General features: G+C 50.5%; 1 protein-coding gene across 1 annotated transcript; it reads right to left on the bottom strand.

Annotated features, from left to right (window-relative positions):
- Positions 1-24,564: 24,564 nt before the first annotated feature.
- CAPN9 (calpain 9) lies at positions 24,565-68,921 on the bottom strand. The gene is made up of 20 exons (XM_030334705.1): positions 68,611-68,921; positions 62,347-62,416; positions 57,847-57,965; positions 56,236-56,369; positions 52,023-52,191; positions 51,042-51,125; positions 46,190-46,275; positions 43,771-43,848; positions 41,646-41,806; positions 40,484-40,641; positions 40,119-40,327; positions 37,331-37,367; positions 36,211-36,291; positions 34,433-34,490; positions 32,651-32,715; positions 32,106-32,174; positions 31,707-31,785; positions 30,483-30,599; positions 27,785-27,843; positions 24,565-24,934 (listed from the first exon to the last, which is right to left on the bottom strand). The coding sequence occupies exons 1-20, from the start codon at positions 68,821-68,823 to the stop codon at positions 24,908-24,910; spliced, it is 2,073 nt and encodes a 690-aa protein (XP_030190565.1). The 5' UTR covers positions 68,824-68,921; the 3' UTR covers positions 24,565-24,907.
- Positions 68,922-70,975: the final 2,054 nt, after the last annotated feature.

Below are 70,975 nucleotides of genomic sequence, written 5' to 3'. Positions count from 1 at the left end.
TCGAACCCCCTGCGCCTCTCTCCCCCTGCGGTTTTGTGACATCCGTATTCTCTAGCTTGGATCACTGCTCACAGTTTCGCTGTCTCGGGATTGATCTTACGTAGCAGATGCAAACCCAAGCCGCAGACGGATGTTGAACACGCTCCCGGTGCTAGGTGTCCCTCGTTTTCCTCGCCGCCTGCCGTTCTCGGCTGAGCCACCTGCCATCTTCCCCGAAACACGGTTCTGATGAGTGACTCATTCTCGCATTGTCGGGACTCAACGTTAGTAAAGCCTCGGCATGGAGAGGAGTCTCCGCGCCTCCGTGGTCTCGATAATCGTGTCGTGCGCAAAGCCAGGTCCCCTTCCCGTTACTAGCTGAAAGCATCCTGTACCGGCGTGTCCCCCAGACGGCTCCCTGGGGGCAGGGACGCCGTCAGTCTTGCAGAATCTGAGGCCTCCAGGGCTGTGTCGGCATGTAGCATCTGTCGTGTCAGCCTCTCTGCTGGCAGGCTTCTCCAGCTCTCCGCTTCCTCCTCCTGCTCACCCGTCGGTCCCCACAAGGGTGGCAGGCGGGCTGGCGCCGTCTCCGAGGCAGGACAGAAAGAACGAGCAGCGGGGTCCAGTTTGCCCTTCCGTTACCTGGAGTGCGCAAAGGGGCTTCCCTGGGGGCCAAGTGTGCGCTCAGAAACGGACTCAGCTTGAGCGGGACGTTGGTGCCAGAAAGTGAGTCACTGCTCCTAAGCAGACCTTCGGATACTTTGGAGAGATCATCCGTGGAAGGGAAGAGCGGTTGACGTAGGTGACGTACCATTTCCCGGTGGCTTCCTTGGGACCCTTACGGCCCAGGGCGAGATGAAGCCTCACCTGTGAGAGGCCGCTGTTCCCGGACGAGCCTGCTGACGTCTGAGCCCCAAGTGACCCCAGCTGCCCACCTAGGGGCTTGGGACCTCCCTCAAACCATTCGTGCAAGCCGTAAAGGTGGGAGGGGTGGCAGGGTCCGACAGGAGTTCTCGAGGCAGGTGTGGATGAAGCCAAGGTTAGCACAGAGACGGAGAAGTTTCCGGTCCTCCAAGGAAGGACCACTGGGCCTCAGAAGGCCCTGAAATCCATCAGGGAGATGGACTGGACGCAGCGGGAAAAGAAAAGAAGGCTCTGGGCTGGATCCTGAGTGCTGCTCTGCAAATAGCTGTGCCTCAACCGCTATCTCCAACTCCAGGAAAACAGACGACAGGGGTTTAACCTGCCGTCCATAGTGAGGCTCCGGAGAAACTGAGAGCTCGAGAATGACGTGCATATTTTTGTGGGCCCATAGTGTTCTTTTCAGGTTCTCAGAGGGGTCCCTGACCCTGAAATAGAAGAACCACTCTACAGTGTGATCCCCAGGTTTCTTTCCATCACATACATTCTAGATTCTTGACTTACAGGTCCTCAGTGCTGTCCACGGGTTTCTAACATCGATAGAGGTATTGTCCGAAACTGGCCCCTGTCAAGTAGGGCTCTCAAGGGCCCCCGGGGGGTGGAACTCTGGGGGGGGGGCTTGGGGGGTGACTCTTGAGGGGACCCAGGTGATAGACGTGACTCTGAGGGGAAACCGAATGGGAGGGTCTGTTGGATCACACTTGGATTTCTTCCTCGCGTTGCGGAAGAAAATGCACTGTCCAGAGTGCCGTGGTCTTCCCGAGTAGTTGGACACGGATGCTTCTGTTGGAGCCATTTCCTTTTGTTCCTTGGCCACAGGCAACGGGCGTCTCCTTGGGCGGCAGCTGGCCGCAGGTCCCCTCTCCCTCATCCCGTCTTCAGGGCGCGATCCGGTGTGGAGAAGAAAATGGTGCCCGTGGTAGCTCACTGTCCCCCTAAGCCACCCGAGCGTCTTGATGCACAGATAGGGTTTTGTCAGTTTTCTCCACAAAACTGTCTTTTTCCCTGCTGTCCTCAGGACAGGGCGGAGGTTCATAAGCAGAGATAGCCCGGGGCCCGGGAGACTCAGCCTCACAAACTGGATGAAACGAACAACCAGTCTCTGGTGGCCTCTCTTGTCTCGCGCCTCCCACCCGTCGCGGCCAAGACCCTGGCCGGGCCTCAGTTCCGGGCCGGCCGGCCGCCGGTGGAAGCAAACAAAGAGAAATATTTGAACCTCCAGAGGCAAATGATCTCACCTATGGGTTCCCCAGTCTTCTGGGGACAAAAGCCCCTCCCCCCCAACTTGCTGTTTCTGGAAATCCAGGCCAAACCAGCCCACAGTCCCCACGACTGCCAGCCCAGCCGTCCCTCGGACCCTGGAGCTGCTGTTTCAGGATTCACACTCTTGCAGGCTCTTTTTTTGTACGTTTTGTTTTTCCTCGGACAAGTCTTAGCCCCCCATTGAAAACAGGCCTGACAGTTTGAATATCCTTGTGGCAGGAGGTCGGGAGTTTTATTTTTCCACCCAAAGGCCCCACGGTTAATACCCTGCCAGACGCCGGGCGGCCTCACCAGCCGGAACCTGGCTGTCCCCGAGGACAGAGGCCATATTTTCCCTGGACAAGATGAGCAAGAAGGCCTCTTCCAGCAGACCCCAAGCTCCTGAGTCCTGTGCCATAAACTACCCCCGCGTCATTGACACTGGCCTTTCCACCAGCCAGGCCCGGGCCTGGGGCAGGGCGGGAGCCAGGCATCAGAGGGGAGGTAGGACGGATTCTTCCTCACCACATGGATGTCATCAAATCTTGGGTGGATTTTCTCGTCTCCCACACGGCGAAAGATCTCGTAAAGAAAGATCTTGAAGATCAAAGATCAAAGAAAGATCTTGAAGGGACAAATCCCTAGGGCCCTGACGCCTGGGGTCACCTGACCCCGGGGAGTCATCATCCCTGACCTTTGCCTTGGAGTTTGCCAGGACGCTCCCTCCTGTGACCTGGACAGAGCTGATGGCGGGCCAGGGCCGTATCCCCGCCCCCTGGTACAGGTGCCGCCTCTGGTCGCATCCTCCTTATACGGGGCCTCTTCCCCCGTCACCCACACCTGCTCAGCTCCGCGTGGAACCTTCTCGTTTGCCTTCTCTTCATTTGCCAGGTCCTCAGCCCTCTGCTGGATTTCCTGGCTTCTTCCGCCCCTCCCCCAGAGATGTACTCCCCATCCCACCCCCACTTTCAATTCCTAGGCCATGGGGTCTCCTGCTAAAGCCCCGGGCCCCAAACCTCCCCCGACGGCCCCCTTGCTCTGGCCTCTGGGCTGCTGCACAGAGCTGCACGGGCCCCTTGACCCTCTCCTTTATTCTCCTCTGAGGGAAGCCTCGCCTCCCTTCCCGTGACGGCCGGGTCGCCTCAGAGTCCCTCCCTCCGTCCCCTGTCCGCCCCTCTGCAGCTCTCTCCCTCCGTAGGCCTTTCCTCTGGCATTTCTGGAAAGGGAGGCCGCTGCCCGGCCTCAGCTCTCCTCTCCTCCCCTCGCCCTCGCTGCCACTTACGATGTGATGCAGGCCGGCCGTCTAACTCCTTCGTGACCTGCCTTCCTCCCCTGTGAGGGGTGACGCTAGTGCCCGCTCTAAGGTGTTCCTGTGAGGACCGAATAGCAGGGAGCGGGGAAGGGCCCGGCCCGGAGTCATCGCCGTGAGAGAAAAGGAGTGAGCGCTGCTTTATTCCGGAACCTTCGGAGACAACACTGTTCAAAGCTTGTCCTCCGTGTAGTCTCTTAGTTCATCCCTCCCACCCAGGAGGACTGGCTTCTCCGCATCCCCACAGGACCAAATCCAAGCTTCTCGAGAGTGGCTTCAGGCCCCTCACACGCAGGCCGCTTGCCCTGCGTCAGGCCCGAGCTCTGCCCTCACCGGCGGCCGCCCCACAGTCCAACTCCATGTGCTTTTGTCTCCCTATGATCTTCCTTGTGTAACTCTGCATCCTTCCCCCCCTACTTTTTTTTGGGTCAGTCCTGCCCCCGCCAGCATAAACCAAAACAAGGCTCCCTTTTTTTCTCTTCAAATAGTGTATCAGTTATCTACGGTCACAAAACACGGCACGATAACACAATTCGTAACTTAGAACAACAGGCATCTTTTTAGTGCGCAGGTCTGTAGGGGTTAGGGTTTTGGGGGTCCCAGCAGGCATGTCTGCAGTCAGGTGGCATTAGGACCATCAGGGTGACCCGGCCACGCATCTCTCCTCTACCCCCTGGCTAGCCCAGAAGGTTCTTTCGGTGGGAGCAGAGAACAAGCCCACATGCGTGAGCCCTCTCAGTCCTCCAGTTGGGTCCCATTGGCCGACACAGAGCAAGTCGCGTGACTGGTCCTAGAGCCAAAGGGGAGGCGGTCCTAGTGACGGGGTCAGGAGGGTGCGGTGTGGGGCCAAGGCAGGCAACCCTCCCCAGACAGCACGTTTTGCAACGTGGCTGGGAGGGCATCGGTCTGTCTGTGTTATCGTGGTCCATCGAGGCATCTGCCTCGCCCACTGGCCCTCAGGCTCCCATGGGGGCAGGAATGGCGTTTTATTCGCATCTTGTCTCCACCGCTTCGCACAGGGCTGTCCCCCTGAGGTCCTCACCTGTGGCTGACTGAATGCAATTTGTTCTCCCGTCTCAATCTCGGTCTCAAAGAGCTCGTTATGCTCTGCTTTTAAACAGATGTCCTCTCTCATCTTGAGTCAAGTGGCTTCCCTCGCCACTCCGAGTCCCCCGCTGACTTGGTGTCACGTCCTCATCATCAAGTCGCTCGACTGTGCGGTCTGGAACCACCCTTCCTCCACACCCCCTTGCCCACCCGTAACTGGACTTTTGAAAGCCACTGGGGCACCTTTTACCACAAACCACTCACCCGCATCTCGAAGTCTCTCTTCCTTGTTAGCAACCTGTGGTCGCCTCCTCTTCAAAAGGTTCTCCTTCTGGCAGCATAAGACTGTGGACAGAGCTTGGCCTCCGGCCTCAGAGAGACCCATCTTGAATCCTGACTTATCACCTTCTGGTTGTGTGACTCTTGACCGGGAACGGTGCACCGTCGTTTCCTCTGAGCCTTAACGGCTGGCTCACTCCTACTGCTCGCCCGAGACCTTCAGCCAGACTCCTTTGCTGAGGACCCACAGGTTTTCTGCACTTCTAGAAGACCCTGGACCCCAAAAGAGGGAAGGGTTGAGTTGAGGGGTTGCATTTTTGTTCCGGAAGCAGCGGTGGGAAAAGCAGACATTAGATTCGAACAGACCAGGATTCAGTTCAGATCCCTCTCTCCTCCACACGACAAAACCCTGGGCCACAGTATACTTCTCATTTTTCTCTGCCGGTCTCCTTCTCACTCTCTCCTTCTCTACCCTTCAAAGTTTCTCCTTCCTTCCGTGTCTTAACGTTAGGCTCCTTTAAGGTCCTAGCCTCTCAGATGCCCTCTTTTTATGCTCATTTTCTTGTGAGAGCTTGACTGGTCAATGGCTTATCTAAATTGGTATCTTCCAGATTTGAATGACCAACTCTTAGTGGGAATTTTCCCACTAAGGATCCACTCCCTCATTCCCACTTCCTGTCAGGCTGGTTTCACATTGGTACTCCATAATTACCTCAAATCCCAAATGGAAACAGGCTCCCCGGCCCCATTTACCCATCTTGGTTAGCCATGCCATTTCCCTGCCCTTTCCATGTTCACTCGTCCGCCATCTTTGTTTACTGCTCCCATTTTCTCTCTTCCGTCGGGCTTGGACCGGCAAGCCACATCTACTCTGGAAGGTTGTGGAAACGCTAATAAGTAATCCTTTATGGGTACATTTTCGACCCGCTTCCAAAGACAACATTATGGTATCTGGATTTATAGGGTGAGGGAATGAGGTACCAACTGGGTTTTGTCTGGGCTAGCTGGTCAGCGAGACTGCGGGCAGTGCCCAGAGAGTTAAGGTGTAAAGGGCACAGAGAGAGACACCGAGAAACAGAATTCCCCAGGCTTGTCTTTTCTCCTCCTTGAGAATGACAAGCAGCACCAACCCCACGCCCGCAGTGAATGAACACAAGAAGCCTTGGCCTCTGGCCTTTTGACATCCTCACATTTGTGAAGGAGGGTGGGATTTTTTCCACTCCTGGCAGAGCCCTTTCCAAGAAAGTGATCTCATTTATCTTGGTGAAAGGCTTATTTTTAAAGTGCACATTTCATTTTCCATTATTTAATAGGCACATAATGTCCTGCAGCTTCCTTCTAAGTGCTTTCGTACACGGGGATTATGTGCATTGTTCCATTTCATATATGCGCCTCAGTGAATCTCCAGATATTTCTTTCAGCGCCTTGGTGATAAAAATACGTTGGGCGATGTGTGCCTGTGGTTTGGTTTGTTTGAGGAAAAGTTTTAGTCTGGAAAATACATGCTGTGGACTTAGGAGCCGCGGCTGCGGGGGAGGGCTGGGCAGCAGATGATCGGGTGCCCCCCACTCCAGGCGGGGCTTGATGTGGGTGGGAGGGGCGGGGGCAGGACATGATGTCCGTGGAAAGTTATTTGTGGCACTTGGCAAAGGCAATAAGGCAGATTTTCTGCAGGCCCGGTGTGATAGGAGCTTGAAGTTGGGGAGAACCTTGGGGCTCAACTCTGAATACAGCAGAGAAAAGTGGGAACTTACAGCAGGGAGCAGGGTGGGGAGGTCAGTGCATGGAAAACTAAGAGGTCCCATCAGGATAAGGAAGGATTCTGGCTAACCTGACCTAATAGGGTTCTTCTGAGCGCTGGAAATCAAGAGTCGGACGCTTGGGGCGCCTGGGTGGCTCAGTGGGTTAAGCATCTGACTTTGGCTCAGGTCACGATCTTGCAGTTTGTGGGTTCGAGCCCCGCGTCAGGCTCTGTGCCGACAGCTCGGAGCCTGGAGCCTGCTTCCGAGTCTGTGTCTCCCTCTCTCTGCTCCTCCCATGCTCATGCTCTGTCTCTCTCCGTCTCTCAATAATAAATAAACGTTAAAAAAAATTAGAAAAAAAGAGTCAGACGCTTAACCGACTGAGGCAAGTGAGCTTTTATAAAGAGGAGAAAAAATTATTAATTAATCAAGTTCCCTTGACTCCGTTTCTTGGAAATTGGCCCTAAATCTTCCCAAGAAAGCTATTTTTTCAAAATCCACCCCCCCTTCCCCCCACCCAAGTGTTCTTCGGAATCGCCCGATTGAAGTGTTCTTTTTACAGGCTGAGTGTTTTAATAAACTTTATTTTTCGAGCAATTTTATGTTTACAGAAACACTGAGCAGAAAGTACAGAGAGTTCCCATATATCTCTTCCACCCCTGACTTTCCTTATTATTAACATCTTGCATTGTTGTGGTACATTTGTTACGACTGATGAAGCGGAGTTGATACATTATTATTAAGTAATGTCCATAGTTTACATTAGGGTTCTGGTGTTATTCAATTCTGTGAATACTTTTTTTTCTCGTAATATTTTTGTTTGTTTTTGAGAGAGAGAGAGAGAGAGAGGGAGAGACAGAGCACAAACGGGGAAGGGGCAGAGAGATAGGGACAGAGACACAGAATCCGAAGCGGGCTCCAGGCCCTGAGCTGTCGGTGCAGAGCCCGACGTGGGGCTTGAACCCACAGCTGTGAGATCATGACCTGAGCCAAAGTCGGACCCCCCAACTGACTGAGCCACCCAGGCGCCCCAGTTCTGTAGGTACCTTCTGCTGTTTGTGGAAAGAAGACAAGAATCCATTCAGAGGAGACTCGTCGGGCCTAGAAAAAAATGCCTGAGGCCTGAGGTGATGGACTGTTCACCTGAATAGGTGTGGTGTAGGAAATTCTCTCTGGAAGACTCTCATCCTTGGGATGAACAACCCCGTGCACGTAGCCACCCGTGATGGGGAATTACAAGTCAATGTTTGTGTTTCTCACCAAAGACCCCTTTGGTCATGTTCTCTCCAGAGGGCCCACCTTCACGACCCAAGTTGCATCTTGACTCGGAGTTGGAAAGGTCCTTGGGGAGCCACCGTGCTCCGCAACCGTCACCAAGCCCGGGCCCTGGGCCGCTGGGAAAGGAGGGGAGGTTTTGGCGCTCCTCACGGGGCAGCGCGCTGGCTCAGAGGACCTCTGTGCTCTCTCCCCCCGCGGAGCCACTCTGCTGTGCCCGCACGCCCTGGCTCTCTGTTCCCTGGAAGAGTGGGTAATAGGATCACTCGGGGACCGGCATCCCCAGGCCGGCGTCCGCAGGGTCACTGCATTCAGAGGTTGCGCACCGCCTCTGCATTTGCAGCCCGACCCGCGTGCAGGGCATGTTTGTTGCAAGGCGCTTCTCTCTCGGGCGCACACTCGCCGATGCTGAGGCTGGCTCTTTGCAAAACCCGTTTCTGCTTTGCCAGCTGCTCCCAGTTGGGCCGTGCCAGTAGGGGGTCTCCACGGAGACTGCAGGGCCCGTGGGTGGGGGGAGACGGGACTCCCTGCCGCCTGCCTGCGTCGTGCGCACTCGCCGCCCCTGTGCGCGTCCCCGTGCAACACCTCTCCCCCGCGGCGGGCCGCAGGGCCCTCCTACGGCAGCAGCAGAAGCCGGCTTGCAGCTTCCCCAACCCTCGCAGAGCCGGCCTAACGGCACCCTCTTCAGATGCCACGCTGCCCTGAGGCCTCACCCACTGCCATCCAGATTTTTAGCAACGCTTCGGGGGCTGGGGGGTGCGCCCACTGACGGCCGCATCTGGTGCCCTGCTCACACTTCATCTGCTGCTCTTTGCGCATCGCTTCCGCTGGTCGGAAGCAGGAGAGGCGAGGGCAGCCAGGGCCACCAGCCCCCTGTAGGGCTGCCAGGCGAGGTGACGGTAAACTATTTCGCACTGCCAATAGGAGAGAGGCCTGGGGGACGATCAGAGCACAGAAGGAAGGGAGAACCTTCCATTTCTGGTTCTGGCAGCGTGGCACTCCCGGCAGCTGTAAGAGCAGCAAGAGAGGCGTCATGGTGGAGCAGAGGTCAGGATGGTCTGGAGGCTGGGAGGCTGGGGGAAGGCAGCGCCTGTCTGGTGTTTGCTACCTCTGTGAGACCTTCCGCGGTGCACCCGCCCGGGAAGGCTCCTGGGTCCTGTAGGCTTCGTGTGTGGAACAGACACGAGTGTGGGGGAAGGTGAATCGTGTAAGGCGTAATAACAACCCCTCAAAGGCCTTCATGCCCTCATCCCAGAAAGCTGTGGCTATGTTATGTGACCCGGCAAAAGGGATTTTGTAAATGTGCTTAAGGTGAAATAGGCATTGTATTCCAGGTTTCCCGCAGAGTGTGGAATATAAACCATAAACTAAGTGCTAATAGAGCTTAAAACCAAGATTCGCAGGGATCAAGCTTATTTCGAGTAACAGAGCTATGCTCCTGAACAGACCTCAAGAGTGTTTAGAGGGAATACAATAATATTTAGCAGCCGAGGTAAAAGTCATAATGTTTAGCATTCAATAAAAAATTATCAGTCATGCAAAGAAGGAGGAAAGCACATCCTGTAATGAGGGAAAGAAATCAATCCGTTGAAGCTGCCCCAGAGCTGACACAGATAATAGAATTAGTAGAAAAAACATAAACGTTGTTATAACTATACTCCATGTGCTCAGGAAGTCACGGAAAAGACGGAACCTGCTAAGTAGAGGCGTGGAAAATGTAAAAAGACCCAGAATGAACTTCTAGAGATGAAAATCACAATGGGTTAGATGAAAAAAAAAAAAAAAATACAGGATGGGATTAATAGCAGAGTAAACAGTAAGGTAAAGCAGAACCTTTGAAGACATAACAAAAGAAACTATCCCAATGAGAGAGAAAAAAGACGAATAAAAAAATAGATCATCTAAGCTGTAGGACAACTTCAAGAAACCTTAAAGTGCTCAAAGCAGAACTCAAGGGTGAAAGGACAAAAATATTAGAAAAAAAAAAATAAAGACTGAACACTCTCCAAATTCAGTGAAAACTGTAAACTCACAGACCCGAGAGGTTCAATGGACATTAAGCACAAGAAACCCAAAGAAACTACAAAGGTACATTATGGTCACATTGCTGGTGGGAGGAAACTACAAAGATACATTACAATCACATTGCTGGCAGGGTGCTTGCTTGGATGGTTAGGTCAGCTGAGCATCCTTCTCTTGATTTTAGCTAAGGTCATGATCTCACAGTTTGTGGGTTCAAGCCCCCTGTTGGGTTCTGTGCTGTCAGCTCGGAGCCTGCTTGGGATTCTCTGTCTCCTCGCTCTCTGCCCCTCCCCGACTTGCGCTTTCACGGGCACTCTCTCTCTCAAAAATAAATATGTACACATTAAAAAATACATAATATATATGTTGTAGCAAGCAATGCAATCATATATACATATTCTATATAATCTATAATAATATCTATATAATCGCACTGCTTGCTATAAGTGACAAAGAAAAAAAGTCTTAAAAGAAGCCAGAAGATAGGGACACATCATATACAAGGAAACAAAAATAAAGATGAAAACAGCTTTCTTATCAGAGATATTGCAAGGCTCAAATTACTAGAGTTGGAAATGCATGAGGGGACAATTGGATACCTTGCCTGAAATGAGCAAATTTTCAGGAATGCACAATCTATCGGGGCGCCTGGGTGGCTCAGTCGGTTGAGCGTCCGACTTCGGCTCAGGTCATGATCTCACAGCTCGTGAGTTCGAGCCCCGCGTCGGGCTCCGTGCTGACAGCTCAGAGCCTGGAGCCTGCTTCGGATTCTGTGTCTCCCTCTCTCTCTGCCCCTAACTCACTTGCATTCTGTCTCTGTCTCTGTCTCTGTCAAAAATAAATAAACATTAAAAAAAAAATTAAACAAAAAAAAAAAAGAAATGCACAATCTATCAAAACTGACTCCTGAACAGAAGATCTGAATAGAACTCTAACAAGTTAATGAGATTGAATTTGTAATAATAAAAAAAAATCTCCCAACAAAGAAAAGCCCGGAAGTAGAAGGCTTTACTAGTGAATCCTACCGAACATTTAAAGACTTAGCATTAATCCTTCTCAAACTGTTCCAAAAAACTTGAAGGGAGGGAACATTTCTTGACTCAGTTTATGAAGCCAGCATTACCTTGATAAAAAGCCAAAGACACCACAAGCCAATATCCCTGATGAATAGTGATATGTAAATCCTCAACAGAATACTTGCAAACCAAAGTCAGAGGCGTATTATCATTATTCACCATGACCAAGTGGGATATACTCCTGGAGTGTAAGGATGGTTCAACGAATGAAAACCAGTTAATGTGACACACCACATTAATAGAATGAAGAAAATAACCTCACACGATAATCTCAAATGCAGAAAAAATATTTGACAAGATTCAACACAATTTAGTGATAAAAACATTCAATAACTAGGAATAGAAGGGAACATCCTCCACATGATAAATCCATACATGAAAAACCCACAGCTAACACCATAGTCAATGGTAAAAGACTAAAAGCTTTTCCATTAAAATCAGGATAAGACAAGGATACCTACTTTCACTAATTCTATTCAACATAGTCCTAGAAATCCTAGCCAAATCAATTAGGCAAGAAAAAGAAATAAAAAGCACCCACACTGGAAAGGAAGAGGTGAAATTATCTCTTTTCACAGAGAGTCTGATCTTACACATAGAAAGCCTTAAAGATTCCACAAAAAACCCTGTTAAACTAATGAGTGAAATCATCAAAATTGTAGGACACAACAAAAAATCTGTTGTATTCCTACACACTAGCAATGGACAACCCCAAAAGGAAATAAAAAAAAAAAACCATAATTCCATTTATGATAGTATCAAAAAGAATAAAATACTTAGGGATCAATTTAGCCAAGGAGGCCAAAGACTTGTACACTGAAAACTGAAAAAACATTACTGTAAGAAAGTAGACATAAATGGAAAGATATCTTATGTTCATGGATTAGAAAACATAATTAAGATGTCAGTACTACCCAAAACAATCCACAGTTCCACCACGGTTCCTATGAAGGTCCCAAGGGCATTTTTTTTTTTTTACAGAAATAGAAAAAACCATCCTAAACTTTATATGAAATTTCAAGAGTGATAGCCAACACATTATTGAGAAAGAAGAACAAATTTGGGGGACTCACACTTCCTGGTTTCAAAACATACTACAGAGCTACAGTGATCAAACAGTGTGGGACTGGCTTCAGGATAGATGTATATAGACCAGTAGTATGGAATGAGAGTCCAGAAATAAACTGTCACATATTTGGTCACTTGGTTTTTGGCAAGAATGCTAAGATCATTCAGTGGGGGAAAGGACAGTCTTTTCTACAAACAGTGCTGGGAAAACTGGATATTCACAAGCAGAAGAATGAAGTTGGACCTTTACCTTACACCATATACAAAGTTTGACTCAAAATGGACTAGGGACCTAGACTTAATGGCTAAAACAATAAAAACTCCTAGTAGAAAACGGGAAAATCTTCACGGCACCGGTTTTGGCTTGATCTCTTGGTTATGCCGTCAAAAGCTCAGGCAACAAAAGAAAAAAAACATACATTTGACTTCATCAAAAGTTAAAACTTTGTTTCATCAAAGCATGCTGTCTGGAGAAGGAAAAGACAAGCCACAGAATGAGAGGATATGTTTGCAAATCATATATCTGATAAGGAATTAACATCTAGAATAATAACTTTTCCAGCCGAAGAATAAAATCTAAACAACCCAATTCAAAAAATAAGAAAGGACTTGAATAGACATTTCTCAAAAGAAGATGCTCAACATAATTAGTCATTAGGAAAATGTAAATCAAGACCATGATAAGATACTACCCCACATCAAATAAAATAGCTATTATCAAAAAAAAAAAAAAAAGGAAAATTACAAGGGTTGGTGAGGATGTGGGGAAATTGGAATGCTTGTGGCATATAAAACGGTGAAGGCACAATGGAAAATGAGTCAGCTGTCCGTCAAAAAAATTAAGCATAGGGGCACTTGGGTGGCTCAGCCGGTTAAGGGTCTGACTTCCGCTCAGGTCATGGTCTTGCGGTTTGTGAGTTCGAGCCCCGCGTCGGGCTCTGTGCTGACAGCTCAGAGCCTGGAGCCTGCTTCGGATTCTGTGTCTCCTTCTCTCTCTGCCCCTCCCCAACTTGTGCTCTGTCTTTCTCTCTCTCACAAATGAACATTAAAAATTAACAAAAAAAAAACACCCTAAGCATAGAATTACCACGTGACCCAACAATTCCACTTCTAGGTATATACCCCAAAAGAATCGAAGGCAGAGGTTCAATCAGACATTTGTCGCACACGCACATTCGTAGCAAGTGGCATTGTTTACAATAGCCAAAATACGGAAACACCCAAATCTCTGTCAACAGAAGGTTGGAAAAACAACATGTGCTGTATACGTAACTACGAAACACTGAGCCGCAAAAAGGAAGGAAATGCTGACACGTGCTACAACTTGGAAGAACCTTGCAAACGTAATGCTAAGTGAAATGAGCCAGATACAAAAGGACAAAACTTGCATTTTTCTACTTATTGGAGGTCCCTGGAATAGGCAAATTCATAGAGACAGAAAGTAGAATAGAGGCCCCCAGGGGCTGGGAGCAGAGGGAAATGGGGAGTTAGTGTCGAATGGCTACGGTATTTTTATCTGGATGATGAGAGTTGGGGTGATTGTGTTCAGCCTCATTCCGAGGTGTGGATTACCCTCCGTTCCCCACCTGTGTGTCCCGTGGACTCCGTCAGACGGGGGCCTTGGCGGCCTGTCCTGTTACTTGACCCTCTGGTTGCGGAAGGCTTTTGCCCAGATGTCTGAGAGTCATCTCGTGGGCGCCGGGTCATCCTGCCCTGGACCTAAGTACCTCTTTCACTCTGCCTGTGGTCTATGGTCGGGCACAGTTCGAAATCCGTGTGTCTCCGTCGAGACTTACGGAAACATGTTTCTCATTAGTTTCTAGGGGTAATTCTACCTCCTGTGGGTCCTGGCTCTGAGTTTATACTGAGGCTGAGTCAAACCAGGGCCGCCGTGTCCTTAGTAGCAGGCAATGCGATCCTTTGATATCGTCCTAGAGCTGTTTGCTCCCTTGACCTTCGTCTCTCAGGTCAGCTCGCGCTAAGACTGCAGCGGGCCACTGGAGGTTTCCTGACTTAGGGAGGCCACCATTTCTGCAATTCTCTCCTTCCATTTCCATCCACTTATGGAAACGCTAGAATTTTATTTCTGAATTTTATGGGAGAAAACAACCCCTCGGATAGAATGATCAAGGCAGCTCATTCACGAATAACAAGGCAATTAGGACCTTCTCCTGCATTTCATTTTGGCTGTCACTTCGACGTTACTCAGTATCTTTTATTGAATAATAAGTGTATTTATTTATTTATGCTTTTATGAGGGTCCATTTTGCTTTAAGATACGCTGCTATCATTGAGAAGAATAAGGGAGGTTTTTTTGGTTCATGATTTCTCAGGCCTAGCACACACAATTCCTGAGAAAGGAGGAGGAACTGTCATAGTGTTTGTTATAGTGACATTTGTTATAGTGACAAAGAGCTGTTGGGAGACAAACTTGGTTTTTGTTTTGACACTCAGTATCTGTTTTCCCCTTTCTCCCTCAGCACCTGAAGATTTCATTTCTTTCTTTTTTTTTTTAACTAGCAGTTTTTCTTTTCTTTGAAAGAATTTTTTTTAATGTTTGTTTTTGAGAGAGACAGAGAAAGAGACAGAGCACAAGCAGGGGAGGGTCAGAGAGAGCAGGAGACACAGAATCTGAAGCAGGCTCCAGGCTCTGAGCCATCAGCACAGAGCCCGATGCAGGGTTCAAACCCACAAACTGTGAGACCATGACCTGAGTCGAAGTCAGATATTTAACCGACTGAGTCACGCAGGCATCCCTAATGGTTTTTCTTTTAAATGTTTATTTATTTTTGAGGGGGGGGAGGGGCACAGAGAGAGGGAGAGAGAGAATCCCAAGCAGGCCCCGAGATGACAGCAGACAGCCCGATGTGGGGCTCAAACTCATGAACCGCGAGACTGTGACCTGAGCTGAAGTCAGATGCCCAACTGGCTGAGCCACCCAGGAACCCCTAAAAATATTGGGATAGGGGGCGTCTGGGATTGTGGGGCATCAGACTTCAGCTCAGGTTATGCTCTCATTGTTGGTGAGTTCGAGCCCCACGTCGGACTCACTGTTGTCAGCGCAGAGCCCGCTTCAGATCCTGTCTCCCTCTCCTTCTCTCTCTGCCCCTCCCCTGCTCATGCTCTCTCCCTCAAAAATAAATAAAACATTTAAAAATAAATAAATAAATCAAATTTTGGAATGGGTTTTAGAAATGTCAAGGCTTATAAGAAGCCTCGGAATAGCTCGGCAAGAGCCCCATGAGTTATTATTGTGCGTAACGCCCTGTGATAATGCCATCCACGGCGACATATGTCCCTGTGCTTCTGGCTCAAGGACGTTCTGTTTCTGCAGATACTGTGGCCAGCTACTGGCAAAAGAAATATCGGCTTTGCAAAAAACAGACTGACTTTTATATATTTCTACCAAATGCAATAATAGAGATAAACATGGGACAAGGTTTCTGTGGGACTCTTTTCTGACTTTGCCCGGGACTTTCAACCAACCAACTGAATGCTGCTCGGAGAGGGTGATTTTTAAAAACTTGTAATTATTGAACACAGCATGCACGTTCCGTGGACGGCACGATGACCCTTTTGTTTAGAAAAAGGGACTGGCATCTGTTTTCTATCAACGGTTTTCACCATCGTGCTCCTTGCTTCAGCAAAGGCCACCCTGTGCGCTCAAAGTTTCTTGTATCTGGAAGGCATCCTGCCACCCCTTGGAGCGGAACACCGTGCATGCTCTTTGAGCAAAGAGAGCTGGTATCGCGTGCTAACAGACAGATGCTCAGGACGCCCTTCGTGTATCCACGAAAGCTAAGCCTATTGTGACCGAGCAAAGGGATCTAAGGAGCACGTATCTTGGGTCCGATTTCCTTTCCTCCCTGCTTGTGGTCCACACGCATTAGAGACAGAAGGCCCAAACATGAACGTGGGCCAGAAGCTGTGCTGGGCACTTGGGGAACACAGAGGTGGGTAGGACTTGACCCCCTCCCCGCTGGTAGGTCATTCCTGGTCTGCAGGGGACACCCACAGTGGGCAGGAGTGCACGCACAGTAGAGGCAGTACTGTGATCCAGCTAGGCTAGGGGATGGTTCCAAGCGAGAGGACAGCAGCCCGGCTCCGGGCTGCGTCCCGAGAACACGCTGAGAGGTGAGCAGGGCCCTACTGAGTTCTGGGTGTTTTCCCGGGAGCAAGGAGGAGGCCTGACTATATTTGAAGCAGGAGGGCCACAGAGCACCTGTCATAGTTGGGATCTGGGTGGGGGCACATGCAGACACGATTCCCCTCTGCAGTGTGCTGTCGAGGAGCTCAGGAGAGGCCGGGAAGGGGACACGGGGCTGGGTGCAGAAATGGTGACGGAATCCACGAGCACACAACATGAGGTGTGTGCAGAGTGGGATGAAAGTACTGAGTGCCAAAGACGCCAATGTTCAAGGCCAAACAGAGGAGAAGAGCACGGACGTGGGACTGGCAAGGGTGGCCGGGAAGGCAGGGGAAAGCCAGAGGGTAACCGTGCCCAGAGCGAAGGAGTGGGTTCATAAAGGAGGCATGGCCGGGAGCCTCCGGTGCTGCAGAGACCTCCCACAGGAGAAAGACCCCGGTGTCCCCGGGGCTGGCGCTGTCCCAGCACAGGTGCCAGCACAGTGGTGGGAGGAGGAAACTCCTTCCAGCAGTGTGTTGAGAAGTGAGCACAGGGGAGACCTTCTGGGTGGCCGACTGTCTTTGTAGAACCTAGAAGGTCAACTGCGGGGGCTGACAGAGGAAGCTAAATCGTATGGATGGTTGGCTTCTGATGAGTTCGGAAGACAGAGGAGCATGTTGACATGCTGAAAGGAAGGAGGAGGACAGAGAGCTTCCTAGAAGCCAGGTCCTGATGTGGCCTGGAGGGACTCCTCCGGACGGTCTCCTTCTTCTCCGAATGCTGGGCTTTGTCGGAAAATCAGATCAGTGAAGTCTCAGGCTGACCGGCCCCACCTCATCTGCATCCTACCGGCCTCTCCATCCACCCCATTGGACCAGGACTGAGCCACATGTGACTTGCCTTCAAAGCCCCAGAGTTAGGGAAGGAATCACATAATTGCACAGGGCAAGGCAGCCCAGAGAAGCTGCGTGATAGGGTTAGAATCACACAGCTAGCTGGAGGTGAACTGCAGACTAGAATACAGGTCTCCAGACTTTAAATCCAATGCCACTGCATCACATGATCCTACGTTTGTTCCACGTGGTTCAGCGGCCTGCCCCTGGAAAGAGCGATTTCCCTCCTGGTGGAGTTCTATTGGTGGTGCACAGAGAGAGCTCCTCCTTGAGAACATCACTGGGCTGTGTTCTTCCATCCAGGGCCACCATTCAGGGATGGCGGAAGTCTCTAAGTCTCTCTCTCCTATCTGTATTTCTTTCACGCGCTCCCTCTCCCTCTCTTTGTCCCCTCGGCTCTTTGTCCCCTTCCAGAAAGGCACTGCGGGGCTGGGAAAGTGCCCCAGGCGAGCGTCAGTGGCAAGCACAGCCTCCTGCTGATTCACAGCTGTGGTGCCCCCACAGCTCCCACACTGGCACTTGGCAGGCCGTCTTGGCTGGCCGTAGAATGGTGCTTTGTTACCATGAATGATCCGGAGTACTGAGTCGAGCTGGCACCACTGACCCCAGGACTCGTGCCAAGCGGCATCCTGCTCTGGTACTTTCTGAAGCCCCGGCACCTCAGGGCACTGCGTGGCTCCACACAGGGCAGGGCAGAGAAGAGCCTGGAGCGTTTCAGATACAGGTGTCTCTGGCCCGCAGCTCCCTCCCGGTAGGGTCTGAGGGGTTTGGTCTAAGGATCTATGGGAAGATTTTCACTCTCTGGGTTGCGTGCAGCTCTTTGCATGTGACCACAGGGCTGCAACTGATGTCAGGGCTGGGGGGGGCGGGGTGCGGGCAGCCCTGTGAGCAGAGACAGTGGGGAGGTAGGTCAGCTCTGCTCTCTGAGGTCTCCCTCAGAGTCCATGCACGTCTTTATTTAGAGAATCCCCCCCCCCCTTACGTTGTCCTTTATTGAGGGCTTACAACGCATCAAACACTGCTGTCACGTACAGGAATTTCAGTCCATCGGCCATTGTAGACTTTGCGTCCAGCAGAGTTAAAATACTCGGGGCACAGCCACCCTTCGTGTGCAAAGCTGGCCCAGGTCAGCAGGCAGCTGCTCGCACGCAGGGGAGGAAGTCCTCGCTGCACGATAATATGTATCCTCCTCTCTGGACCTGAAATCTCACCGAGGAATATCACTCCTTAAGCTTAAAGCTCTCATGGGCTTCAAAATGTCAATACTTGCTTTACAAGTTTACTTATTTATTTTTGAGAGAGAGAGAGAGAGAGAGAGAATACCAAACAGGCTCTGCACTGTCCGCACGGAGCCTGATGTGGGGCTCGAACTCACGAGCCATGAATAATGAATGACCTGAGCTGAAACCAAGAGCAGGACACTTAACCGACCGAACCACCCAGGTGCCCCAAGATGATAATAACTTTTAAGTGTCATTAGTCATTTATACTATTATAAGAATAATTTTCAGGTTACTTGATAGCATGATAGAATCTCAAGGTTGAGAAGGACTCCACTTCCTCCAGCCAGGACTTGAATATCTTTATTCAGCTTCTGCTCAAACAGGGAGCAGTGAGGATTGTGTTCATCACTCTCAGCTGCCCGGTTTGGGTTGTTTAAAAATCTGTTTCACGGGGATGAGAAAACCAAACGTGTAGGGTTGCCTGAGCATTAAATGAGCTCTTTGTAAAGTATGACTTGATATTTTGAAGGAGTAGGGTGAAATCAGAAAACAATCTTCTTTTTTTCTTTAAATGAATTAATTTATTTTTGAGAGAGAGTGTGTGAGCAGGGGGAGGGGCAGAGAGAGAGGAGAGAGAATCACGCTATCGGCGCAGAGCCTGACGCGGGGCTCGAACTCACGAACCGTGAGATCATGACCTGAGCCGAAATCAAGCGTCAGACGCTTGACTGACTGAACTACCCAGGTGCCCCGGAAAGCAACCTGATTTTTGTCTTTCATTGTCATTCAAAGACTAGGTCTCATTCATCCCCGACCCTGGATGAGAAGTCGGGTGGGCCTCTTGCCGTCACTGGTCTTCCCCAGGAAATAAATCCGCTGGCATTGGAGGTCAAGAAACACACTCTCCATACAGTAATTAAAATGTCCTGTCCAAGGTTCAGATGAGCAATGTGAAGCTGAATCCACTGAACACGGGGGTCCAAGCAAATGCCCATGTGGTTGTTAATGATTTGGGGTATCACCCTCGCAGTCAGGGAAGGAGTGGGGACCTGTCTGGAAATATACCTATTTCACTCAACCAAGCTGATGTCTCTACTATTAAAAAGTTGGAAATTAACGGACAGATTAGCCTACTTAAATGTACTCAAACTCAGCTCAAACTGTGTTTTGTGAAATTGATGGCTACCGCCCTAAGAACTCTCGCCCCATCAAAGATGAGTGAAAGCAAGTATTCTTGAAACTAAGAAAAAAACACGAACACGCATTATCATTTTGACTGAATTAACAGAAACCAGTCACTAAGGTCGATGGTAATTAATTCAATATTATTTATCTGCTTATGCTCTCTCTCAGGTCTCTCTCTGGTCTCACAGATCATGTACTTTTTACTAAAGGCTTTATCGAGGTATTTATTTATTTATTTATTTATTATTTTATTATTTATTATTTATATATAGAGAGAGAGTGAGAGACCGTGCGTGTGCATGCGAGCAGGGGAGGGGTAGAGGCAGAGAGAGAGAGAGAGAGAGAGAGAGAATCTTAAGCAGGGTCCACGATCAGCGTGGAGCCTGACTCGGGGCTCGATCCCACCACTCTGGTATCGTGATCTGATCTGAAATCAAGAGTCAGACGCTGAATGACCTGGGCCACCCAGGCGCCCCTCTTGAGGTATAATTTAAACATCACAAAACACACCCACTGTAAGAGTACAAACAAATACTCCTTAGTAAATGTATAGAGTTTCACAACCATCGCCACGATCCAATTTTAGAATATTTCCATCACCCCACACTGTTCTCACGCTATTCCATGAATCCTCACTTCCGTTTCTAGCCCCCCAGCGACTGCAGATCTGTTTTTTGTCTCTAGGGATTTGCCTTTCAAAAGAGCTTTATGCACATGTGAAATTGAAAAAGCGTATATCAACAGTTTATTTTACAATATTTACATTTCATTGTGATGAATTTTGTTAACCTATTCCCCAGTTATGGGTTGGGTTCATTTTTCCTTCCGGCTTTATAAATAAATCTTCTACGGAGCATCATATACAAGTCTTGTGTGTGTATCATGTATTTTCATTTTTCCTAGGTAGGTCATTGAGAGTGGATTTGCTGATGTACATGGTAAGTATGTGTTTAACTTTTAAAGGAAACCCAACTGTTTTTCAAGTAATGGTACATTACTTTCCCCCCAGCAATGGATGAGGGTTGCAGTTTCTATACATCTTCACCAGCACTGGGTGTTGTCAGTCTTTTTCATGATAACCATTCCAGTGGGTCTGTGTGGTATCCCACTATGGCTTCAATGTGACAATGTGTGCATTTCATTAATGACTGGTGACATTCAGCATCTTTTCATGTGCTTATTTCCATTGGCGTATCTTCTTCAGAGAAAGGTCTAGTGAAATCTTAGCGCATTTAGAAAATTGGGTTGTTTACATTAAAAAAAAAAATTTTAAAAAGGGGAGGGCACCTGGGTGGCCCAGTTGGTTAAGCGTCCAGTGTCAGCTCAGGTCACGATCTCACTGTTCATGAGTTTGAGCCTCTTATTGGGCTCTGTGCTGACAGCTCGGAGCCTGGAGCCTGCTTCGGATTCTGTGCCCCCTTCTCTGCCCCTCCCCCACCCTCTCTCAAAAAGAAAGAAATATTTAAAAAAATTAGAAAATCAGGTTGTTGGTTTCCCTATTGAGTTGTAGTTCCTTACATATTCTGGAAACGAATCATTTGTCAGACGTCTGATTTGCAAATATTTTCTTCCAGTTTGTGGCTTTTCTTTTTATTATTATAATGGTGTCTTTTTAAAATTTTTTTTTTTCAACGTTTATTTATTTTTGGGACAGAGAGAGACAGAGCATGAACGGGGGAGGGGCAGAGAGAGAGGGAGACACAGAATCGGAAACAGGCTCCAGGCTCCGAGCCATCAGCCCAGAGCCTGACGCGGGGCTCGAACTCACGGACCGCGAGATCGTGACCTGGCTGAAGTCGGACGCTTAACCGACTGCGCCACCCAGGCGCCCCATAATGGTGTCTTTTGAAAAGCAAATATTTTAATTCCAATGAAGTCTAATTTGCCAAAGTTTTCTTTTATGAATTGTGCTTTTGGTGCCATATCTAAGAAATCTTTGCCTAATTTAAGATCACAAAGAATGACTCCTATGTTTTGTTTTAAAAGATTGATCATTTCAGTTCTTACATTTAGGTATGACATATTTTGAGTCGATTTCTGTATATGGTATGACATGACTGTTTTTGTTTTTGTATATAGCTATATGGATATTCAATCATCCCAGTCCCATTTGTTGAGAAGACTATCCTTTCCTCCATCGAATTGATTTGGCACCTTTGTAAAAAATCAATCGACTATAAATGGAGGCGTTTATTTCCTGACTTCTGCTCAATTTATCTGCATGTTTGTCTTTAAGCCAAAACCATACTCTATTGATTACTATAGCTCATACTAAGTTTTGAAATCAAGCAGAGTAAGTATTCTTACTTTGTTCTTTAGGTAGAGTTTATGCACAATATTCAGGAGTTTTTGTTGTGCACAGATTCAGGTCATCTATGAACCTATCAATAGGTTTACTCCTTCCTTTACAGTCTGTTTGCATTTAATGGCTTTTTCTTGCCTCCGTTACACTGGGTAGAACCTCTAGTGTAGTGTTGAACAGAAATGGTGAGCACTGATATCTTTGCCTTATTCCTGATCTTTGGGGGAAAGGATTCAGCCTTTTACCATGGCTCTTACCAGTAAGTATGACAGTTGTGGGTTTCTTTTAACTGCCTTTTATAAAGTTGAGAAAGTTTCCTTTTACTCTCAGTCTTTCAAGAGTTTTGATCATGAATGATGTTGGATTTTGTTGGAGATTTTTCTGCAAATGTTAAGATGATCATGAAGCTTTTGTCCTTTATTCTCTTAGTATGGAGTATTACCTACATGCATTGAAACTTGTTTGCCTAGTATGTGATGTAACCTGGAGAATGTTCCATCTGCTTCTGAAAAAATGTGTACTTATTTTAGATAGAGTGCTCTAAAATGTCTATTAGTCAAATTGCTTGGTAGTGTTATTTAAGTGTCTGCATCTTTGCTGATTTTCTGTCTAGCCGTTCTATCAATTACTGAAGTGGGATATTGAAATATCTAATTGTTAGACTGTCTATTCTTTCAATTCTATGCATTTTTGCTTCATAAATTTTGAGGCTCTACTGTTAGGTAGTGTTACGTCTATAATTGTTATATATTCCTAATGTATTCACACTTTATGATCATGCAATATCCTTCCTTGTCTTTAGAAATACTTTTTTCTGGAAGTTAATTTTGTTTGATAGTAATATAATCACTCCGGGTCTCTTATGGCTACCATTGGCCTGGTATACCTTCCTTATCATTTTACTTCTAACCTATTTGTGTCTTTTTGTGTGAAGTGTGTCTCATGTAGACAGTAGCCATTGAATCTTATTTTTTTAATCCATTCTGATAATCACTGCCTTTTGATTATAGTGTTTATCCATTTATATTTAATATGATTATGATGTGGTTGGATTTTGGTCTGCCATTTTGTTTTCTATTCCTCATTTTAAAAATATGTTCCCCCTTACTGCTTTTGTGCTAAACAACTTTTTTCTAGGTATACCATTTCAATTCCTCTGTTGCTTTACTTCATTTTTGTTATTTTCTTAGAGGTTGCTTTACAGATTAAGATATGCATATAACTTATACCATCTACCTCGGGTTAATACTTGCTTAATTTCAGTAAAATATAGCAATATTGTTTCAATATATCTCAATTTCCTCCATTTCTTTTGTGTAATTATTATATCTCCAAGAATGCTATAAACCCAAGGATATAGTGTTATAATTATCGTTTTATATAATCTTATGTCTTTTAACAAAATTAAGAGAAAAGAGAAAAGAGGTTTAGAAAAGAGAAAACATATATGTATAGTCCTCTGTCTTTGCCCACAGATACCATTTGCAGTGCTGTTCATTTCTCCTGACACATTCGAGTTATCGTGTGGTGTGAGGCCAGCAGATCAGGAGACAGTTGCTGTTGAAAAGGTAACTTGTTATACTCACAGATCCCAAGAGGAGGGGCCCTGCCATGTAGGACCATACAGAGACCCCCCGGGGTTGCTCAGGAAGTGGAGGGAGCAAGAGGAAAACATGGGCAAGAGTCTTAACTGTGGTTTCCATGGGAAGAATGAGTGAGGCAGAGTAATTTCAGCAGGCTCTGGGGCATAGGGGTGCCCCTAGTTGTATGGCACCTGGCCCCGTGGTGATTGGGGGTGGGTGGGTAGAGGCCTGGAGTGTGAAACCCCCATAGAGGGGATGGTTGGGGTGTGGGCTCTGGATTGGGTGGCTTGTCAATGCAAGTTGTTTGCTCTCTCTGGGAATGGACTAGCCCCGAGAGGGGTAGTCCCTCTAGGGACAGCAAGGCCTCAATGTGTCAACGATCAAGTGCAGAAACTAGAAAATACGGCTGTTACACGTCGCTCCTGTCCTGCATCCATTGCTGGGTGAGCTCAGGGAAGGGTTGGGAAGCGAGAGAGAAGACCGTGTTGCCCTGACACCTTCAGCCAGGGGGCAGGGCTCTTGATGAGGTTTTGTTTCTACCTTCATGTTCATCCCAACCATGCTTCCTCCTTCCCTCTCTGAACACCTTTCCATGCCACCTCACCTGCCACAGGTATATAAATAAGAAAGCGAGACCTAGCATTTACTGAGGCAACATCTTATGTTATTTTCCATGATCCAGTTTGGTGGGATTTTCCTATGCAGGGTCAGGGAGCTAAAACAAGGCTTCTCCACTCTGTTCTTCCCCCATCATAGTGGAAATGAATGCAATCCAGTCTGACCTGAATCTGGACTCCCGAGAAGAAATAACATTGCCTTTGGCGTTTCTGACCCAAAAGCTTTAGACACAAAGAGTGTCTGGACTGGATGGAGAATTAGTTACCACCTCTTGGAGGAGGAAATAGAGATTTTTGTGTTGTTCCGCTCCTACAAGTAAGCCTCCGGAATTCCCTGATGTTTGCCCCCAGTAAGCAAACACACCTAGGATGAAGAAAATGCTTACTTATGACATCACACCTTTCCCTTCTCATCCCCAACGTACTTACAAAAACATTGTCCTGTGGCGCCTGGGTGACTCAGTTGGTTAAGTGTCTGACTCTCGATTTCGGCTCAGGTCATGATCTCAGGGTTTGTGAGTTCAAGCCCCGCATCAGGCTCTTCACTGACAGGGTGGAGCCTGCTCTCCCTTTCTCTCTGCCCCTTCCCCACTCGTGCATGCACACACATTCTCTCTCTCAAAATAAATAAGCTTAAAAACAAAACAAAACAAAACCCAAAACATTGTCCTGTGTCGGATGTTTGAGTATAATGATGGATGCTCCGTTGAAGCCAAGGTTCTATGCACCAAGTTACACTTTGGATAATTAGTAGTGGGAAGAGGTGGAGAAGGAAGGGGGAATGCCTGAACCTGAAGGTAAGGCACCAGCCATCTTCGGGAAGTGATTGTACAGAGAAATAGCATAAAATCCGAGGTCAGAGCTGTGTCCATTTCATTCTTCCAAGATCAAGATGGTGGGGCAGGGGGAGGAGAAGGTTGGGTCATGAGAGGAGAGCTCTACACCAAGAAATGTTCTGAAGTTCATGGTCCAGAAGTCAAGACTCAGCCGGACAGAATGCGTCCTTGCCAGGGAAGCCTCAGATGTTCATTGTCAGCTTGATGAACTGGGAACAAAAAGGAGAAAGAAAGAGAAGGGCTGGTTATCCCTCTAGGTCCCCGCCAGCACTGGCCTGTTGAGTCCATGGCAACTCTGCTATGCGATTGCCTTGCCTGCGAGTATGGACTTCTGCTTCGACATGAAATATTAAAAAAAAAAAAAAGAATCCTCAGCACTTTGTTTTCCCAGAGGTCCTGAGTTCTGAATTGGCTCAAGTCAAGTGCAGACGGTGAGAGAGAGAGGGAAGTGTGCTTTCTTCTGGCAAAGCAGCCTTCCTGAGGCTCCTCAGCCGTTTCCTCTTTGATGAGGGCCCCCCTCTCGGTGAGGACACAGGTGGTCCTCCATCATGTGGAGGCTGCGGGCTCAGCATCCGGGCTCTTTACAAGTGAGCTGGTGGAGAAGTTGCATGCAATTCTCATTTCCTCCATCCTGCCTCTGCCTCCCCGCCCCCCACCCCAGCTTTCCTATCACAGCATGGTGACATGGGGGACCGTGCTTGTGTGGGACGTTGTTTTCTCTCCTCTCTGCCCCTCTTCCTGGGCACAGCACGTGCCGAGGCCAGGGTCAGGGAAGGCGGCTGGGTGAAGGATGACGCACAGGCTCTTTTAGCAGAGTTACTGTGGGTGGGGCCAACCCAGGCAGGGCAAGGATCCATTGTTACCTAGGTGGATGGGGGGGGGGGTCCCAACTGTGGCTCTTGAACTTGGCCGTATACTGGACTCATCGGGAAATTTAAAAAATATCAATGCTTGGGCATGCCTGGGTGGCTCGGTCGGTTAAGCATCTGACTCTTGACTTTAGCTCAGGTCATGGTCCTAGGGCTCTGGGATCGAGCCCCACCTCAGGCTCTGTGCTGAGTGTAGAGCCTACTTAAGATTCTGTCTCCCTCTCCCTCTGCCCCTCTCCCATCCTCTCTCTCTCTCTCTCTCCCTCCCCCACCCTCTAAAAAAATGTATCAATGCTTGTGCCCCACCCCGAGAGATTTGGACTTATTTGGTCTGGGTCATGGCCAGGCCACTGGGGTTTTGAAATCTCCCCCAGGTGATGCTAATGTGCAGCCGGAGTTGAGGATGATGGGCTTGCAGGGAGAGAGAGGGAGAAGACTCAAAGATCTTTGACATCTCCCTGTTGTCTTGGAGGTGAATAAGGGGCCGGAGGCGGGAACTTACACGAGATGGCTTGGGTCTGCCGAGGGGAGGGCAGACAGGAGACAGAGCTCGTTCCAGCCCCCACACCCGTGGACGCTCGGTTTGGAAATGACACCTTGATGCTGAGGCAGCGGGATGCTTCTATCATGCATCTGGTGGCCTTTGGCTTCGAGGCCTTTGGCTAAGAGGGTATTGAGTACCACACCTGCCCACTCTCCCCCCACACTGGGGACAGGCGGAAAGTGTCCTTGGCTTAACAGAGGCCAAACCCTGACGAAACTGAGAAATCTGTCTAGGAGTCCCTCTTGTGTTTGTACAGGACCAGGGTGAGTACGCACATCTTTCTTTGGAATCCTCAGGCTAAGTCCTTGATCTCTCTGCAAATGGTGACACTGAGGCACAGGGCAGGTGAATGCGTCAAAGCACGGCCCACACGGCCACCAACCTCTTCATCTTGATAGTCAGTAAAATGCAACCCAAATCCAAAGTTGCTGTTGAATTTGGAAAGGAGCCGGTGTCTGCGGTGTGAATGTGAAAGAGGGAGGGGAGGGGAAAGGGCCCAAGGATGGGAAGGAGACACAGGCTGCCTCCTTTGCTACTGTTAAGTTCAAGGGAAGACAGAGCTGGACCAGAAGACACGGGGAGAGAAAGGAAAATAATGGGAAATAAAGATCGTGGGAACCATTGGAGGAAAGCGCTCCATAATTTTCTCCCTCCTTGCCTTGGGGCAGGAGGATGACCAGCCAGCACTCGCAAACCTTAGTACGTGTAGGAATCCCCGGGGATCCTCCTAAAACAAGATCTGACTCAGCAGGTCGGGGGTGGGGCTTGGTCCTCTGCATTTCTTATTTGTTTGCGTGATTTTTTTTTTTTTAGTTTTATTTATTTTGGCCACATATAACTGACATGGAACACCGTGTGAGTGGAGGACATACAACGTGTTGATTGGATACGCTTATATATTGCAGTGGGATTATCACGGTGGCGTTAGCGCACACCCCTTTTAGGTCACGTAACGGTCATGTCTTTTTTGTGGCGAGAATAGTGCAGATGGTGTCTTTTAGCAACTCGGGGGCCTATGGCAGTCCCGTGGGCTGTCGTCCCCACGTGGCACTCTGCTGTTCCTAACCAGCTCGCCTCGGTTAATGCCCACGCTGCGGGTCTGCAGACCACGCTCTGGGCAGCGGGGAGAGGGCTGTCTACACCTGGGGCGCCCCTTCCGAGCCTCTGAAACTCTGATCCGTGTTCTGCCCTCCATCGCTTTGGCTGTGGTCAGCCCCTGTCACTGGCACAAGCTGTGTCTTTCTCAGGGTTTTTGAGGTGTGTGCGCGCGTGTGCATAGAATCATGAGACCCGCAGGACAGCATGAGCAAGGGGAGTGAACAAATTGGAGGCTAGAAGGCAGACAGGCTGAGGAACCCGTATGACAGAAGGCAGAGAAGCAGTCAAGGTTTGCTGGCTCACTCTGTTCAGGTGATTAAGCTCTTTATGCCTCAGTTTCCACTTCTGCAAAACGGGGATGCTATGAATCTTTAGCTCACAGGGCTATGGCAATGATCGCATGGACTGCTAACCGACGGGTCCCTAAACATATTAGCAAGTTTACTGTTGTCACTGCCCCCGTGGCTCAGTGTAAACTTCACATTCAGTCGCGCATTCAGCAAGCGTTTACACAGCATGGGCTCTGCCTCGCGCTGGCCGGATCGTACCTCGTTTATGTTGAGATGAATGAACTCCTTGTTCTTTGTACTGAGCGCCTGGAACACCCCTAACGGGGAGAGACATGAGAAAGGCATCATTGTGGGGACGGTTCCTTCAACAGGTTCAAGGGTTTCCTGTGACCTTGGGGCCTGCCGGGCTGCTGGTGGAGGAACTGCTCCATCTGGTGGTGAGCACGGGTCTTCTAGAACAGCAGGCCAGACTCAGGCTGACTCCGCGGGGATCTCTTGCGCCTGGGGGAGGCTCTTGAATCCCTGGGATGGCGGAGCTGGTGGCCTTACCATTGGGTGGCACCTGTTGTCATCTACAGTGTGCCAGTCAGCCGGCCAGCTCCCGGGCCCCAAACATCTCCCCTGTGCTAACTTTTTGGGGAGCTACCGATCCCCTGCAATCTACGGACCTCCTCCCCAGAGAAAGAACACACGTACGTAAAGTTTTGCCTGAGTCTTGAGAGCCGTTCAGCCTCCATGAGCCCCTTACAAGAACATGAGCCCCCAGCTGCTCCCACACATAGGAGCAAAGGCAGGACAGAGAGCCCTCTAAGCTGGACGCCATGGCTGAGGTGCTGAATAGCCTGGGGGTTACTTTCCTCTCTGGGCCTCAGTCTCCCCATCTTAGTCAAAGTGGCCGAGCCACTCAACCCCAGCTTCCCCCGAGAGTCACCCGGGAACTTGAGAAATACAGCAAAAGGGGGGAAGGGTGGCTGTCCTAGAACAAAACAGACAGGGCCCGACAGCCCAAGGCAGTTGGGTACCTCCCGAGACCGGCAAGCCAACGTGGAAAGACGGCCTGCAGAAGTTGAGCAGGGGCCAGGTCTTAGATGAGGTTGAGGGCTCGCTGAGAGCCTGCCTGTCAGAGATATCGACAGGGGAAGGGACTCAATTTCTGAGGTCTGTTATTAAATAATTCAGGAAAAAAGGATGCGTTAGAAGGACGTCTGAAAGATCAGCAGAACGATCGTTGCTGAGGCTGGTATAAGGCCCTAGAACTCCCTGGGGGAATTTTTATAAATACCGACACTGTGTGTCACCCCCGGATTCTATTCAGTTGGCCTCCCGGGCAGCCTGGTCATCACAAAACATTATTTTTTCTTTTAATCCCCTTCTCCTATTGTGTCCGTCCCCCCCCACACACTCCCAGGTCATCAAAAAATGCTAGCCCTTCCCCGGGGGCGGGGAGGGGCTTTGTAGCGGGTGGCAAAGTTTGGAAACACTGGTGCAGGGCACATGGGGACCGATTGTCATTCTTTCTACCTATGTATGAGTAAAAATTTCTAGAGTAAAAAGTTTAAATGATCCTGGGGTAAAACCCTAGCCTTGATATTTTAAAAACGGTCTCCAGGTGGTGAATCTAACGTGAGGATCCCGGAGTAGAGGGTGTTGGGGCAACCGTACCTTCTCCCTAATAGTCCTCCGTTGTAAGAACACGTTGAGCACCCCTTGCTGGGAAGGATCGGCCCAAGGGGACGCAGGACAGGGGCAGTTGAGAGAAGAGAAGCTACCAAGTCTCATCATTTTTAGGTCGGTTTTGGCCACTGCGTAATTGTACTAAGTGACGACCTTTCAGGAGGCGCCTTCCTAAAATGCACCTCTTACCAGCTGCTGGTGACCGCCTACAGAAGGCGCAACCTCCCGGCTTGGCGTACAAGGCCAAGGACCTGCTTGCCTCTCTCAGAGCACCACGATCAGCCAGAAGTTCTTGCTTGTCTCCTAAGCCCAGCCCTCCCAGGGATGACAGCCTGGTGGAGACAGGCTTCAGCAGGGAATCACCTGTGACCTAAGTGGCACAAAAGAAGCCGAGGGGGGAGCCCCAGCGCCCTAGAACCGAGGAGCACGGACCCTGCCTTGGTTTAACGAGTGCCTTGAAGTCACCTAAGCGAGCACCCTTTAGAAAATGCCAAGCAGAACGGGGCCCTGATCTGTGGGGCCCAGCGCAAAATGGAAACGTGGGGCCCCCTGTACAAAAATGATTAAAATTCAAGATGGCGACGTCAAAGCATTAAACCAAGCGCGGGCCTCCTCAGGGGTGCGGGGCCCCGTGCGTCAGCGCATTTCGCTCCCCTCCCCCAACCCTGACAGCCACCCCGGTCCTGGGTTACAAGCCCCCGGATGCGTTTCTTTCAGCTTCAACTTTGTGACAGTGTGACGAGAAACTGTAAGGCCTAAGGACCCCCTGCACATAATCTCTTGAGGTAATGACTCTTGTCTGGGATAACTGGGTCAGCGTTCAGACAAGTGTTTGGACAAGACAATGTCGAGTACAAGACACAAAGATAGGGTGGAGGGAGGGGGACAGAGGGAGAGGGAGAAGGGGAGGGACTCCCCTGGTTCTGTGTGCTGTGATAGATTTGACCTCAGATGGGGCCTTCCTCAGATAAGAGGCAGGAGCCCCCCCCCCCACCTGTGGCCCTGTCCTCCCACGAGGACACTGTGAATGCACGCGAGGAGAATGGCTCTTAGCAAGCGGAAATGTGCTGGGCCCGTAACCCACAGGTGGTGCACGAAGACGCCCCCACCCCCACCCCTCAGTTAACCACACGCAGCGCAGAGATCACACGATGACAACCGTCTGTGGCCTGTCCTCGCCAGGATCTCTGGCAGGTTATCTCTCACCAGCTCCTGGAAGGGAGCCCGGGGGTCGTGGCCCCCCTCCTGGGGGCCCAGGGGGCGCAGCCCCGACGACACTCACGGCTCGCGTTCTCCAGCCGGACCAGGCAGTTGAGGAAGTCATCAAAGCCGAGCTGGAGGTTCTCGTCTGTGTACCTGAGGACAATCAGCTGCAGGAGGCGACCGCTCAGCTGGAAGCCTGCGGGGAAGAGCGAGGAGACCCCAGCCGGTCAAAGGCCGGGCCCCGCGGGCGCACCTTCGGGAAGCGCCCAGCGCTCTGTCCGCAAAGTGCGGGTTCTCAGGCCCAGCGGGGGGCCGCTGTCCTCAGACACTGCGTGTGTCCACTAGCTGACGATGTTTCTGGATGTTTGGTTTACCTGGGAGGGAACCACATTAAGAACTCTGGCAGGGCCCGGGGGGGCCTGTCTGTGAGGCATGCTCTGTGAGAAGCACCACGCAGCTTGGCAGGGGCTGTGGGCTGCAGTGGCCTCAAGGCCACGGCTACGTGCAAAGGACGGCCAACCCCAGACACTCGGACCGCCTTGGTGGGGACTGTGGGGGGATGAGAGACGCCCCCTGGATCCCGTCCTTTGTGTAGGGAGCTCGTAGATGTTAGGACTGAATCATCTGGTTTGGATTCAGTCTGCTGGTGACAAAGCCGGGGACAGGGTGGCAGATGGCGGAGGAAATCTGTGAGCTCCTCCCTGACCCCCAACCACGGGATCATCCATGATAATCACTGTCCTAGAGTGCAATTAGAGGCTTGGAAGCACCACGGCCTGCCACCAAAGGGCCACACGTACCCCCGCTTGGCCAGGAAGCTCGGCCAGAGGCTGAGAGAGGGGGTGAGGCTAAGTTCAGCCCTACTGGGTACATTTGAAAGACTCCAATATTGCACAGCAGTTTAAAACACGGGTCCCGGTGTGCGGGAGCGAGTCCTGAGCCCAAGGCCTGCCTCCGGCACTGACAGGGCTGTGCTCTTAAGAAGCATGAACTCAGGGGCGCCTGGGTGGCTCAGTCGGGTGAGCCTCCGACTTCGGCTCAGGTCACGATCTCACGGTTCGTGAGTTCGAGCCCCGCGTGGGGCTCTGTGCCGACAGCTCGGAGCCCGGAGCCCGCTTCGGGTTCTGTGTCTCCCTCTCTCTCTGACCCTCCCCCGTTCATGCTCTGTCTGTCTCTGTCTCAAAAATAAATAAACATTAAAAAAAAAAAAAAAAAAAAGAAGCATGAACTCAGGTTAAAGACCGGCCACCCTCTAGGGCACGAGAAGCAAGTGGCTTCTAGTCTCTTCTAGGCTTTTCTTTACCTGTGGCTTTCAGGGCGGTCCGCAGCTCATAGGAGGACATGGTGCCAGACTTGTCAGCATCGAACTGAAGGAACAGGTTCTACAGGGAGGACAGAGGCATTGAGAACCAGAGGGCACCCAGGGGCGCCAGCCAGCGACAGACCGTGCGGGAGGACAGACTCCTCACAAGGTCGGGCGAGGCCTTCAAAACAGGCGGGTCCCTGTGATTTCCCTTTTCAATCTGGGCACCAGCGCTGTGGTACTTTGCTAAGCCTGAGACGTGATCTTGGGAATGGAAATTCCACCATAATTATTTCCCTTGTGCCCTCTCCTGGCCGGCAGCACCTTGACCGTTTAGAAACCCCTCCTGCTCTAGGCTCGCGCAAACCCCAGAGGCCAGGCCCCGGCCGGGTTACTTACTGTCCACTTCTGCAGCTTGTCCCAGAACACTTTGAACTCCGCGAACTCCAGCTTCCCGTTGCCGCTGGTCTGTGCCGAGAGTATTAAGGAAGGAAGGGAAGAAGGCAGGTGAGCCGGGTTTCAACCCGGTGCCTCGTAGGACTCCAGAGATGAAGGGGCAAGGGGCTGGCCCCGGGGGACTGGGGACACAGATCCAGGGCTCTTAGGGAGGTGGCTTAATTACAAACCATGCATCTCTGAAGAATGAAAACTGCAGGGGTGAGATGGGGAGGGCACCAGAAGGCTCGAAAAAGCACATTATAAAAAAAACTCCCTTTATTCTCTTAGAGAGGACCCCAAAGTGGTAACAAGATCCCCAAGTCCCTTCAAAACCTTCCCCCCACTGGCCAGTTCCGGCCTCTTGATTCGGTTCCAATTCTAGGGGCGGCCATCTTGGGTTGTTCCCCGAGGAGACGCCTATCCTACCCGTGAAGGAGGCCACATTCTAGAAAGGTCCGCACCGCAGGAAAGCACGGCTATTTCTGCCCATGAATTTGGAAGGATACGTCCATTAGAGAAATGATGTTTTTACAGGAAATCGGGCTGAGCTCCTTGAATTTGACGTCCTTTTCTGAAATCACACACGAAAGCAGAATTCATGGGATGTGTGATAAGATAAACCTATTTCCAGCTGCTGGAAGTCCTACGGGGTGGTCAGATCTGGGGCTGGTGAGGGGGACACGTGGTCACTCCCAGGATGCTGGTGACAGTGGAAACTGACAGGGCCCTTTGTGAGGAAAATTTGCTAAATATAAAAAAGATGCCTTAAAAATGGGAGTATCTTTCCATTCCTTATCCTAGTTTTAAGACTCCCAAGCAGGGGCGCCTGGGTGGCTCAGTCGGTTGAGCGGCCGACTTCGGCTCAGGTCATGATCTCGAGGTCCGTGAGTTCGAGCCCCGAGTCGGGCTCTGTGCTCACAGCTCAGAGCCTGGAGCCTGTTTCAGATTCTGTGTCTCCCTCTCTCTCTGACCCTCCCCCGCTCATGCTCTCTCTGTCTCAAAAATAAATAAATGTTAAAAAAAAAAAAGACTCCCAAGCAAAGAATTACAAATTAAGACTTTTTTTTTATCATTTGGTCATTAATAATGGCAAACATTTAGAACAGAAAGGGGCAACAATGCAAATGTCTCCCTGTGAGGAATAAATGACACCTGGTATATTCTTACAACGAAACATTATCTGGCCCCAAAAGGGATGCAGTGATCCTGGTAAATACTACAACGTGGATAGATTTTGTGAATGTGATGCTAAGTAAAGAAGCCCATGAAAAAGGACTCCCTATTACATGATTTTTTTTTTTCCTAAGTAGCCTTCATGCCCATAGTGGAGCCCGACACAGGGCTTGAACTCACGACCCTCAGATCAAGACCTGAGCTGAGATCAAGAGTGGTCAGATGCTTAACCGACTGAGCCACCCAGGCGTCCCACATGATTCTTTTTATATGAAAAGTCCAGAATAGGCCAGCCTAACAGAGACAGAAAGTAGATAGGTGGTTGCCATGGGATGGGGGCGATGGGGAGTGACAGCTACTGGGTACAGGGTTTCTTCTTGGAATGATGGAACGTTCTAAACTTGGTGGAGGTTGCACAATTTTCCGAACATCCTAAAACATGTCGGGGGTGAATTGTATAGTAGGTGAATTATATCTCAAAACTGTGACATTAAAAAATAAAATTGTCAAGGGGCGCCTGGGTGGCTGAGTCGGTTGAGCATCCGACTTCGGCTCAGGTCATGATCTCGAGGTTCACGAGTTCGAGCCCCGCATCTGCGCTGACAGCTCAGAGCCCGGAGCCTGCTTCGGATTCTGTGTCCCCCTCTCTCTCTGCCCCCTTCCCCACTCGCGCTCTGTCTCTCTCTCTCTCTCTCTCTTTCAAAAATAAATAAACATTAAAAAAATAAAAAATAAATGAAAATTGGATCTATCACTTAATGACAATTGTGTGTGTGCACATATATCCACACACTGAGAGATACAGACGACACATACATGAAGATACACACACGTATCTTAATAGTGGTTATTTATGGGCAGTTGATTATTGGTGGCTTTGGTCATTGTCTTGGGGCTTTTCTGAATATTTTAGAATTTTCTGCCATAATGGGCTTCGTTTTTGTAATCAGGAAAGAAACAACAAAAGCTATTTTTAAAGTCTACCTAAGGCCAGCCCTGGAAAGCAGGGAACCTGGGAGAGCTGGAGGGGAGCCAGGAGGTATGCAGTCACAGGTCACACGTCCCCTCCATAGGAGCCCTGGGGTCCCCGGTGGGTGGTGGGTATGAGCACTTACTCTTTCGCAGCACAGCGTTTAAAACATATTCCAGTTTCTCTGCAGTTACCTCCATGTCCTGTGGGAGGGGAGACAATTGCTTTTGATGGCCCATAGCACCTTCTTTGTTAGCTGCTTCCAGTTCTGAGCTTGATTTGGCTCAAGCAATAGCCCGGCCCTCAAGGACCTTGCCACGGGCCCGTGTGCCCACGTCGTGAGTGACTGCAGCCCGCTGAACTTCTCAGGGACTATGGCCAACCCAGAAAGGACGGGAAGGCTGGGCCCCACAAGGCAAGCTTCCCCACTGAGCTGAAGTTCCCAGGTGCTTATGTCAGAGCACATTTATGTCTGGTTCTCCAAGCCTCTGTGCAGCAGAACCGCCTGGAGAGTATTAGAAATGCGGGCATGGATTATTCCCCTGGATTGTTTTCAAAACCTCCAGAGTGAATTTCAGAACCGCTTCTCTAAGGCCGTCTGCTCAGTGCGCTAAATCTCGGCCTCGAGGACACTGAGAAGCTGGTTAGAGATGGGGAGGTCCAGGCCCTGCCCCTGACCTCCTGGTGAGGAAATCTGCATTTTCCCAGGATGCTCAGGCGATGTGTCTGTACGTGACTGAGCAGCGTGGACTTAGGGCTCCTTCTGTCCAGGGTTTTGAACCAGCATGCGAAACAATCACCTGTGAAGTTACTTCCGCACACACCTGCCCAGGTTCCACCCCGGAGCTTCTGAGGCCCAGCTGTTTTTTGGTCGTCAATACAGTTTGAGAGAATCTCCTGCAACATTCCTCACTTCCCTTTCTAACCCGGATCTCCAGTTCCAGCAACTTCTGTCCCTCCTACGCTAGGAGGGGTTGCTCACCCAGGCCCGTCCTCCGGATGGCATCAGATGCCGGAAGTTAACCATTCACTCCCTTCCCCACCCGGCCAATCAGCCCCGGAAGGAGAACAGATGGCCGCTTTGCCTGCACGGGCCCCCACTTTTCTCCACCCAGACTGTTGTCCCCAGGCCTCCCTGACCTCTCGTTTATGGCACTGCTTGAAATCCCACTGTTAGGGCTTCGACCCCAGGGGCAGGGGTCACACGGGTTTTACGATTCAGGAGCCCCATTGGGGCAGGAAGCTAATGAGGTCATTAGCACCGGCCATGAAATGGTTAACTCTATTTATGGCTACCAGGGAACACAGGTGGGGACAGTTTCTAGGAGAACGGAGGAGGCGGGGCCAGGAGATACCCAGGGCCCCCAACAAACAAGCTAAGTACTGAGGGGGCAGGGATGGGGTCGGGGTCAGAGAGCGGGAGGTGAGGGACAGATCCTCTCCTTCCCCAGTGGCTGGCCCCGGCCCGACTGCCAAACCTGGCCACGCTGCTGATGTCACTGGACAGAAATCATGTTTGTAATTTAACGGTGACGTCCAAGCAGCACCACCCTCCCCCGGAGCAGAGAGAACATTTTAATGGCGGTGGTCTATGGGTAGAGTTCAACGAGGCACATCTTCCAAGCTTTCTCTAGCCTTTCACAGAACGCCTCTGGGCCGGGCTGAGCTCCTTTGGGTGCTATTACCCCACGGACAGTGGCAGACCGGCGTGAGAGTGCGGTGGGGGAGGCGGTCCTGAGAGCCTCTCAAGGGACTGGGGCTGGTCTTCCAAGTGACCCGGGCTGGCCTCACGTTGGAACTAGGTCCGCCAGGCCCCCGGGAGGCGTTGCTGACCGGCACCCTGCTGCATCCCTGGGCGGAGGAAACCAGGCCCCTGAGCTCTGCAGAGGATCAAGGCCAAGTGCAGCTTGCGGCCAGCCCTACCTCGCCGGCAACTTGTTCAAACAGGGCCCGGAACTGCAGTTGCTCCTCTGTCTCCTGGCCAGCTGGAGTCGGCTTCGGAGGCTAAAAAAGCAACCAGAGGAACTCACGTTGGGCCCCACGAGAAAGGAACTTGGCATTTGCTTTCCCAAAGAGATAGCAAGAAAAAAAGAGGCCCGCCCTGGAGACGGTGTGGCCCCGTGGGATACGCTGGGACCTCGCTGCTGTGTGGGGCGGGGTGGGGGGGGACAGAACTGGCCACCGTCTGTGGCATTAGGAATGGCAGCCTGATTCCTTGCGACGGCTCTTGAGAGGGAGAGTCTGGAAGGACTAATTAGTGGGACTTTGCAGGTAAGAGTGACAAAGGAGGCCAGAATCCTGACCGAGTTGGGGTCCCGGCCAGGGTGGTCACAGCCCCCTGTCTGACCCTCACCACTCTTGACTGCTTGACTCTTACTTGCTTCACCATCTGTGTTGACAGGTGGTAAACTCTTTGAGGGCAGGAGTCTGTCTCTAGCCGGGAGCCCAGGGCCTCGTGCGTGGAAAGAGCTCAGTAAATGTTTTGGGTGTTTTGTCCTGTGCGGATCCGAGCTGACTTGGGAGGCGTCAGACTGTTCCGGCTATACCTCAACACCTCTCGAAAGTCTCAGAGCCCTTGGACAAGTATAAAACCCGCCCCTCCCTCTCCCCGTCCCCACACACGTATCGTCAGGAAGAAGTAACGTGTTGCCCTAAGTCTGCTGTAAAAGAATCCACCAGCTACTCTCGTTTTCCTCTTATCGCTTATTTTTCTTAAATTGAATGCGCTTTAAAGATAATTCATCCCCTTCGGAGGCAGCAGCCACCTCTCAGGGAACAGAGCGAGTTGGTCAGCACAGAGAAAGATCGGTCCAAACAGAGCTTCCTTCCGGGCACCTACCTCGTCCCCGTGCCTGGTCCTGGTGGGATACGAAAGACTTAGAAGGTACAAAGCCTCTTCTCCAGGAGGTTAGAATCGAGGTACTTACCTGATCGCAGATAAGACACTCCCCAAACTCCAAAGTTTTGAATGATGCTGTGACTGAAGGAAGCTTTCAGGACAGACACTGAATCCCACCCTCCAGAGTAACATGAGAAGGCTCACCTCGGGAAGGTCAATGTTCACATCTCCATCCATGTCCCTGGGTGGGGGGGGAGGGGGGCAGAAAACACACCGACTCACTTGTGGATTCACTTCCTCCCTAGGATCTGTAGCACTAACAGGGGCCCAGAGGGCTTGGAAGGCTCTGGCCCATTGAAGCCCTTCTTTTTCCATGATGTTCATGTGTCACAGGGTCTGCAGACCCCCTGCGTTGACCTCCCTCTCTCTCCCCTATCACTCAGACCCTGCCCAGCACGAAAATGAGAGGGAGGCAGTGTAGCCATCAGCCAAGGAGAACTCGTGAATCCTGGACTTCTAGAAGTAAAAGAAACTACGAGCTACCACCCCCTGTTTCCTGGATGCGCTTTCGCAAGGGGTATTTATGAAGTGAGGGTTGGGCTGTGTGTGTACGTGCCTATGTTTGGGGAAAAGAGGAAAACTAATGGAAAGGTTTATTTTGCTGTTCACATATTTAGGGGAACCGATAGTGTTTGGAAAGCAATAATATTGGCAGCAGGAGGGGGCTTCAGCTTTTAGTGAGACGAAAACATTTGGAAGAATCCAATCTTACAGAGGAAACTCGAAGCACTCCCCAAGAAAAACTGCTAAAAATTCAGAGGGAAGACCCATAATCAAACATTAAAATGGAGCCCAGATTGGGGGGGGGGGCAGAACTGGCCGCTGCCTGTAGCATTAGGAACTGCAGACTGAGTCCTTGTGAAGGCTCTTCAGAGAAGAGTCTGGAAGGACTAATTTAAATTAGTGGGACTTTGCAGATAAGAGCAACAAAGGAGGCCAGACTCCTGACCCAGTTGGGGTCCCGGCCATCCCCTGGGCATGCACAAGAGAACCCTTTCAGAACTTTTTAAATTGTTTAAATCCGGGGCGCCTGGGTGGCGCAGTCGGTTAAGCGTCCGACTTCAGCCAGGTCACGATCTCGTGGTCCGTGAGTTCGAGCCCCACGTCAGGCTCTGGGCTGATGGCTCAGAGCCTGGAGCCTGCTTCCGATTCTGTGTCTCCATCTCTCTCTGCCCCTCCCCCGTTCATGCTCTGTCCCTCTCTGTCCCAAAAATAAATAAACGTTGAAAAAAAAAATTTTTTTTAAAAATTGTTTAAGATCCTCTCAAGAGCACGAGGCCAATGGCAGTAGAGATCACTGTGGTTCTTCAGTTACTGAGCTACAGAGCTGGTGTGTATGCTCAAGATCACAGCAGACGAAAGTACTTTGTTTGGAGGCCCCTGGGTGGCTCAGTCGGTTAAGCATCTGACTTCGGCTCAGGTCATGATCTCACGGTTTGTGAGTTCGAGCCCCATGTCAGGCTCTGTGCTGACGGCTCGGAGCCTGGAGCCTGCTTCGGATTCTGAGTCTCCCTCTCTCTCTATTTAGCTGATGGGAAAGAACCACGCCTTTTGTAATCAGCTCGGGAAACCCAGCCAGACTTGAGAACCGAGAGTATTCTCAACGCCCGCCACCAGTCCAACTCCATGCCACGAAACACGATATAAAACCGGAGGCCACGAAGTCACCGCTGACTCCATCTTGTTTTCTCAGGTCGGTCTTCAGTGGAGGGTGCATCTAGCTCAAATACAGAATTCTCTGCGATCCCTCGAATGCCTCTAGAATGTCGCCCTGATGGCGAAAAGGGCAGCAACGGGAAATTTTTTCTTAGAAGTATCTGATACGGTCTAATTTTTTGCTAAGACGCTGCAAAGGGGAGGCGGCAGAAAGTCGGGTGTACAAAATGGAGGGCAGACTTGGGTAAGGTAAGCACTTGACCATTGGCTTTGGTGATTGTAAGTGCCTGAAATTACATTCTGGACTGTCAAGGCGTCCATTTCAAAGACCCTCATCTCAAATAAACACATCGCGAGCGACATGGCTAGATAAAAAGCCCAGCTACCCCACCCATGAGGTTGCCCCTTTTTTTAGAAAGCTCCGGTAGACCATTTGACCCACTGCTTCCTTTGCCTTCAAGCATTTTAATTCACCAATAGTGACCCTTTTGAAACTCTAAGCTCCTACCCTCGACCCCAATAAAGGCAGAACCCCAGGCCTCCTGTGTGCACTCTCTCTCCCTCTCTCTCTCTCTCTCCCCTCAAGATATTGCTGTGTGACTCCAGGGGTGCTGTGTACCCTCCAGAACCTGTGAGCAATAAACCTTGTCCTTTCCAAGTTCCCTGGGTCATTGCTGAGATGCGTCTGCCCTCAACGTTGGCTCCAGCTGGGGAACCATCTGGGAGGGCTCACCACAGGGAGTACAGGCCCAGGTGAGTGCCCTCAGATGTTCCTAGCTGATGGCATCACTGTCCCTAGGCTGAGACCGACGACCCCAAACAACTTGGCAATATTTATTAACTGATGCTGAAAGAGCAGGTCGTGCTAGAAACTTTCTAGAAACCTGTTCTAGAAGGAACTGGTCATTGTAATAGCCACCCCCCTTCACTTTGCTCAGAAATAAGTCCTAGCATTTCTAAATGTGGGTCCCACTCCAGAAGCTTCTTGGACATAGGGTTTGGAAAATGAAGTGCTCCACCCGAGGGGGTCTGGTGAGCATGATTCTGAAAGTGGTTGGAGAGAGCAGCTTTTCAGTGGCCTGTTTGAGGGAAGGAAGGAGCAGAACCAAAATAGAAATGTATCCAACTTTGCAAATGGGTTAAGAGACCTTCCTGTCTGCTTTCTCAGGTGCATCGTGGAGAAGAGAAGAAAGGGGTCAAGGCTCCAACAGTCCCCTGGTGACTTCTCGGGGATTGAACCACTAAATGAAGAGGGATTCTTGAACCTGTTACTCACTGGGTGATAATTTTCTTCTCCGTAAAGATCCTCAGGCAGAAATCAGCTTCCTGATGGGGCTCAAAAGTGCTGGGTATCAGGATATACTCCCCAGGGGGCAGCTGGAAGCGGTCGGAGACTTCTCTCAGGTTGATGAACGTTTTGCTTCTGGCCTGGGAAGCATGGTACCTGAAGAAGTCTTTGTTCAGGTGTTCGTCTTTGCGGGGGCTCTGCAGTGGGAACGTAAGAGGGTGGTTCTATAAGGAGGGCCATTGGTCTTGGGTATTTGGACACAGTTTGGGGACTGACCATTGAGTCTCGGGCATGTGGCTAAGAATCCAGCACGTAGGTGGTGGGCTCTAAAGCTCAGCTTGGTTCCTACCCACCTGGTAAATGGCATAGCCAATGGTCAGCATGTCGGCACCAAACCTCTTGAGTTTCCTTCGATCTTTCTGCATCAGGGCTACAAGGAACGTGCAGTCCTCCTGCCCCTCATCTTTCTCAGTCAAGGACAGTTTTATCTGTGGATTGGTCCAGAAGGTATCTGCCATTGAAAGAAGTGAATTATTTCGCCTTCCTTTAGAAAAACACAAAGGACACCCCCGTACACACACACACACACACACACACACACACACACACACCATCCACCCCCACCACAACCTCCCAAACCTGAGAAAGTCATTCATTTCTTCTCTCCCTGTTCTGATGGCCCTCGTGCCCTACTTCCCATAATCCCAGTGAGAATGCCAAGTGCTCTCCCTTTTCCTTTCCACCTTCTCTTGAACCATTTCCCACCTTCTTCTGGGTCTACTCAACTACAGTTCATTCCATCTTATTTTGTCCGTGTGGTATTTCAAAGGAGAGTGCGGTGCCCTTGGAGTTGTGCAATTTGAGCAGAAGCCACCCCACTCCGGCTCCAAGGGTGAACACTGAGTGGTTTACGTTCGCCCCTGTTGCCTTGGACAACTGGAACAAAGCCAACCAGCGTGTAGCATTCACCAGGCAATATGGGCTCAAGGAATTCCCAGTAGAAGGGAGTTGAGGACTACTGTTGGATGACCCTCGGGAGCTCTCACTGTTCATGCAAACGAGGGCTCAGAAAGCCCTGAATGCTGCTGCCAGCCCTCCTGTGACTCTAAAGAAATCCAGACTGAGGAAAAAGTCAACAGAGGGAAGGGGGCAGAGCAGAGGATTACAAACCAATGCGTTGACAGAACTATGCCTGAAGGCCACCCCGCTTCTCCTCTGAATTTTTCAGTTATGTAGGGGAAAAAAATTCCTTTTTATTGCTAAACTAGCATGAGTTGTGTTTTCTATTATTTGTGATGGAAAAGAACCTAAGTGGGAAAACAAGAGAGTTTCCTCGAGCAATTCTTATCCAACTTCCTGCTCCTTCTTTGCAGCCCTCACCGGCCATCTCTGAAATCCTACTGTCTAAACTCTACACTTCAGGCTTTCTCCAGGGTCCTGGCCCTGATCCACTGATGTACCCCAGGTTGGACTGGACACTTGGCAACGACAGAGAGTGACAGGTTGACGACCAACCTAGAAAATTGCGGCAGCCCCCAGCGGTGGAGCCCCGCACCCAGCTTCCTTGATGGACCGTCACCTCCCATTTGTGGACAGCATCCTCCTCCAAGGCGTCAGGAGTCAGGTTGCAGATTTCTACCTTGTCAAAGTGGGTCTTGAAGTCCCTAAACGCCATCCTACAACAAGGTGGAGAGACACCAAGGCGTAGGAGGTGATGGTGATGCCATGATCCACTCAATCGCTTAATCATCTAACCGACCACTAGTGAGTGTCTGCATCTGTCCTCAAGACTCAGGTGTGGGCAGACAGAAAATGCACAAAGGCAAGGAAAACCCCGAGCCTCTGTACTCAAAATTCAAGGTAAATGCATCTCTAATTTCCAATTGAATGGCTTGTTAATCTCTCAAGCTTGTGGATCCTACGTGTTTTCCACAAATTTCTTTGACTCATGACCTCATGGTTCCTGAAGCAGGCCACCAAAGTTCACCCATCAAAATGGGGCCAAGGACTGCAACCCACTCCTTCCATCTAGAGTGGGGTGTAAGCAGTGATGTGTGGGTCAAGGCTGTTGGAAGTGGGGGTGTCTTCTCCAACCTTTCCTGTTTTTCCTCTTCTGCTGGCTTCCTGCAGGTGACTGTGTGACCCCAGGGGAGGGGGGAGCCATACAGAAGAAGGGGCTTGGGTTCCTGAATCACTGCACAGAAAGGGCCACCCACAGAATAAGGGTGTCTTCCTGGGCTGTTATAATGAGTGAGAGATAAACTGTATTGCATTTGAGTCTTTATACATCTTGAGTCTGTGACAGCAGCTGGTGTTACCCTAAGTCATTGGTGCCTTGAAGCATGGAGCTCCCATGACCGAATTCTAAAATATGTGATATCAGCTTAGCATATGGGAAGGTTTCAAGGACATATTGGAGATAGAAAATGGATATTCATGTTAGGAATGGCAATATATTTATTAAAACTGTAAAAATAGGGGCGCCTGGGTGGCTCAGTCGGTTGCGCATCCAACTTCAGCTCAGGTCACGATCTCACGGTCCGTGAGTTCGAGCCCCACGTCGGGCTCTGGGCTGACAGCTCAGAGCCTGGAGCCTGTTTCCGATTCTGTGTCTCCCTCTCTCTGCCCCTCCCCCGTTCATGCTCTGTCTCTCTCTCTGTCTCAAAAATAAATAAACGTTAAAAAAATAAATTAAAAAAAAACCTGTAAAAATATGGAAGACAGAGGCTGTGCTCCGGGGGAAGAGAATGGAAAAAGCTGGAATATTCATACGTACCGGTTTTTGCTTAGGGTGTTTAAGAAGGTATGTAAGAAAGAGGTGAGCTCAGGTAAGAATTGACTGGTTTGCTCACCAGGGAATAAAGCTAGAAATCCGAAATTTGTGGTCTTACACAGGGGAAGAGCCAACGGTTTTCTGAACCCCACAGGAAGAAATATGATTAAAAAAAAAAAACTTCTAGAGATGAAGGTCCACTAAAAACTTTCAGTTAGGGGCGCGTGGGTGGCTCAGTCGGTTAAGCGTCCGACTCTTGATTTGGGCTCAGGTCATGACCTCACGGTTTCGGGGGATTGAAAACCACGTCGGGCTCTGCGCTGACAGTGCGGCTCCTGCTTGGGATTCTCTCTCTCCCTCTCTCTCTCTGCCTCTCCCCCACTCGTGCGTGCTCTCTCTAAATAAATAAATAAATAAACGTTAAAAAAAAAACACCAAAAACCTTTCAGTTACGCAAAGAGATTCCACCCTGTGGAAAGTCCAGATTAGGAATGTTTTGTGCCCACTTCAGTCTATATTCAGCTCTCAAGGTCGCTGCCTTCAGGGGTCCTTGTCATCAAGTGGGGCGAAGGAGTAGCCCCTGGGAGCAGTGGGGCTGCCTGCCTTCAAATTCATGGTGCAAACTCGGATGATGGGTAGTTTGGGGGAGGGGTGCCGGTCTGCAGACCCAGGCTCGGCCGCACGTACAAATCAGATTCTCTGCCAACCTGGGTGAATGCGAGGGGGTTGAGACAGATGCATTTGCTTTACCAGAGAAATCAAACAAAGACAGACAAGGGAAACATGCAAGTAAGCCAAGGGCCATAGGGCGCTCTCATACCCGTTATGTCGTTAATACAGAAAGGAAAACAGAGGCCAGCACTGTACCAGAATTCCCCGTCGTCGAGAGAGGTGTGACACAGGCGCTTCTGCTCAGCTGGCCCAACCGAAAGCCACTCGGAGGAACTAGGGATAAGCAAAGTCAGGCTTTAGGTGGAGGGTCTTGCACAGCGGCCGAAACAACACTGGCCTTGGTGGAGAGGAGTGTCCCTCCTGGGGAGGCAGGGCATGCGGCCATGGGGGGAATGGTCCCGGTCAGTGACTGCTCCCTGGGCCCCAGAAATGTCCCAGGGGAGCTGGAGGCTGGTTGAAAAGTGGGCGTCCAAAAGCAGCCGATGGAAAAGGCCCTTGGGGTCATGTGAACCTCCTCCATGGGGGATTCTCATGGGGCCGTCATAGGATGTTGAACACCAGCAGGGTAGCAGAAACTTCCAACTGGAAGCCACGAGTGGACCGAAATGCATGCCCGGGAGCACCTCCTGGCCTCGCCTCTTCGTTTGTAAGCGACGTTTTGACAAGTGATGGTAATAATGCCTTATGTTCACCTGGGCTTGAGATTCCACACGCCAAACACCTTCTTTACGTGACCGTGCTGGGAGGCCAGGTGGGGTTCTGTGAGGTTCACGGGCCCATTTCGTGGACCAGGGCACCCAGGTGGGCAGCCGTCACCACCCGCCTCCAAACCCAAGAGTTCCACCTCGCCTCCGAGTTCGCTGTGTCTCCGCGACCCCCGCAGCCACCCCCAGAGAGTTCAGGCCGAGTCACCACCACTGTGGTGCTCAGCCAAGGCTGCCCGCCTCACCCACGCCCTGCATGGCCCCCTCTCCAGGAGGAAGGAGCCCCTCTCCAGGTCCTGCCCGCCAGGGTTGGAACAGCAGAACTAAGAGCCATTATTTTCTTTTTGAACCATTACCTTCCACGGGGCTCACCCCCCCCCCCACCAGATAGTGGGCAGACTGGCTAAGGAGCACTTTCAGCACTTCCGTCATAACAGGGGGTCAGGATCAGGAATCAAGATGGGGACCTGCCCTCCATCACCCCAAGGCTGAGCGGGAGCGTCCGGCCTTGACCCCAGTAAATGCACTCTCCTTATTTCGCCCTCTGCGTGTTTCGCAGGAGAAGAAGGGGCCCCTCGCTCTTTTTCGCCACGTGTTCTCTAAACTGAAGGACGCGATGAGTCTACGCAGGATAGGAAGCCGTCTCGTTCATTTGGGTTTCAGTATTTCTGTGCTTTCCATTTCTGCCAGGAGAGGGAGGCCGCTCTCTTCCCTCCTGTGATGCTGCTCGGGTGTGAGTCCATCTCGGCCACAGCTCCCAGGCTCTGAGGAGGCAGGAGCCGAACCGGGGCGGCAGGTAGGGGGACAAGAGCAGCCATGGGAGGCCTGGCCTCCGCGGGGGCGTGTGCTGTGCCCTCGGGCTGGAGTCAGGTTAACGGAGACACAGACGCGCTGACGATTGTGCCGCGGTGGCTTTGTTGTGAGCAGAGGACAAACACGAGCTCAAGATCTATTCAGGTTCGAGACTAGCTCAAGATCTATTCAGGTTCGAGACTTGCCGGAGGTCTCCCCAGGGCCCACGAGCCATGAGCGGGCGGGGCTGGGACAGCAGTACCCCAAGACGGCAGGGGCAGGGTGGGCCCCGCCTAAGCATATCTAAACATTCCCTGGTCCCCATCACCTGGGCCGCTTCCCGAGGGACAAGGAGGGGACACACACCTGCAAAACAAAACTTTATAACTGGGGACCAAATAAAGAACCCTGGCTGACTGCTCTGTAATGGATGAATTTCCTGTCGCGCTTCCTCTGTCTCTCCACTGGGCCACCGGGCCTCTGGCCGGTGGTCACTGACCAATGAGAGAGAACCCTGGAATGACCTGCCTGGTGATATTTCAGGGATCCTCACACCCAAAATACTCATTGCCACCTCCACCCCCACCCAAAACACATACATACCAAATATCAAAGCTAATTGGAGATCAAGCCTTTCACAATACCATGGGGATATGAACTATTCCCATGGGAGGGAATACATCCACTGACATAAATACAATTACTGGAGAGTTTAAAAAGACATTAGGGGCACCTGGGTGGCTCATTCGGTTAAGCGACCGACTTTGGCTCAGATCATGATCTCGCAGTTTGTGGGTTCTGTGCTGATGGCTCAGAACCTGGAGCCTGCTTCAGATTCTGTGTCTCCCTCTCTCTCTGCCCTTCCCCCACTCTCTCTCTCTCTCGAAAATAAATAAACATTAAAAAAAAATTTTAAGCCATTATAAGGGTGTTCCATTTTGACTACATGATGGACCAGAGGGCTAAAAAGGGAGGAAGTAAGGCCACCCAGAAGCAGGACCCTGAACAAGAGTCAGGAGGGAACTGGGAGCTGTAGACCAAGGGCCCCTTCTTCATATGTCTGCGCAAACCAGTGCTGGCCCCTCTGTGCCCCAGAAGGCAAGGAGGTGGGGACTGACCTGTCACTCCAGGACCCGTTCCACTCAACCTGGCCCCAGGGGTTCCGGACTCTGATGAGCTCCACGTTCCGGCCTTGGAAGTTTACCTGGAGGGGAAAAACACCAGGGAGATTATATATTCCCGTGTGAACCTCAGAGTGCTTCACCTCCAGCCCGGGCTGGATTTACTGAAAGCCTCTTGACTGTGACACGCTAAAGCCATGTCCAAACTCATCAATTCTTTTTTTTTTTTAATTTTTAAGTGTTTATATTTGTTTTTGAGACAGAGAGAGACGGAGCATGAGTGGGGGAGGGGCAGAGAGAGAGGGAGACAGAATCCAAAGCTGTCAGCACAGACCCCGGGGCGGGGCTCCAACTCGTCAACCGCGAGATCATGACCTGAGTCCGAGTCTGCTGCTCTGGTGACTGAGCCACCCAGGCGTCCCGAAACTCATCAATTCTTCACTGGCCCTTGGAATTTTCTAGTTCCTAGTGAACATAATGGCTAGCCTTACCAACACCGTTATACCAGTCACCCACGGTGGTTGCACTGCAGCTGGGAAATAACGTAGGATTGTAAATAACAAGAAACTAGTCACATGAATCTTCAGATGAACGAGTTTTCTCTCTGGACTGGAATCTCCCTAGACGCGGAGACCAAGTCTTATTTATCAGTGTACCCTCAGCGTCTAGCACAGCGAGCGGTAAAGAAGAGTGGCCAGAAGTACTCATGGAGTGAGTTTTCTTCATCCTTGACGTCTTACTCATGGATGAGTGAAAAGTATGCAAGCACACACAGGAAATTTAAACAATGAATAAACAAAAACCACTTGCAAGCCCTCTGAATCCAATCTCCCCCCACTTTCAGGTGTCAGGTGAAGATTTCTGCTGTCCATATGGAGAACCCTTGGGCCAGTAAAGAAGGGTGATGCAGTCATGGCCTTCATGCTCTGCCCTGGACCAGGAGAGAGGGCCAGTGCATTTAGAAAGATTTCGGAGGAAAGAGAGTAGAAGTAAAAGACTTTTGTTCATCGGTGAACCAGAAATTTTAGCTCAAAACTCTTTACCCTCATGCACTGGGCACAAATTATATTTTTGGCGTGTAAAAATTAAGTTAGTGTAACCTCTCCAGGGTCCAAGATGCAGCCCGCAGCTAAGATGTCCATCTAAGGCATCTAAGATGTCCATGAAGAGAATTGTTCACGGAAGGTAAATCCCTTATAGGTGGAGAGAAAGGAAAAACAACTGAACAGATGTGATGAAAGGTTTCTATTTCTTAAAATAATATTTGGAAGATGTAACATTAAAAATCACCTGCCAAAAAGAAAAAAACCCACCTGCCTACCCAAGTGAGTGATTGGCAAGGCATTGTGGGTGGGAAGGAGGAGGTAAGAACACTTTGCAAATAGTTTTAATTCTAAAGAATGCAACTGTATCCCCTGGTGAGGAGGAAGGACTGGCTTCCTTCTGCACTCCTTACTCCCCACTCCTCTAGACTGGGTTTCTCAAAACATGGGTGGCAACAGGAGGAGACCAGAAGTGCCGGTGCCCTCTACAAACCGGGTTTGAGACTTGTCCAACAGAAGCATGAAGTGGGCAAAGACAAGCCTTCGGACTTCGTTGAACTTGAACCTGAGAGGATACAGCCCTTGGCTTCTTGTCCTCCTCTTCCAGGTCATCCCCTTCGCTTCTCTTTCCCACGTGTCCCCCCAGGAGTGCTTGTCCAAACCAAGCACTCACTAGAAGTCAGGGTGGTGTGCACGTGGGTTTGGAAGCCCCTGGGAATCAGTTCCACCTTGGACTATAGCTGCAGAGAATAGGACTTTTGAAGGTTAATTTTATGTGTCACCCTGACTTGGCCACTGGTGCCCAGATATTTGGTTATACACCATTTTGGGTGTGTCTGTGAGGGTGTTTCTAGAGGAGATTAGGATAGGTAGACTGAGTCAAGCAGATGGCCCTCCCCAGTGTGGGTGGACCTCATCTGATCAATTGAAGGTCTGAATAGAACTACAGAAGGTGGAGGAAGGGGAGAATTCACTCGGTGTCTAACTGCTGAGCTTGGACTTTGGTCCTCTTTTGCTCTGAGACCAGGACATGTACCCTTGGTTCTCCTGGTTCTCAGTCTTTTGGACTTGGGCCAGAACATCATCCCCAGCTTACAGATGGCAGACTGTAAGACAGAAGTCACAGGACTTCTCAGACTGCATAATCATGTGACCCGATTCCTCATTATCTATCTATCTATCTATCATCTATCTATATTTTAAAATTATTTTTAAAGTATATTTTAAGAGAGAGAGAGAGAAAAAAAAATTTAAAATAAGAGAGAGAGAGAGAGAGAGAGAGAGAGAGAGAGAAGGAGAGAGACAGACTATGAGCTGGGGAGGGGCAGAGAGAGAGGGAGAGAGAGAATCCCAAGCAGGCTCTGTACTGTCAGCACAGACTGTGAGATCATGACCTGTGCCAAGATCAAGAGTTGGGCACTTAACCGACTCAGCCACCCAGGCACCCCTCATCTATCTATATCTTATTGGTTCTGTTTCTCTAGAGAACTATGACCAGTACAAGACTTGTAGAATTAGGGTAGAAAAGAAAGAAAAAACAAAGCCCAGGCTCCCACACCAGCTAAACAGGGTTGTTACTCTGGTGGAATCACATGTTTCTCTCTCTCTCTCTCTCTCTCTCTCTCTCCCATTTTGCTCTTTTGAATTCCAGCTGTCTCTCATCCTTTAGATGAGACATCCTCAAAAATATCTGAAAGTGTGGTTTAGACTGTGATGCCCTGAGGGTTGCTTCAAGATTCACAAATCAATCAGTAGGATACACCACATTAATAAAAAAAGTATAAGAAATAAGAACCATATGATCCTGTCAATAGATGCAGAAAAAGCACTTGCAAAATACAGCATCCATTCTTGATAAAAACCCTCAACAAAGTAGGGATAGATGGAACATATCTCAACATCATAAAGGCCACATATGAAAGACCCACAGCTAATATCATCCTCAATGGGGAAAAGTTGAGAGCCTTTCCCCTACGGTCAGGAACAAGACAAGGATGTCCACTCTCACTGTTACTATTTAACGTAGTACTGGAAGTCTTAACTACAGCAACCAGCCAACAAAAAGAAATAAAAGGCATCCAAATCAGCGTGGAAGAAATCAAACTTTCATTATTTGCAGACAGCATGATACTCTACGTAGAAAACCTGAAAGACTCCACCAAAAAATCGCTAGAACTCATACATGAATTCAGCAGTTGCAGGATATAAAATCAACTACAGAAATGTGTCGCATTTCTATACACCAATAATGAAGCAGCAGAAAAAGAAATCAAGGAATCAATCCCAATTGCAATTGCACCAAAACCAGTAAGATACCTAGGAATCAACCCAACTAAAGGGGCAAAAGATCTTTCCTCTGAAAACTATAGAAGACTTATGCAAGAAATTGAAGAGGACACAAAGAAATGGAAAAGTATTCCATGCTCACGGATTGGAAAAACAAATTGTTAACATGTCAATACTACCCAAAGCAATCTACACATTTAATGCAATCCCTGTCAAAATACCACCAGCATTTTTTGCAGAGCTAGAATAAACGATCCTAAAATTTGCACGGAACCACAAAGACCCTTGAAAAAGAAAACCATCCCGAAAAAGAAAAAAAAAAAACCTGGAGGCCTCATCAGGGACATACAAATCAAAACCACAATGAGACGTCACCTCACACTTGCCAGAGTGGCTAAAATTAACCACACAAGAAACAACAGGTGTTGGCGAGGAGGCGGAGAAATGGGAACCCTCTTGCGCTGTTGGTGGGAAGCAAACTAGAGCAGCCACTCTGGGAAACAGTATGGAGGTTCCTCAAAAAAGTGAAAATAGAACTGACATATGATCCAGCAATTGCACTATTAGGTATTTAACCAAAGGATAGAAAAATACAGATTGGAAGGTGTACATGCACCCCAATGTTTATAGCAGCACTATCAACAATAGCCAAACTATGGAGAGAGCCCAAATGCCCATCGGCTGATGAATGGATAAAGAAGATGTGATATGTATAATGGAATATTATTCAGTCATCAAAAAGAAGGAAATCTTGTCATGTGCAACGATGTGGACGGAGCTAGAGTGTGGACGGAGCTAGACGGAGCTAAGTGAAATAGGTCACTCGGGGAAAGACAAATACTATATGAGTTCGCTCATATGTGGAATTTAAGAAACAAAACATGAAAATATGGGAGGGGTACTCTTAACGAGATCATACTCTTAACGACAGAGAACAAGCTGAGGGTTGATGGAGGGAGGGAGGGAGGGAGGGGATGGGCCAGATGGGTGAGGGATATTAAGGAGGGCACTTGCGATGAGCACTGGGTGTTGTATGTAAGTGAGGAATCACCGCATTGTACTCCTGAAACCAATATTGCACGGTATGTTAACTAAAATTTAAATTAAAAACAGAAAAAATAAAATAAAATTTAAAACCCTTGAAGTCATTGGCAGTCGGATACATACAAATTAAAACAATGATGCAAGATCACCTCATACCCGTTTGTTTGGCAAAATGCAAAGACCGGCTGTTGGCAGAAATTTGAGGAGGGGACAATTTGACACGTGTACTGGTGGAATCGTAGCGTGTTGCGACCATTCTGGAGAGTAATCTGGCACTATTTAGGCAATTAAGTACATGCCTCAGATCCCGCAATCCCACCTCTCGGCATGCATCCTCCAAAACGTTTTGCCTAAGTGTCTGAGGAACCATGTTAAAAAGAAAAAATATATATAACGTGACGCACTAAATAAGTACAAGGGACTAGCACGACCGAGGCTATTCCTATACCCTGTCCACAGGGGTTCACATCACCTACCTGGTCAATTCCTGTCACACTGTAGGCATGGCCCTTAATGAGACCAAAAGGTGTCCGGGCTTCAGACTCTGTAGCATTTCGGATCTGGAACATGAAAAGAGCACCGTTGGACCCATTGGGGACCTTAACCCTTCCCTCCCTGCCCAGACCGAGCTCCAGGCCGGGGCTGGCCCCTTCGAGCCATGTGCCTGAAGCATAGCCTCGCGCCGGGGTGAGGAGACCCTGAATCCCGCGACAAGTTCACTTTTTGCCCCCAAACAGAGCAACTTGACCGCCCCCATCATGCAGCACGGCACAAGATAGAAGATCCCATGCACCCAAGAGAGGATAGCCGGCATTTAACAGTAGACAACCCTATGTCACACGCCTGAAAGCGCAGACGAAATGGATAATTTAGTAGCAAAGAATACATGCCCAAGGTCGACCCAAGAGGAGACAGAAAGCTTGAACAGGACTCTAACAACTAGCTGGGATAAAATTATATGCGTGTGTGTTTGCACGCATGAAGACATTGGAGAAATACTGTCAGAGTCCTCTCTACAGATACGAATTTTTTAATGCTATACAAAGCAAAAAAAAAAAAAAAAATTCAGGCAAGTATAAAGTAAGATTCCATTCAGTAAAACCAAACTAAACTTCTGCTGTGGTTGTGTATGTATGTGCATGCCTGTGTGTACGAAGAAGAGCGGGGTGTGAAGGGCACACATCCGGTGTCACAGGGCTGGGACTTGGGGAGGGAGATAGGGATTTGCCTTTATAGATCGCACGATTGTCCCACTGGCTATAGTAAGTACACCCCAACTTTGTAATTTGGAAAACATGAAATTAAAACCTCTGTTTTAATGAAAATAAATAAACATTGACACCACCCTCCCACTGCCTGAAAGTTATGTTCTTCCTCACACGGGACCAGGGCAGCTGGCCCAGATCCCCAGCCCCAGGACAGCGGGGGGCACGTGAACAAGCCAATGAACGACTTACATCAATGGAGCAGCCCACGAGAGAGCCCCTCTTCAAAGCCTTCTCTAGAACCTCATAGAAGTTCTCTGGAGCCTCTTTAGTTGCAAAGGTCTCTGCTACACCCCCGGTGAAGTCTTCCATGGCCTCGATGGCGCTGCCTCCCTTCAGAGCCTCATAGCTACCGCTCAGCCTGTAAGGGCGGCAGGGAAGCACGGACACCGTTGCAGGGAACCAGGAAGACCACCAGGTGGCGCCCCTTGGCCAAAGATTTTCTGACTTGTAGGGCCCGTCGTTCAGGGCCTTGCCCTGGCTGGGTGGTGCGGAAGGAAGATGGGAAGCAGGCATAGGGCTTCACCTGGAGTTCCAAGGATCCAGGCTCTCTGTGAGACAGGCAGTTGGCTGTGGTGGTAAAGGGCGTGGACTCTGGTCCCTGACCGGCTGCAGGTTCAAGGGCTGGATCCACAATGTACAGGCTGAGTGCTCTGGGGACACCTCCCTTACCCACTGCTTCAGTTTCCTCATTTGCAAAATGGGGGTGATGGGTGGTGTATGCTCCCTCCCGGGACTGCTGTGAGGTTTAAATGAGTCTCTCTCTCTCTCTCTCTCTCTCTCCTCCCCTCTCTCCCTCCTTCTCTCTCATCTTACACACAACAGGGCTTGACCATGAAGGTGTCAGCTATATGTAGACCTGAGACAAAGTTGAAGCTCTTTTTCTTCCTTTCTGGTCTTGCATAATCCCAACCTTTTTTCTCATAGTTGTATTTTTTACTAATATAAGTTTTATTAATATAAATTCGTATAAGGTAAAGCCCTATGCCTGCTTATATATTATATATAAATTTATATTAATATTATTATATGAATTTCTATTAACATTAGTTGTATTTTTATTAATATTATTAATATAATAACTTATATTAATATAAGTTAATATAATTAATATACGTGCACACACACACATACACACACATATAGGCATCCTGCTTGAATTTTAAAACAAACTTTCCCATTTAGAACAGTTTCAGATTTAAAGAAAAAATTGTACATAGTACAGAAAGTTCCCATCTACCCCCACCCAATTTCCCCTAGTGTTAACGTCTTACGTTAGTGTGTTACCCTTGTTCCCGGTGACTGAACCCATACATTGCTATTATTAAGGTCCTTACTTTCTTCTTATGTCTTTAGTTTTTACCTAATATGCTTCTTCTGTTCCAAGAACAGAAGATATCCCATCCAAGATATCACATCACACTTTGTCCTCATGTCTCTTTGGCTGTGACAGTGTTTCGGACTTTCCCTGTTTTCTATGACCTTGACAATTATGAGGAATACTGTCGGGTGTTTTGTAGAATCTCTCTCAATTAGGATCTGTCTGTTGTTTATCTATTGGTTAGACCGGGGTTGTGGGTTTGGGGGAGGGAGACCACAGAAGTAAGGTGTCCTTCTCATCACGTCACATCCAGGGTCCATAGTGTCACCATGACTTATCGTTGCCCATGGTGCCTTGACCACCTGGGTGAGGTCGTGCCTGTTAGGTTTCTCCGCTAGATAGTTACTCTCTCTCCCCCTGTCCACGCCGTCCCCTTTGGAAGGATGTCATTACGTGCACCTAAGGAGCAGGGAGTTTTGCTCAACCTTAGATGACTTGCAGTTCTTCTATAGGGTAGATTTATTCTTTTCTCCAATTTATGTATTCAGTCATTTGTTTATATCAGAATGGACTCATGGGTATTTGCTTCGTACTCTGGCTTATAATCCAATACAACTTTACTTATTTTGTTCCTCACACTGTTCTAGGTTTGGCTATTTTCAGCTTCTCCAGCTGGATCCTGGGTCCCTTTGACATAACCCCATCAGTGTGTGTGTGTGTGTGTGTGTGCGCGTGTGTGTCTAAAACGTGTTCTCACTCCTTACTACTGCAAGATGCTCTAGGCTCATCTTATGAATTTCCCACCCCTGTCCTACAATCAGCCTTATCTCCACGGAGCCTTGGTTCCTTTCACTGGAAAATGGTATTTAGAGACCAAGACCCGAGAAGTAGGAGTGCTTGTTGCTGTGGGGCTGCCATTCTTTCTAGGCCATCTCTGCTGACAAAGTGGGGAAATAATGTATATACACTGACCCTGTATATATACATATATCTTTATGGAACCATCTCTTTTAAACAAGACGTGAGTTCAGCTTGAGTCGCCAGCCCTAACCCATGACAACACGCATTATTCCAGCCTCCTCCCCTTGCTTCTTTGTAACCTCCTCTCTAACTGTGAGGAACCTAGCTCGACCACCTGCCTTAATTGTTCAATTCACAATTATATACATGTATCATATATTATATATGAAACATATATATTACAAAACATATATATGATACATGTATCTACGCATAATACATGTATTATATATATGCACGCATATATAGCACATATATCATACACATACACACACACACACAATTATATATGTATAATGGTATCAGAATGTTGTCCTGTGTCCCTATGAGAAACAACTTTATCAGCCCGAGTAGAATGCTCGTGTATAATTCCTCTTGCCGTAATCTTACAGACCCCACTCATCTCCACCGTTACTCAGGTTAGCTCCCTTTTCTCCTACCCTCCAGTGAGTTCTCATAAATTTGTGATATAGGCAGATGAAATGCATAGCCCGCATTTCATCCTGGGATTCTTCATCCTTCTCGATGATTTTTAAATCTTCTTGTATTAAGCTTCATTGTTTGTGCCGTAAAGGGTTATGGGTTTGGTAAATGAATGGCATCATGTATTTACTATTACAGTCTCCTACAGAATAGTCTCACCACCCTAAAAAAAGATCCTTTGTGCTCCACATATTCATCCCTCCTCCTCTCTGTCCCTCCCCCTGAACTCCTGGCAACCACTGATCTTTTTATTGTCTCCATAGTTTTGCCTTTTGCAGAATGTCATACAGTTGGAATCATACAATATGTCGTGTGTTCAGATTGGCTTCTTTCACTCTGCAATATGCGTTTAAGATTCATCCATTTCTTTTCATGGCTTGATAGCTCATTTTTTTAAATCACTAAATAATGTTTCATTGCCTGAAATTACCACATTTATTTACCCATTCATCTTGAAGGACACCTTGGCTGCTTCCAGTCTTTGACAATTGCGAATAATGGGGCTAAAAACATTTGGGCTCAGGTTTTTGTGTGGACCTAAGTTTGTATCCAAGTCATTTGGGTAGAAATGGCTTTTTACCCGACTCATCTACCAAGAAATGTGACTGATGATTCATTAGGTAAGAGTATGTTTAGTTTTGTAAGAAACTGCCAACTTGTCTTCCAAAATGGATGACCCATTTGGGCCACCATGGCTCCCCCCATGGCCATTCATTGGCTCCCCCCACCAATGAATGAGAGTTCCTGTTGCCCACATCTTTGTCAGAAATTGATGCTGTACGTGTGTGGTGGTATTTCGCTATTGTTTGTAATTTACAATTTCCCAGTGACAAATGAAGTTGAGCATCTTTCCATGTGTTTATTTGCCCCCTGTCCATGTTTTCTGGTGAGGTGTATCCCAATCATCTTGGGCCTCTTCTAATGACCAAAAACCAAACACAGATTTTCTTTTTTAGGAAACTTATTCTTCACTCTTTGAGTGAATACCCTTCATATTCCACTGACTCCTACCAGCTGGAATTCTTGACCCAAAGCCTTTTCCAGGGCTGCCGGGGGAGGATTTCCCTGTGCTGGGCTCACCGAGAAGGAAGCTATGCCCACCCAGCCCTGGAAAGCACAGGCTGTGGCCCCTGGAGGTGACGGTTGCACAATAATGTGAATGCACTGAATGCCACTGCACTGTATACTGAAAAAGGATTAAAATGGTCAATTTTACCACAGCCCAGATGTTTGAGCTGTAACAGCGCTCGGTGGGAAGTCGGGAGAGCCAAGATCTGTCAACACATCCATAATTTCTTCCACCTCCCCTCCCAGCTCTTCGGAAGGCCAGACTCGTGACACAGGGAGAGAAGAGGGACGTGTGTCACCACTCTGCCCAAGGATGGGCACAGCTAAGCCATGACAGGAAAACTATCCACGCTTTCCTTTTCCACCTCCGAGCCTGACCGAGCCCCAAGAGGGTTGGCCACACCTGTGAACTCTGTGTCCCTGGTCATTGAAGCTCTCTGAAAAGGCTCTGGGGATAGAGACCACTTCTTGGACCTGCCTGGCCCTTGGCCTGGCCCTGCAGGGGGCACTCACTTGGCGTAGGCTTTTTCCAGCAGGGCGCTCCAGAACTCTCTGTGGTCGGCCGAGTGGAGGAAGATCAGGCGGTCCCTGAAGGTGGGCAGTCGGTCATCGATGACCACATCCAGCCATTCGCTGTGCTGCCAGAACTGGTGGCCGGATGGAGATGGAAACCATGGGGGTGAGGCACAGGGGAGGTCCAGCCCCATCTGTAAAGGCTCGGCTCTTTCTCCCACCCTGGGCTCCCTTGGCACTTCTTCCCTCAGACCAAACCTCCCTTAGGGTCTTGAGGAAACTCACACGTGGGTTCCATGATGGGTCCCCTGGACTTTGTCCACCAAGCATCCCACCCCACCGCTGGCAGCGGATTGGAGACCCAGTGTCGACCCATCAGAGCCAGGGTCACACGTGGACACTGTAGGGTGGGCCGAGTTAGCTCCTCTCTCCCAAGCGAAGGGGGTCGTGTGGGGTTTGCTCCGCTCCTGCCCAGCTCGCGTCTCCATGTCCCTCTCTCCACCAATCGCAGGTTATCTTGGATGTCCCTGCCTCTTGAGTTGCCTCTTTGCCCGGGGGCGGAAACTCTATCACTGATCTCTTTTGGCCATTCACATGCAGAGAGAGGCTGTGGTGGGGCACCCTCGTGCCAGGTGGGCCGACACCAGGTGAGTGTGCGTGCACCCGTATGTACGCGCGCACGCGTTCTTGTGTGTTCACACATGTACCCATAAGTGAGTCCAGCTACGTGTGTGAGCGCATATGTTCACATATGTGTACGCGTGCATTCGTGTGCATGCATGCACACGTGTGTGAGTGCATCCATGTCAGAACTCAGATTGCCGGCCTTGGGGATGGAGGGGACGGGGCTGGCCCAGGCATGTCAGGACAGAAATGCGTGCCTGCCCCGTGCTGCCCCCTTCATCGGATCCTTTTATAGTTCTGTGAACACCCCACGAGCTCGATGTCAGTCCTTGTTTCTCCAGACAGCTTGTGAAGGCCGGGGTCCCTAGGAAATCTGCCTGAGGTCACCCACATAGGCACAGGGACGGGCGGGCATCCGTGGGTGGGCAGCTCTGCACAGGGACTACAGGGAGAGGTGGGGAGAGGAGAGGGAACGGGGTGGAAAGAAAACTGCAAACCGATTCCCAGGCAGGCCGTGCCCACGTGAGGCTCTGCGCGGGTCCCACGGGGGCGACGCGTGTCCTGCCGGGACCCCAGCCGGTGACGTCTCAGTGCTTCTCTCTGTCTCTATTTCTTACCCTCCCACACGTCTCCAAATCTGTGCTTCTTCAATAAGGAGACTCTCTCGGTTTGAGACAAATATGAGAAATAATCCACTCCCTGAGAGGTATAAGGGTTTTCGGCCATTTATGCTGAACGCACAAGATATTCCAAAGACGAAAACCTGTAGCGTGGGCCTGCAGACTTGCCAAAGTTCTACCGGATATATTCCGAACGCGGTCCTTTCGAGTGCATTTAGAACGTTAGCCCTTGACAAAGCCCAGTTTGGGGTGCGGCTTTCCCCCAGATGGGGGCGCATTCCTCCCGGGATTACCAAGCAGCCGAAGAGGCGGGTGGCGTCACGTTGGACCCCAAAGACCTAGTCTACCGGCCAAGGCCCCCTCTTACCTGGAAGTGGAATATCCCGGCATAACCGGGTCCAAAGCTTTGGTCCTGGGGGACGACTCGAACCAGAGCTTTTTCATTCAGCGTCAGGGAGGCGATGGCAGCTAATAGCCAGCAGTCGCCTGCGAAATGAAGGCCACAAATCACAGTTTTCATCGCCCAGTTCGCAGTAAATTGGGAAACTCTACACGCCAGAAGGAGAAGTGGGGGCGTTCCAGATGTGGCCGCGTCTTCCGCGTTTAAGGAAACGGACGGGATACCACCAAAGACCTCTGCTCCCCACCCCCCCCCCACCCCCACCCCCGCCACCTTCTGCCTCCCTTCCTGGCTCTTCCCTTGCCCGGTTTATCACGCACAGCTGTTGTCGGCTGGCCAGCGTTATAGGACTCGCTCACTTGGGTTTCAGACATATGCTCCATTATGCATCAGCTCTGTGCGGTTCCAGAGACTTCCCCTCCAGAGGGCGAAGCCTCCATATGTCCGTGTCAGCGTGCGCTGGGTAGATAGGCAATTCGTAAGCGCAGCCCAGGAAATTGGGGGGCCCTCAGAAATAGCCCTTGCAAGTGCCTGGGGAGTATATTTCCGGCACCGAGGCCTCCCCATAGCCCAGACTCCGTGTAGTTAGAGATCGCAGTAGCTCCAATTATTATTTAAAAAAAATTTTTTAATGTTCATTTATGAGAGAGACAGAGACAGAATGCGAGTGGGTTAGGGGCAGAGCGAGAGGGAGACACGGAATCCGAAGCAGGCTCCAGACTCTGAGCTGTCAGCCCAGAGCCCGACGCGGGGCTCGAACTCACGAGCCTCGAGGTCACGACCTGGGCCGAAGTCGGACGCTCAGCCGACTGAGCCACCCAGGCGCGCCTCCAATTATTTTTCATTGTCAAGATTTGCTGACTGATCTACGGATTTCTGCAGCGATGTCTTCATGATGACACACATCTAGAGGACAACTGCAAGGTACAGTCAGATCTCAGACCGAACTGATCCGCGCTGTACCAGACGGACGCAGCCACTTGCCCGCGTTGAGAATGGAATGAGCCCCTCTCTTCATTGCTGCTTGGGAACGAGGGGTGGGCAGATATTTGGAAGTATCCATTTAACCAACGGGAACCCCTCTGTTTTCTCCCAGATCTATCTGTTTGCCATAGATACCACCACCGTCGTTGGAATTCAAGACCCCGTCGCCCTCAGCCGGGCTTCCCCGGGGCTCACATTTCTGGAAAAGACCATATACCCCATGACCCCTTTCTGATTGTTGTGCACAGGCAGGAGAGACTCACAGAAGGCCTAGCATCAGGGAAACGACTCCCAGAGTCGCTCTGCTTCTGGCTTTCCCTAGGGTGTCCCCCAGGGGGCACATGCCACAGGTTTCGAATGCCTCAGCCGCTCTTTGGCAGCCTGGGGTCCGGCCTTGGGGAGATGGTAATGAGAAAGGACACAGGATCATTTGTTCAGCAGGGTTCACTGAGTGCCTCCCGGGAGGCGGTCCCTGCTTTCAGCTCTGGGGTCTGATGGAGGGGCCCCTGCTGTGGGGGTGACCTCCTCCCCACTCTTCTCGGAGTTATGGCTTTGCCTGGTGCAGGAAAATGCCTTTCTTTTCTTGAGAGTATGGCAGATCGTGTCTCTTCAGCCAGGAATGCCCTGAGCATTTGAAGGAGGAGATTCAGAAGCCGGTGCTATTCACACAACTTAAACCAAAGGGGAAGACTCCAGAGCAGAGCAATATTGCTTTATCTCTGCTGGGCCCGTACGGATGCAGGGTATCGCTTATCCCAGCGCTATGCCCAGAATAAGGGTACCCTCTCAAGGTCAGTTTGTTGGGCAGCCGGATGAACAGACAATAGAAGGCAGGGGGCCGCCAACCGGGAGAGGTGGGAGATGGTGACGTTCTAGCTTGTATTTTGGGTGGCAGACTCACAGCTGTTCATTTTATTGTTAGCCCTCGTTGTGCACACATATGTACGGTATTTGGAAATAATAAAAGTGTCATAAAAGTGCACACATATGCACAGTATTTGGAAATAATAAAATTGTTACAAAGTACTAGTTACAGGGGCACCTGGGTGGCTCGGTTAAGCCTCCGACTTCAGCTCAGGTCATGATCTCGCGGTCTGTGAGTTCGAGCCCTGCGTCGGGGTCTGTGCTGATGGCTCAGAGCCTGGAGCCTGCTTTGGATTCTGTGTCTCTCTCTCTCTGCCCCTCCCCCCCTCATTCTCTCTCTCTCTCTCTCTCTCTCTCTCTCTCTCTCTCAAAAATATAAGCACTAAAAAACTAAAGAAAACAAAATAATAGTTACAATCAACACCAGCTAAGGTTAAATATGCAGTTGTAATTCCAAATGGGTGTTTGCACTCCTGTGACAAACCAAAACTTTGAAACACAAAGAAGCCTGTACGATGACTTTCTAAGCGAGGGGGCAGTGAAGGGAGATAGAGGAAGAGTTTGGGGGTGAGATGAGAGAGAAGATGAGGAAGGGACAGAGTCTTCCGGAGAAGGCTTACCCTCAATAAATGAAGACCAATCTGAATGTAAATAGTTTCGGAAGGTCAAAATTCTAGCTAGGCTGTCTAATTCTATCATCTATGTACAGTTGACCTTTGAACGACATGAGGGTAAGAGACACCGATCCCTGGCACAACTGGGAACCCATGTATAACTTCTGGCTCCCCCTAAAATTAACAACCGGTAGCCTACTGTTGACTGAAGGCCTTAGTGATAAATTGATTAACACATATTTTGGATGTTATATGTATCCTGTAAGGCACGCCTACAATAAAGTAAGCTGGAGGGGCGCCTGGGTGGCTCGGTCGCTTATGCGTCCGACTTCGGCTCAGGTTATGATCTCACGGGTCGTGGGTTCGAGCCCCACGTCAGGCTCTGTAATGACAGCTCAGAGCCTGAAGCCTGCTTCGGATTCTGTGTCTCCCTCTCTCTTTCTGCCTCTCCCCAGCTCATGCTCTGTCTCTCTGTAATGTTAAGTGTAAACATTTAAAAATTTTTTAAGTAAGGTAGAGAAAAGAAAATGTTAGTAAGAAAATCATGAGGAAGAGAAAATCCATTGGCAGTACAATACTATATTTATACAAAAAAAACCCATGGGTAAGTGGACTCATGTTGTATCATTGTATCTCTCTTTGTATCTATCATCTATGTATCTATGTATCTATCTATCATCTATGTATCTTTTATGTATCTATCTACCATCTATCTATGTATCTTCTATCTATCTTCATCATCATCATCTATGTATCTTATCTATCATCTATCCAGGTATCTTCTATGTATCTATGTATCTATGTATCTATCTATCTATCTATCTATCATCTATGTATCTTCTATGTATCTATTTTTCTATCTATCATCTATCTGTGTATCTTCTATCTATCATCTATGTATCATCTATCTATCTATCTATCTATCTATCATCTATGTATCTTCTATCTATCTATCTACCTATCATCTATCTATGTATCTTCTATGTATCTATGTATCTATCTATCTATCATCTATCTATGTATCTTCTATGTATCTATGTATCTATCTATCATCTATCTATGTATCTTCTATGTATCTATGTATCTGTCTATCTATCATCATCTATGTATCTTCTATCATCTATCTATCTATCATCTATCATCATCATCATAATCTATGTATCTTCTATCTATCTATCTATCTATCTATCTATCTATCTATCTATCTATATCATCTATCTATCTACCAACTATCATCCCTCTAGGTTTGTGACTCTGGGTTCAATGTTTGGGTAGCTGGGTCATTGAGCATGGTCAGCTGTGAATCCGGGCCTCATAAGCTTACAGCTCCACTGTTTGGTTTTTTTTTTAGAAGGTACTTTTTTTTTCCATAAATAGAATAAAGGTAAACCCAGTCCAATGTTGGACTAAATCCTGAAATGCAAGATCCAATGTAACTGACTTGGGGGCACTCTCGGATCAATTGTAGGAAGGAGATTGTGAAGGTCCGGGGTTGGGGGGGGTGCCCCAAAGTTTGAGCCCCTGGGCGGCATAATGGTTAAGAGCAAGTTCAGATCCCGACCGCCCAGCTGTCGCTCCTGTGACTCACGTTACGTAGCCTCCCTCAGCGTCGGGTTCTCATTTATAAAATTGGAAGGGTCACTGGGAGGCTGACATGGTGACGAGTTAATGCGAGTATTAGCTGTGTCATGGTGCAGGGAGCCAGACCGGCGTCACCAGGCATCTCTGTTCTCTGTAAACTCCTGGGTCGCGAGCCCCACACCGTAGGCACATCCGCCCCCAGGGAACAAGAGTACAAGTCGCCCAGAGTCTGCTGGGCTCCATCTGGGGGCACAGACTGGCAGACTGGAAGGGAGGAGAGGAGGAAGCAGCAGGGGGCAGCAGTGCTGTTCCCCCAAACCCTGTGCCCCTTGTCACGGAGGCAGCTCAGAGGCCCTCTCCTGCTGGCCCCTACGGGTGCTCTGTCCAACCCCCCCTCTCTCCATGCCCCATCTCCCCCACTTACCAAGCTCCCCCTGGCAGATATCTGTCCTGGTGGCCCCTCCAAGGATGAATTCTGGGTTTTCCACTATTTCCTGGAAGAACAAAGGCGTTACTGAAGTGAGGCCCGCCACGTCCTGGGCCGGTGTGCTTGGAGCAGGTGCAGGGTCTCTCTCCGTTCTGGGAGCAGAGGGCTCTTTCCTGTATTTGATTCTTTTCCTAAGGAGGGACGCCACAACCTGGGCCTGTCTCTGGGAGACATCCCTCAGCCCCTGGGGAGAGGTCCTACCTTCTGCGCGGTCCCTCAGTGCAGTCCTCTGGCCAGACAACTCCTGCCGTGCCAGGCTGCAAAGCAGGACCAGGAACCGAAGGTTCCCACTGCCTCTCAGGCCCTGGGCTAGGAGTCGGGGGGGGGGGCATGAGTTCGAATCCTGACTCCCGGCTTATGGGCATTACACCTTCTGTGGGCTTCAAATGCCTCATCTTAAAATGGGGTGATACAGGGGCGCCTGGGTGGCTCAGTCGGTTAAGCATCCGACTTCGACTCAGGTCACGATCTCACGGTCCGTGAGTTCAAGCCCCGCTTCGGGCTCTGTGCTGACGGCTCAGAGCCTGGAGCCTGTTTCAGATTCTGTGTCTCCCTCTCTCTCTGACCCTCCCCTGTTCATGCTCTGTCTCTCTGTCTCAAAAATCAATAAAAACATTAAAAACAATTTTTTTAAATGGGGTAATACACACACCACAGACTGGTGTCTAGGATTAAATACAAATTTCCACTCTCCCCACCCAGCTTCTTTCTTTTTTAAAATATGTATTGTGTGTATATATATATGCAGTAAAACCTTGGTTTGCGAGCATAATTCGTTCTGGAAACATGCTCGTAATCCAAAGCACTTGTATATCAAACCGGACTTCCCCATAAGAAATCACGGAAACTCAGATGATTCATTCCGCAACCCAAAAATATTCATATAAGAATGATTACAATACTGTGATATAACAAAATAAGGAAAATGCAAAATATAAAGAAAAAAATAAACAAATTAACCTGTACTTCCCTTTGAAAAGCTTCGTGGCTGGTGTGAGGGAGACAAGAGAGGGGAGGGTTATTGTGTAGGACGACTTTCACTATCACTGATGGAATCACGGCTGTTTGTTGGTTCAATGGAATCTTTTTCTTTTCGTGCAACTTTAACAAGGAACCTAGCCAATGACCCAGAATGAAGCAAAGCATTCCTAAGCTCACTCTTGTATGGAAAAGCAAAGGACTGTCCCTAGGTGCTCAGAAGAGACAAGAAATACACGAGTCCCAGTTGCGGGAACTTTCCAACATCCTGAAAAGTCTCTGATTTCTGCCAAACACCATGGCCTGAGACTGAGCATTTGAGCATGGGAGACGATCGCCCACAATCCTGCGGTGAGAGACAGAGAGACAGAGAGAGAGGGAGAGAGACAGACAGAGAGAACCATTGGCTCAGTTGTGGTCATGTGACGTTGGGAATCACGTACTACTTGTATTGCAAGACATTGCTGGTTTATAAAGTTAAAATTTACTAGAAATGTTTGCTCACCTTGTGGAATACTCACAGAACAAGTTACTTGCAGTCCAAGGTTTTACCATATATATATATATATATATGCACACACATATACACATGCATATACACACTATATAGTGGGAGATATGTGCATATATCTCTCATGTCACTTTACCTCAGTGCATTATATATATTCTATTATATAGTTCACATATTATATTATTGCGTATACATAGTTATTTATACATACGCTTATATATACAGAGAGATACGCATAAAACATTAACAAAAAGGCATTTGAAAGCAATTGTATAAAACTCATATATTGTTTCCAGTTTTCTGGGGCACCAGTCTCCATTCCTGGCACGGACTATGGCAAAGACCAAGACAGAGAAACCCCCTGCCCCCTGCCCAGGGAGGGGGGACAGACCGGAAACAAGCGAGCAGACGTACAAGTTCAGGAGCGCTAAGCACCGGGATGGAAAGTGATGGCGTGAGACGCAGGCTATTTTAGCTGGAGCAGTCAAGGAGGGCGTCTCCCAGAAGCAGGCCGTTGAGTAGGGAGTCGGGTGAAGGTCCAGGGAGAGGAAACAGCAAATCATGAGACAGACAGGAAAGTTCTGGCATACAGCAGATGCTTGGTCATTTAAACTGGGTCTGAGTGCAGGCTGAGTAAGGGACTTTCCTGCTTATTTCCAGAAACAGGACTGGAAGGAGAGGTCCTCACCAGTCCCGGGGGCGATGCCTCAGGGGACAGCTCTGCCCTGAAGGGGTTTCCTCAAGCTCCCCGGGACCCTGCTGCTCCTCTGGCCCGTGTCCCAAACAATCACCAGAGGATGGCGATTTCTTTGCGGGGAGGAGGACTTCTCAAGGCAAAGAGCCAAAGATACAATGATGGTGCTCTCTCTGCAGCCCGCAGGATGCGCCCGCCTGGCACAGTGACGACCCCCAGAACATCTGGGGGAGAGCGCCGCTTGGCTTCATTTTCCAATATTTCAGGAAACTCGGGCCAGGGGAAGGGCAGGAAAGGCAGCGCAACGTGGTGGGGGGCAGCTCCTCGACCAGGCCGGTGGGGACCCTCTCACACGCGCTGTGTCCCCTCCGTGAGCCCAGTTCCCCAGGGGGGTTGCAGGCGGCTCAGGGCCGGGCCGTGGGAAGGTGAGGTCCCCGCGGTAGCCCTCCCCGATCAGCAGAGGGGCTCGGCGCAGGCCATCTAACCTCTCCAGCCTCTGTCGCGCGACACAGAGACCGCCCTCCTCCACCTTGGACATTCGGCGCCAGGTACAGAACGTGTATTGGAGCCCCTGCCCCGAAGGGGCACCCGGGGGCCTCCCACGGCGCTCCCTGCACAGCCAGCCGCCATCAGGGGGCGCTATAGGGCCCCAGCAAGCAGGACCCCCACTGCCGCGGTGGCTCACTCCCGCCGGCCCTCCCGCCGGCCCATCCCCCCCCCCCCCCCCCCCACTGCACCCACTACGCCCGCAGCTGCCGCGGCCTCTGGGCTGCATCTTGCAGTCACTTGTTGTCCAGGAGACTTTTATCGATGCATCCAAACTGTGGTTTGATGGAGGAAAATACAAAGGGAGAAGACTCAGAAACTGTCACCAAGTGAACACCCATCAGCCAGCCGGCGTCAAGCCCGGGGGTCCCCGGATGCGCGGCCGGGGCAGCGGTCCCTGCCGGGTGCCCGTGAGCGGCGGGGGCGGGCGGTACGGGCGCCGTCCTGGGGGTTCCGAGGATGCGCATGCCCAAGGAAGGGGCGCCGCGCGGCCAAGTGTTCGATGCCATGTGCCGCGTGACCGCACGTGTTGAGGGATGTGAGTTTCACGCGTGTGAAACGTGTGCGACCCGTGTAGGCGTGGGGCACAGATGGCCCGTGCGCACGTCTCAGGTGCGTGCTGGCTCTGTGTGTATCTGGGTGCGCTGCGGGTTCATTCCCGAGGCATGTTTGCTCGGGGCCTGTTTCGTTCACTTGGTACATCATCAGGGGCTCAGCCCCACGCATAGACTTTTCTGCACTAAGTAATCAATTTAGAAGGGGGCAAAGTCACAGTTCTAACAAATTCGGAGAGGCCGGGCCCTATGATTGACAGGGGTGTGCTCCCCAGGGCCGCGGAGGTACGTGGGGACACGAGGTTGGGGGGGGAGGGTCTCAGGACAGCCCGCGGCCTCTGGACGCACAGGGGTAGGGGCGAGCCGCCTGGGCGGGGCAGTCATGGCCCCATGCCACAGTGTACCCAAGCTAGAGGGGTGTGGGCATCTTTACAAGGAGGTGCAGCCCGGGGTTTAGGCTGCGAAGTGAGGGAGGGGATCACATAGAAGAAAGCAGATGGACGCAGGCAGACAGGGAATCGGGGAGAAAAAGGCCAGATGAGACACTTGTGATCTAAGGAAGTCGGGCTGCGGGGGCCCAGGAAGACAGGCCCCTGGTTGACTGCACCGTGGCCCTCCGTGCCCGAGACCCGCCCTTCCCCACTCAGACCCCACTCACGGCCCTTTCCAGGCAGTCCCCTGGAGGTGATCTCACCTTCTCCCCAAGCAGAATGTGTCACCCCCCCTCCACTGCGGGCCCCCAGGTGATCCCCTTCAGTGCACCCTTGCCCTGGGCTCCCTGGAGGGCAAGGCTGGCTGCGGACCGCCCTCTGGCTTCTCTGATTCCGGCCACTCCTGTGCTCATGCCCGGCCTGCAAAGCACAGCCGTGTTTGACAAGAAGGTGGTGCTGGGGAGGGCACCCCGCCCCGCGGTCCCCCTGGGCAGCTCCGCACTTGCGGCCCCAGCAGGCACCACCTAAGTGCAGGGCGGAAATGCAAACGGCACCCAAGCCACACAGGCCTTCTGGAGGGACGTTGCTGCCATTTCCCTGCTGCCCCCCGGCCCCCCGCCCTGTGCCAGGGACCCTGGACCTCCGTCCAGCAAGAGGAATATCAGTCCTCACCCCCCACCCAGGCCCTTGCTCCCGATTTCACACAAGTCTGCAAAACCCCTCGGAGAGGAAGCGGAGAGGTGTGTTTCTGGGAATGAGGACAGAAGGGAAGGTCTGTCTCGGGTGCACGCGAAGTGAAAGGCAGAACAGACTCTGAGAATGAGTCCACAGGAAGGGCAGCGACCCAGTCGACCTGAGTTAAGATAAATAAAGACGTCGTTGGGGCCCTCGGCCGAGGGCAGAGGGGCTGGGGTGTGCCGGGGGCTCTGGTCTGTGGGTGGCGGCCTCACCCATCATTTGGGGCAATCCCAAGGGAGATCAGTAGCGAAGACGACTACCTCCTAGAGCTGAGCTCTGGGACTCTGGAATCCCTCGGGGGTCCCGGTGGCCCTTGTTCCGCGGGGGGCCCGCCTCCGGGAATGGGAACAAAGGCGTTCCCTGCCCTGGCCTGTGCGCATCAAGCTTTTGTGCTGGAGAAAGTCCGACTCTGGCCAAGAGAAGGGGAGTTGTGGGCAGCGGAATGACAGGTTACGCCAGAGGGTGGAGGGGCAGACTGCGGGGGCAGGGCGCCTCCCGGGCCCGGGAGGTGATGGTGTCCGGGTACAGCGACAGAGGGCAGCGATGACAGTGACACTTATTTACAGGCCCCTTTCTGCGTGTCCTACATGTTAGCACAGGAATCTTTGCAACAGCTCAGCACGGGAAGCAGCATCATTACCCACCCCCCCCTGCTTCTGTGGAAGACAGAAGACCCCCCAGCAGCCAGGAGGGTCTTGTTCCCCCGGTTGGGGGTGCTGAAAAAGCTGCCTCTTCCAAGGTCATGGCTTTCAGGGGTACCGCATCCCGCCACTCATCAGTGAAGGGCACAGACACAGGTGGGCCTGTCACCCCCACACCAGGCGACTCTGAGAGCCCATCCCAGCTCCAGAGCTCCCCGTGCGGCTGGCCGAGGCCTTCGTGGGGCCCTATCCCAGCCCCCCGGGGCTCTTTCCGCCCACCCCTGCTCGTCTTTCCACAGGTATTGGCCCCAAGGGCACCCATGATAAACTGACAAATGTCCTGCGGGCACTCTTTGTGCAGGGGGGGGGGGGTCCACCCAGCGTCTCAGCCCAGCCCTTTCTGTGCTCACCCTGCCCGTGGCGACCCGTCCCCACGGGAGCCGCTCCCAGCCCAGTCCCCGCCTGGAGGGAATGACGGCCAGCGGTCATCCCCGGGCAGAGGTCAAGGCCTGACTAACCAGCACAGCAAATATTGACTCCTCGTGCTGGCGCCCCTGGGGACCATCTCCTCCAGACTGTTGGGGGTGGGGCAGCTCGGACGCCGGCTCCCCTCCGGGAAGGCAGATGCGTGGTTCGGGGAGAGAAGCCCTGTGTTCCGAGCGTCCCGTGCATCCCCTTACTGAGCACTTGCTTGCTGAGCGACTGTCCACACCGAGCACCCCAGCTGTGGCCAGAAGCTACGGGCACGTCACGTGCGCCCATGCGGCGAGAACGTGTCACCGGAGACTTGGCTTGGATACGCTTTGATCCCCACTTGCGGCCGACTGACAGGCCCCTCTCTGGAGCCGGGCCCCAGTCCCGGGCTCCCCTGGGTGGCAGTCAGAGAGCTGGGGGTGGGGTGTAGCCAGACACCCGGGAGCATCCCTGACCTGCCCATATGTGCCCCCTGCGTGTCGTTTCCCGTGCAAACCGCCCGGCATCTCAGCAGCGGACTCGGCCGATGTGCCTGGCAGATGTGTGTGTGTGTGCAGCCCGCCCTCCCAGGACCCCCTCTCCTGGGCTGCTGAGCCCCCCCCCCGCCTGCACCCCCCGTTCCTGCTGTACTCACCCCTGGCCGTTTCCACACGAAGGGGATCTGGGGCTTCTCACTGTAGAAGAGCGAGGAGCTATCGGCTGGGAAGTCTGCGTCCTCGAACAGGATGCCCTTCTGCGCACACTCCTGCCTCAGCTGCTCGAAGCTCTGGCCCGAGGAGTGGGTGGCGCGGGCGTCCTTGGGAACCGGGTGCTTCTGGGGCCCTGGGGCCCGATAGAGGTAGGGCATGGCTGCTCCCCTGGCGGGTGGGCTCCCGATAGGTGGGAAGAAGCAAGGCGACTGTGTCAGGCAGGAAGGAGCCAGCTCGGGGGCACCTGGGCTGAGCGGCCCTTGGCCTCCACCTGTTTGCCTGGGAACCTCCCCGTCACGACGGAAAGGAGGCACACGCCCTGATGGCAAACTGTGGAGAGGGCTCTCTGCCCTCCCTCCCAGGGCGCCTGCAGACCCAGGGGGAGCAGTGAGCCTGGGCCGATTCTGCTGAATGCACCGGGGAGACCCCGTGGGAGAGAGAGGATTGCGTTATGGGGAAAGAGGGCAAGAGGGCCGCTGCGTGAGGCCCCTGGTCTTCTAAACACTTTACAAGGATTTCTCTGCGATTCTCGATATAGTCACGGTCGGCGTTGGGAGTCACAGGGTCTTGCGTTAAACGCCCGGGACGAGGGTTTTTACAGGACCCCCCAGTTCCCAGGAGTTTCAGCTTAGTTCCACACACTTTCTGTCGGGTGGACCCTGCTTCTTGCTGTACCGGGAATGTGTAGACCTCAAAGTTGTGACGCATGGCTTGAACTTCCAGTTTTGTCTAGGGTGACCTTGGACAGTCCGTGCCTGTTTTCTCGGAGTCAGGACAACAGCCAGGCAGACAGGTGTCGACAGTGTGAGGGTCATCCATTTCTGGTGGCGCCTCCGTCAAGGAAATGATCACCAGCCCAGGTTTCTGAGAATTTCCCCTTCAAATGCCCCAGGGGAAGTGAAATTCAACACCGACCACGCCATTTAATGTGGGGCCTTCCCCACGCGCCAGGAATTTGGGTCCTTATTCCATTCCCATTACGTGGGTCTCTGGACAGGGGTCTTTCCACCTGGACCTCTCCCGTGGACTGAAAGAACCAGTTTTGTGCTTTTGGGTTTGGTTTGGTTTGGTTTTGTTTTGTTTGTACGTTTCTTGTAATAAGTTCTGCCTGCTGGTCTCTAGCCCAGAGACGCGGGTGGCTCTGAGCCCCGTCGGCCTCACAGGGCCCATTCGTCGTTTTAGCTGTATTTCCTTCCCCTTGGCAGAACAATCTGCTGAAGTGAATTCTAAATTAATTGATCCTTAGCGGGGCCTCGGGGGGCCTTCCAGTCCCTCCCTCCACACACTTGGCCTGCAACGAATACGTTTTGCTCTCCTTTCTCCAGAGCAAGCCCGGGTGTTCGTGCATGGGACAGAGGGATACAAGGATCTACCTCGGGGCGGTGGGGGGGGGGAGGTGTCTGTGACGCCTCTGGGCAAAACTCAAGAACCAGTGGTCTGAACCCTCACCCGGGTGCAGCCACTTGGTCCTCGGACTCCAGTGGGCTCGGACATTACCGCAGGGCAAACGGGTCACAAGTACACAAAACAGATTTGATCCTGTACCGGGGGTTGTCCTGTTTTCCGCGCCTGGCTCAGCAGGCGATGGGTGCCGTTCAGGGCTGGCCACCTGCTGTGTGGGGAGGGGTGGAGGAAGACACCAGAAGGCAGGTGAGCCAGGGCGCATGCCCGGTGTGCAGGTGGGAGGGGCGTGGCTTGCGCCAGCCAGGGGCGGTGGGAGAGACTGGTGGGAAGGGACAGGTTCTTTTCGGAGGATTAGTAGTGTCAGGCCTTCCTTGTGGGGTGCTGGGACCCCGACCCGAGTACAAGAACGGATGAGGGGTAGACCTAGACGTTCAAAACTTTGGATATGATGGGAGGAAAATGCCCTCCTCGTTGCTGGTGGGAGTGCAGGGTGTAAACTGTTATAAGCACTTTGGACTGTGGCTTATTAAACTCCATCAAAGGGGGCGCCTGGGTGGCTCAGTCGGTTGAGCGGCCGACTTCCGCTCACATCATGATCTCCCGGTTCCCGAGTTCGAGCCCCGCGGTGGGCTCTGTGCTGACAGCTCTGAGCCTGGAGCCCCGTTCAGGTTGTGTCTCCCTCTCTCTCCCTGCCCCCCACCCCCCGGCTCGTGCTCTGTCTCTCTCTCTCTCTCTCTCTCTCGAAAATAAATAAAGATTTAAAAAAAAAAAAATTACAAACGCCCAGACCCCCTGAGCCAGCCATTTCCTCCTAGCAACTTCTCCAGCAGATAGACCCACACCCATGCAAAGGGAAAGACGGTGCCCGCTTATTCATTTCACCGCCACGCTGTTGACTTTAGAGAC

The sequence above is a fragment of the Lynx canadensis genome, chromosome D2 (genome assembly GCF_007474595.2).
Source record: "Lynx canadensis isolate LIC74 chromosome D2, mLynCan4.pri.v2, whole genome shotgun sequence".
Taxonomy (NCBI): Eukaryota; Metazoa; Chordata; class Mammalia; order Carnivora; family Felidae; genus Lynx; species Lynx canadensis.
The sequence above is the reverse complement of the archived record's forward strand: the minus strand, read 5'-3'. Positions and strand labels throughout refer to the sequence as shown.

Coding starts and splice junctions, on each gene's coding strand:
- CAPN9 (XM_030334705.1), bottom strand. CDS start 68,823: ATGCCCTACCTCTATCGGGCCCCAGGGCCCCAGAAGCACCCGGTTCCC. Junction 46,276..51,041: donor GTGTGACAGGAATTGACCAG/GTAGGTGATGTG, acceptor TTTCCCCTCCAG/GTAAACTTCCAAGGCCGGAA. Junction 43,849..46,189: donor AACGGGTCCTGGAGTGACAG/GTCAGTCCCCAC, acceptor GCTTATCCCTAG/TTCCTCCGAGTGGCTTTCGG.